We start from the raw sequence: 71,002 nt of genomic DNA on the forward strand, positions 1-71,002 counted from the left end.
ATGGAACTGCCGACGCTGGCGTTTTTTCAGGACATTAGAATTCGCACTCATTCCTGCAGAACGTGTCCCCTGACAAATACAGAACTGCAAGTGGGTTTCTAACCCGACTCTATCACCCCGCCCAGCCTTTCCGGGGGCATGAAAATCATGGCACCACCAGTTGTCGCCATGCATTGAGAGCAGCGCATTGAGGTCCTATCCTATCACTTATTCCTCCCAATGGCCTAATGAGGCTGATTTTCTCATTCCCATTTCTTAGAAAAGGAAACTGAGGCACAGAGAGTTTAAAGAGCTTGCCAAAGTCCACACAGCCAGCAAGAGCTGGGCTATGAAGCTGGACCTACTTGACAGCAAAACCTTCCTCTTAGACTCGGTTCTTCAAGTGTGGTCCTTGTGAGGAGCGGTCTGTACCAACAGGCAGATGGAGCACCAGGGCCTTCCAGGATCAGTTGGAAAGAGAAAGAAGGAGGGTGTGAGTATGCCTTGGGCTGAGGGTGTTGGGGTGACTTGTTTATCAATGAAGGTTCTGAATGGAACTGCCTAAACTGGCGTTTCTTCAGGACATTAGAACTAACACTCATTCCTGCAGAACATGGGTTATCAGGGGCTACTTACGGAAATCAAAGATGCCTACGTCCCATCCCTGAGCTGCAAAGTAAGGGGCTGAATAGGGCGGGGACATGGGAATGTGCCTTTATAACAAGTGCCCAGATGGTTCCAATGATCTCAAAGTTTGAAGAACAGCGTCTTCAAAAAAGGAATAAATGTAATCCTCACAGATGGGCCTCTCTTGACCCTTCAGGTCAAGACTTAGGGGATGGCCGTCCTCCCTGGGAGTGCAGCACTGGTTCCAATCTGAGAGACATCCCTTGTATCCAGGTGACTGACACCTGGAGATGAGACCTTCCATCCTCTTCCAGGGCAGCCTCCTCCGCAGTGTGGGTCTTCTGTTCAGATACAGCACAGTGCTCAGAGCATCTTCTGTCAGCACTCAGGGCCGGTCATCCCTGACTGCTGTGACTTTCAGCTATCCACTCTGTCTCGCCCTCTGGCCATCTCCTCCAGTAAGCAAGAACAAGGGAGAGCTGTCCCCTCATTCAGGTTTACCTGGCCGTGAACCCGATGGTTCCCAAACAGGTTTCTAAACACTGTTGGAGGAAATCTGCATCCCCAGAGGCCACAACAGGCACCTCACCCTCTGCTTTGGCTAATGGGACAGGTTAGGGCCAAAGTGGTTACAAAACCTTCCCTGTAGAGTCTGCAGGTGCCAGGCCTGTGATTATTTTACTCTTTCATACAAAAATGAACCACCAGGGAGAAAGGCTGTAACAGCTCACAGGCTCACAGCACGGTAGTCCCTTTTGCTTTGGGAATGTCACCAGCTTAATAGGAGAGGACCTTTGGCTTGGGATAGCTCTGCCCAAAATAAGACAGTGAGAAAGGAGGCAGTAATAGCTACATCGCCAGGCTGCCTGTAGATGCAGATGTGTCTGTGGAACTGACAGCTCAATCCAGATACAGATGTGTCCGTGGAACTGACAGCTCAATCCAGCTGTGAACTCTCGGGCTTTTGGCATCCCCCTCGGCTAGGAGAAGCTTCCCTCGGCTGTACCTTAACTACCTGTGCCTTCTTCTGCGCCCTTTCATCCCACCCCCATGTCCTCAGTTGAGCACATTTGGACGAGAGACACCCAACCTAGAAGCTGCCAGAAACAAACTTCATACCCAAATAAAGTTGCTGGTACCAGCTTTCCCCATCAGATTCTCTCAGGGAGTCTGAATTTTAGATCGCAAAGGAGGCTGAGCGTGGTGGTCACGTCTGCACTCCCAGCACTTTGGGAGGCCAAGGCCGGAGGATCACTTGAGCCCAGGAGTTCAAGCCCTGGCAACATAGTGAGAACCCATCCCTACAAGAAATAAAAAATAAAAAGATATCAGCTGGGTATGGTGGTACATGGTACACACCTGTAGTCCCAGCTACTCAGGAAGCTAAGGTGGGAAGATCACTTGAGCCTGGGAGGTTGAGGCTGCAGTGAGATGTAATTGTGTCGTTGCACTCCATCCTGGTCAACAGAGTGAGACCCTATCTCAAAAAAAAGAAAAAAAAAAAGAAGAAGAAGAAAAGAAAAGATAAAAGGAGTTGACAATTCTTGGTGGTGGGGGCGGAGAATACTCTAGAAAAAGTAATTCGGTCTTATTAACAATCACAAATATGCTGCTGAGAGGGCCATGAGAAAAATGGGTTCCTAGATTTTGCCAGGACACATTTGAGTCTGCAGATTGGGTCCTGTAAAGTCAGCTTTCCCTCACCTTTGTCCTGGGTCCCTGTGAGACTCCTGTCTCCTCATTACTCCAACAACTTTCAAAAAACTCTTCATTATCTGAAGTCAGCTGCGAGAGCTTATTCTGTTACAACCTTAGGTAGAGCTCTTTCCAACTCTGTTCCTCATGGCAGTGGTAGCTGGTGGCCTCAGGTTCCAGAAAGAGAAAGGAAACAGATATACACAAGGTGCCGTGATGGGACACACACTTTCACAGGTCACACATGTAATTCTCATGGTCACTCCAAGTGACAGGCAGTGACACCCTATTGTATGGATGAGTGAGGAGGCTGAGCCCCACAGAATGACACAGTGTCTTAGACTGCATGCATGCTCAGTCCTGCTCTTGATATGCCTTGTATGCGATGATCAGGGTGGACTCGCCCTGTGTTTCTATGCTGCAATTTCTACACTGAAAACCAAAATGAAGCTAACATCAATGTCTTCCCCGAGGGCCTGGGGGCCACCTAGCAGACAGTCCCTGTGACCTCACATGGTAAATAGTGGGCGATGGCTGGTCAGGGTCCCTTGCTCCTCAATAAGAGGATCTCTGAAGCTCCTGCCTCAGCTCCATATTCTGCCAAGAGCTGCATGTCGGGCTGGAAGGGGCCCTGGAGATTTTCTGGAACATTCCCCCCTTTTTCGGGAGAGGAATCTTAGTCCCAGGGAGGGAAGCCTCCTGAGTAATACTAGCTGACATTTTTTGAAAACTTCCTGTTTGCCAGATGCTCACGGTACAGGACTCAGCTCACTTCATCCTCACAACATCATCACGAGACAGGTATCCTCAGATTACCATTGTATGGTGTTGAGATGGGGAAGTTACTCTGTTCTAGGACCTGGAACATGTGTCGGCTCAAATGCCCATCATGCCGTGTGTGGGGCTGCCCTTGTAGGCTCCATTTCCTGCCACACCTGAGAAACATTGATTGTGGAGGCTCAGGTTTATGTTGCTTGCTCACCGCACAGTGAAACAGGGAGGGAGAGTTTCCTTGGGAAGAAAAATGTCATTGCAGGAAATGCCTACATGAAGGTCGAGCAGGAGGACTTCAAGTCAAAGAAGACATCATTGGGAGGTCAGCTTCCATGTGGATGATGTAAAATCCGGGCTGTCCTTAAATGGTCGGGTTTGACGGTTTTCCTTGGGTCAACATCACAGTCCCACTTTTTCCTGATAGCATCTGAATTGGAAAAAAAGTTTAATGATATCAGACACACTTGGTTGCTAAGTATCAGAAAATATAACTGAATTGGCTTAAACACTTATAAGGAGCTCAGCTGTGGGCTTCTGGAAGATGAGAGTGTGGGGACAGTGTGGGGACAGTGTGGTCTCCTGCCTTGGCTGTCTTTGAGTTTCTGGTTCTGCCCTTGGGAGTGTGTAGACTTCATCATACACTGGCTTTTCTCAGGGCAGCAAACCAACACAGCCATTCCAGCATCCTGCCCAGACAAGATGAATGCTCTCTGCTTCTGTTTCTCCAACCACTGAGTGCAGGCATGAGATACCTGCTCATCCTTGAATGGTCATAGGGCGAGGGGATGGAATTACACTGATGGGCTTAGGCCTGGGGCTGGGGGTATCAATTCTACTCAAGCGGCCTGGCTTTCAAATTGGGGAAGGAAAAATGGATGCTGGGCACCAGCCTAGGGTGACTATGACATACATTTTTCTACTTCCTTTTCTCTCTTAAGTAAGGAACACCAATGATTTTATACCCCACCTAGTATTCTCTTCCAGTCTTTCCCTAGGAGTATCTAAAATTCATTTGTTACAACCCCCAATATCTACTATGAAAAAACAATTGCTAGGCTGGGCGAGGTGACTCACACCTGTAATCCCAGTACTTTGGGAGGCTGAGGCGTGTAGATCACGAGGTCAGGAGTTTGAGACTAGCCTGGCCAAGATGTTGAAAGCCCATCTCTACTAAAAATACAAAAATTAGCTGGGTGCAGTGGCAAGCGCTTGTAATCCCAGCTACTCGGGGGCTGAGGCAAGAGAATTGCTTGAACCTGGGAGGCGGAGTTTGCAGTGAACCGAGATTGTGCCATTGCACTCCAGCCTGAGTGACAGAGTAAGGCTCCGTCTCAAAAAGACAGAAAACCAAAAACCAATTGCTAACATTTACTCCTTACTTCATAGACTAGGGCACATTACAAGCCTGTCTTATAATTCTTGACAAATAATTAAAATCATACTCTTCTACTGAAAAATACAAAAGCACAAACTTCAGTCTCCATCACAAATGAGATGATGACTATTACTATTGTGGTCTTTAAACAGGCAAACTAGATTCTCTCAATTCCCCTGAAGATTTCCAACCCTGACCTGATGTGGGCTTGTCCCAGAGGTCCTTAAATGTCAGGTTAAGGACAACTCAAGGACAACCAAGTGTACAAGAACACTGGGCAGCCTGGCCACCAGCAAGCCCACGAGGCAGCCAGGGACAGGGAAGCCCACAGCCCACTGGGGGTCACTCTCCCCAAAGCCAAGAAGAAAGGACCGGATGGCTTCAGGTTCCTGCGGACTCTGTAGTTTTCTAATGTAGAATCTGCTTTGTAATCGCCTATGATTTAGGTAAGGAAACCAGTGACGATCCGTTTGTTCCCATAATAGAATAGGATCCACCTGCTGTGAACCCCCACAGGAAAGGAGTTGTGGAATGGTTCTCAAACATTTTGGTCCTGGGACCCCTTTATACTCTTCAGAATTACCGAGGATACAGAGTTTTTATAATATAAGTTATTTCCATTGTTGTTGACTGCATTGGAAACTCATAAACACACATGAGAAGCACATGGAGTCTTCATTTGTCTATCCGCACCCTCTCTACAATGTTCTAACTCCACGGGGTCTCGGGAGGCTGACTCCTGGTTGGGTTCTGCCAGTGGGAAGAATGCACAGGCGGTCAGAGGGCAGAAGAGTTCAGGTGTTTCTCCTCTGGCTCCCTCCCTGCTGGGAGCAGATTGAGGGTGACCATAATCTTCAGCCAAAGGCTGCAGCTCCAAGGAGCGGTGAGTCTCCCCAGGTTCTGGTAACTTCTCTCCTCCCATCCCTTCAGGCCTGGGTGGAAATGTTCCCCACTGGTAGCCTATGCTATGGGGCTGCCCATGCCTTGTTAAGGTTTCCCTTAACCTTGCCCCATCAGCTCTCCTCAATACCCTGTTCCAGTGTGCCCTTCATTGCCTCGGGGCCCCTGATTGAGAAAGGAATAGAGTGTGAGAGTCTGAGTGTAAGTGTATGCCTGTGTGTGCACACACACACGTGGATGGATGAGCACCAACATATTAACAGAACAATTGCTGTGGGGTTAGCCATGATTTATCTCTTCCTTTTGCTTCTCTGCATTTCCTGATTTTTCTGTAGTATAATTTTACATATTATTTATGTAAAAAATATTTAAGAAACAAAGTAAATGTTCACAGATTTAAAAAATTGTTTCTGGCTGGGCGTGGTGGTTCATGCCTGTAATCCAAGCACTTTGGAGGCCAAGGCGGGCGGATCACCTGATGTCGGGAGTTCAAGACCAGTCTGACCAACCCTGTGAAACCCCATCTTAAAAAAAAAAAAAATAGTTTCTATGAGTATCAGGCTCAGGGGAGACCGGAAGCCCTCAGATCTAATCCTCTGGGGACAGGTCTGAGCCCAGATCCACTTTGGTGGAAAGAAACTAATGACACTAGACACTACCCCTGACTCAGAGGCCATTAGGATTAGTGGGAGGAACATGTTGGCACCTTGGAATTCTTAATGTGATTAGAAAGGAAATAAGCAGCCCATTACCATTCCCTGACTTTGGAAAGCCCCTTTAACCTGGGTTGCCCTGAATCTTGGTGCAGCCTGACTACTCTAACTACACCCCGTACAGAATAGATACAAGAGGGAGAGTCTATCACCAGCAGGAGGCTGGCTTAGCCTGGCAGTGTCTGAGCTTCAGCAGGCATAGAATCGTCTGAGGATGCAGATTCCAGAGCTCTTCCCCCAGAGGTTCTGATTCAGTAGGGCTGAGATAGGGCCCAGCAATCTGCATTTTAAGTGACTGGTTCTTCCGCCGCCCCCCACCATGCACACCATGAGGAACAGAGGTGCTTGGGCCACAGAGTTCGGGATGCAAATCCTGTTTCCTTTGGCCCCTCGTCGCTAAGATGCAATGAGTAGAGGGAGGGGAGAAGGGAGAGAGGAGGAGGGGAAGAAGGCTGCTGAGAGGGGCAGGCGGAGTCGGCCTAAACCAACCTGGTCATCACCCAGGAGGAAATCCACAAGCGGGACATTGAACCTCGCCTTGGTGATTAGTGCTCCGGAAACCACCGGGAACCACTGGAGGCTTTTACTGATGCCGTGTTCTTTTCCATTTCTTCTCTGATTACATTGATCCTGTACTTTTGCTGATGTTGTGACAGTCTAATTATAGACTTCTCGGCTGCTGAGCAAACAGTCACCCCCTCTCGGTAAATCCGCCTGTTACACAAGCACCAGCTCTGGGACACTGTCATTATGTGCAGCCAACCCCATGAAGCGCCGTGGGCGGTGAGCCCCACACCCTTTAGCTCCTTGACGCTCACTGCTGGAGCTGGAGGCGCTGCAGGCTGCCCAGACTGGGTCTTTTTCTTTTTTCTTTAACATGGGGAAACTGAGGCCCACAGCAGTGAAGTGAATGATACCACACAGAGCCAGGAATGGGTCCTGGGACCTGAGGGAGGGGTGGTTACCCAAAGCCTCTTTATTTTTTTCTCCTTTCTGTTTTTTTCCATCAGATATTCACTGAGTGCCTATTCTAGGAATTCTGAAGAGGAAAAGTGTCATCTGGCCGAGAGCAGAAAATACTGGCAGGGCAAGGTCAGCTGGATGGTATCCCTCCTAGGAGTTTCCCAAGAGTTCATTTTGATAGCCCTCAGATGCAGAGGCTTCAGAATCCTGTCTGCATCTGTGTCCCCACAGCTAGCTGGATTAAAGAATGCCGATTTGTTGAGGCAATGCTCACAAGAGACCGCGGCGGAAGGCTGGAAGGGAGATGTGGGTATTCTGGCCATCCAGCATCCGAATCTCTTACCTCTGTTTGGAGAATGCTCTGGCTTTAAGAGGCAAAGTCTACTTCCCAGAGTTAAAGCTTAAAACATCAGGTAATCTGTCCACCAGCGTTCTTTGCAGCCACAGCTTGGCCATACCATCTGGGCTCTGCTGATTTGAGAGAATCCCACCCACCCTGGGTTTGCATCAGAAACCAGTGACGGGAAGAAGCAGGGACACAGGTTTACTGAGAATCTGATTATCTACAGGTGACAGTGTGGTGGCAGAGACAGTTACATCCAGTTTCCAGAGAGAGGAGTGGCAATGCTCCCTGCGTCCTTCATGGTGTTTTCCTGGCCCAGTTCCACAGTATGATTTTTAGACCTTGCTTCTGGTAGCAGAGCCGATTGGCCAAGTTCTCCCGGTACTCTGCTCATTTTGTAGGCTCACTAATATCTTTGAAATAAATTCCATTTTGCTTAAATTAGCCAGAGTCATTTTTGAGTGCTTACAACTAAGAATCAAGACTGATAGGAGGACTGGAAGACCAACGTCTGAATACTGAGAACGACACCTGATCGGAGGGTTCGTCATCCAGTCGGGCGGACTCTTCCTCTGGCAAGCTACGTGGGAATGACCAGAATCTCTCCCCCAACAGGAATGGACTCCAGTGCTGGGAGCTTCAGGCATTCTGGCAGGATGGTGAGAAAGACATCCTGGGCCTAAATATAAGGCAAGTTCAGAGTGGACCCAGTGGTTGGTCATGAGATACAATGAAATAATCAGTTCACAATCTGCGTTTTTATGAGATCCCTTTTTGCAGAAGGGAGACTTGAAAAACGGTAATCTCTCATATCAGAAATCTGGCATCCTGGAAGTGATGGTGGCCACAGCAAGGCGTTCAGAATCTACCCTTCTGTGCTCTCATCTGACTTGCTTCCCAAGCTGTCTTGACAGTGAAATGAGAAAGGGGTCCAAGGTTGGCAACGAGACACATCTTGTGAATGGGCAACTGCTTTCACATGCTCGTCACTTCATTTGATGGGCATACAACCCCCTGAAGCAGGTAGGCTAACTGCCGTTATTTCCGTTTCTGCATTAGGAAGCTCAGACTCAGAGATGTTAAGCCATTTGTCTAAGGTTTCATTTTGCCTGGTAAAAGGACGCCTGCCATCTGACTCAAGCCTACATCCTTTCTCCAGGGACACACTACTGGGGAGTGGGCAGGAAGGGAGTCCAGAGACACCTAGACTGGAGGGATAAAGTCAGCGCTGCTGATATCTGGCATGCTGTTTTCTCTGGCACTGCCAGCATCACCTCTACTTCCTTTCTGGATCCCTACCTTAGCCCCTCATGCCACCCCGGTGGTAGTGCCTCTGCTGTCATCCTGTGCTTGAGCCTGCTGCCAAAGCCGTGCCTGAAGATGCAGCCCCTTCCTCTTTTCCTGTCCCACCGCATATGACCAGCCCTATGTTCCGCTACTTCTGGACTTTGCTCCAAATGAAACTTACACCATTTTATTCCAAACCCAGTTCTCTTTCTGCAACACTCAAGAAAAATATTGGACTGCAGGAGCCAGAGAGGAGAGAGAAATTTACTGGTGAGAGTTGTAGGTGGGAACTGAAAAGCCGAGTTATGTCTTTGCCCCACCAGAAACTCACTAGGATGTAGACAGTGCCACTGTGATGATTTAAAAATATGTCCACAAATGTTTTGATGTCCGTTTGTTCCTTGATCTGGATGCTAGGAACACAGGCTTGTTCAGTTTGAAAATTCACTGAGGTGTGCTCTTATGAGCTGTGTGCTTCTCTACATGCATGTTAAATGTGGACAAGAACTGTACATAAAAATCATTTTAAGAAAGATAAAATATTTAGATGAGGGCATTTGAATAAACATTTGTAATGTTTTTATTACAAAAAGCTCAAGACTTAAGAAATTGCTCAAAGAAACAGATAAATCAGTGGATAACCAGACACTATACAAAAGGTTTTTTTTTTTGACTTACAATAGGACTATGGTAGACTTTCTTTGCTTTTCTGAAGTATTTAAAATAAGAATCTATAGCTACAAAAAACTCTTTCAGGATCATCACTACAAGTGAGATACGCTTGCATTTTAAAGAGTTTTGTTCCTCAGCTTTCCTAGGTATAAATCAGTTAATTCAGTGAATCACTCAGAATACAAAGAAGGTCTTTATTCTGATTGGATGTGCTCAGCAGGGTCTGGAATTTGGTTAAGAAGGAGGCACCAATAATCTAGGAAGAAGAGTTTTAATATCTGGTTCCATGTCCAATGGGCAGAACTTGGCCACTTTCTAAGACTCCTACCAGATCCAGGATGCCAGTTTTATGAGGCAGAAAGAACACAGTGTGTTAAAAAAAAAAAAAAAAACGCTGAAACAAAATTCTAGAAAAATCCATTAATGCATCAGGCATAAAAAGAGGCCCAGCGCGGTGGCTCACGCCTATAATCCCAGCACTTTGGGAGGCCGAAGCTGGTGGATCATGAGGTCAAGAAATCGAGACCATCTTGGTCAACATGATGAAACCCCATCTCTACTTAAAATACAAAAAAAAAAAATTAGCTGGGCATGGGGGCACATGCCTCTAGTCCCAGCTACTTGGGAGGCTGAGGCAGGAGAATTGCTTGAACCCAGGAGGCGGAGGTTGCGGTGAGCCGAGATCGTGCCATTGCACTCCAGCCTGGGCAACAAGAGCAAAACTCCGTCTCAAAAAAAAAAAAAAAAAAAAGCCCAAGAAAAAAAAATATACATGCATATATATTTGAGAAACTCATATATAATGAGTTTCTTTTATAGCTCTTAGCTCTCACCTCCTCCCTACCACAGAATTGTCTAATTTTGTTCAGTAAGTTGAACAAAATTTCACCCGAGAAAAGTGAAACTAAACCATGCTAGGTCAAATTTTAGGTTAAGAATTTGTGTCCTGTGTTCTACCTTGAGGCTACCTGTACTAATGGTATCCAAGAGGCAACGAAAGAGTAGAAATGGTCCAAAGGCCAATGTAATGCTTTTGCATTAACTTTATTGTGGTTGGAAGTTTATGGAAGGATAGTTACTTGCCCAAGTCTTACAGATAGTGAACGTTAAAACAATAAAGTTCTTAGAAGAAAATGGCTCAAGCCTGTAATCCCAGCACTTTGGGAGGCCGAGGCGGGTGGATCACGAGGTCAAGAGATCGAGACCATCCTGGTCAACATGGCGAAACACCGTCTCTACTAAAAATACAAAAAATTAGCTGGGCATGGTGGTGCGCGCCTGTAATCCCAGCTACTCAGGAGGCTGAGGCAGGAGAATTGCCTGAACCCAGGAGGCGGAGGTTGCGGTGAGCCGAGATAGCACCACTGCACTCCAGCCTGGGTAACAAGAGCGAAACTCCGTCTCAAAAAAAAAAAAAAAAGATTATTTTTATCGGCTTAGACAAGACAATCAAAAGAGATAAGAGATAAGATTAATATTTTGGACATCTTTAAAATTAAGTACTTCTGTTCATCAAAAGATAACATTAAAATAATTAAAAGTCAACACAGATTGGGAAAAGATGTTTGTTATACATATATTGGACAAAGGACTCATATTCAGAATATGTAAAGAACTCATAGATTATTTAGACAGACAACTTCCCACAAATGGGCAGAAGACTTGAACAGATACTTCATTAAAAGGGTATTGAAACGAATAATAAGTATCTGAAAAAATTGCTCAACATCCTTGATAATCGGAAAAAAATCAATTTTAAATCACATTCCCCCCTTTTTTTTAATTAAAAAGACTGAAAATACCAGTACTGACAAAGATGTGAAACCACCAGAAATCTCATATCACTGATTGGAACCTAAATTGTTATACTAATTTAAAAAACTGTTTGGAAGCATATTTAAAGTTTAATATGAGAACACTCTGTGAATCAGGAGTCCAATCCTAAGTGTATATATATATATATACACACACCCAGTGTAAATGAATGCCGTGTCCACCAAAAGACGTGTAAGAATGTCTGCAGCTTCACGAAAGACAGAAACATGAAGCAACTCAAATGTCCACCAATAGTAGGATGAGTAGTCAAATCGCTGAATATTTATATAATGAAGTAATACACAGCAGTGGAAAAGAATGGACCATTGTTACACACAACGACAGGGATGAATCTCCTAGACACACTGTTGGGCAAGAGAACCCGACATAAATTGTACGTTTTGTGTATTTCATCCGTATCAAGTTCACATTTGGTAAAACTAATCTCTGGTGACAGAGGTTAAAATAGTGGTAACCCTTGTGGGATACTGAATAGGAAGGGGCATGAATGAGCCGGGAAGGTTTTACATCCAGATGTATGCATATGTAAAAGTTCATCATTCTGGACACTTGAGATTTCTGCACTTTGCTGAATGTGACACCTCAAAAACAAAAAAATTAGACCATATGTCTTGATTTCGTGTCCAACAATAGGATCACTGGCTTTCCCTATAGGCACTCATACTGATGTCCTATCCCATTAAAGTTCCTGGACACTCACTCTCCTCTCATTCACTGGGAAAGACGCATCTGAGAACTCTTCATAGCCCGACAGACACGAAAACTACACTTATTTCGTGTAGTTTTAGGCAGGGATGGAAGAGGAGGGCGGTGGAGACGTAAATATCGCATCTGGGAAATAATCTTTTCCCCAGCACTTAGTAAAGGATCAATATGAGTACAATGATGTCTACTGATAAATAACATTGTCCAACATTGGCTACTATCTGATACATATGGCATTTGCTAGACACTTTCTAAGGGGCATTAGGCACTGCATTAATTGTTTCTCAAGTATTTTGTTAGTACTTATATAACCCCACAAAGCGGTCCCATTCTTAGTCTTACCCTACACAGGGGAGACGCAGGTTTTTGGAGGGTGGGTTAAGCGACTTGCCTGAAGTCTTACAGAAAGTTTAAGTTAGTGTGAATTCGGAACTCGTTGTGGAATGAATGGATGGCGTCCATGCCCTGCCTGCATGTTATGTAACACACTGGACCAAGGGCCGTGGCATTCCCAGTGCGGCCACCGACACTGGCGACCGACTCCCCGAGGCCCTTCGTCCCACTAGCGGCACACAGGTGGTCCCCGGGGCTCTCTGCCCGACCAGCACGCCTTCACCTTCAGCCGGTTCGCTTGGGGAATCAGAAAGGTGTTCAGGGCCCAGGAACCGTAGCTTTTCCGAGTTCAAAGACACACACCGGAGGTAGGCGTGGGCGTTACCCGCCACACTCCTGGGGGAGGGAGAACCGGCGCGAAGGTCCCAGAGAAGCGGAAGAAAAAAACGGCCTGCGAGAGCCAGACAGAGCCGGGAAAGGCCTGGGGAAGAGTGATGCGGCAGGAATGACGGAAGAGCGCGCTAAGCAAAGAGAAAGGCGTCCCACTAACGCCGAAGTGAAGGGGGCGTCGACGCCCCCCCCGTTGCGCCTGCGCAGTGCTGCCTCCCGGTGCCCCGCCCCTTCCCGCCGCTGAGGATTTACTCGTCGCTCGGCAACCATTCACCCGAGGAGCCAATCAGAGGCCAGCGTCCGCCCCGCCCCTGCCGTCAGCGCCGGGCGGAAGGGCCCGAGGACGCTGGCTCCGCCCCGCTCCGCTCCGCCCCCGGCTCCCCCGGGAGGGCGGCTCGGGGGCGGGGACGGAGGCGTGGCCCGCCGTATAAGAACGCAGGGGGGCGGCCGCGGGGCGGCTCACTCGGTGCCACTGCCTGGGGGCTGCGGAGGCCTCGCCTGCCCACGCCGAGGACCTGCCTCTGTCGCTTCCTCCTCCGTCGCCCAGGTGAGTCCCCGACCCCCTCCTCTAAAGGTGCCGGGACGCGGCGGCTGCCCCGGGAGCCGCGAGCTCTTCCCTCGCGGGGTCCGCCCCCTCCCGGCGGTGCTCAGGGCTTTGCTCAGTCTGGGGGCAGGTGCGGAGACCCGGGGCTCCTATCCCCCCCGGCTCCCTCGAGGACCCCCGCCCCTGACACCCCCGCCCCTGACGGCCGGACGGGACGCTCGGAGAGGGAGCTGCGGCTTTCCGGACACCCGGGGCTCGGCCAACTTCCGCGAGCTCCTGCTCCGCGCGTCCCGCGGGCTGCGCGCCGGCCGGGCGCGGGCGGGGCGTCCGAAGAGTGTGCGATCTGCGCCTCCGCCCCCACCTGGACGGGACGGCGCCCCCCGCCCCCTCCTCCCTTCCCGACTCGCTGTCCCGCGGGCTGCGCACACCTTGGCCGGCCGGCGGAGTGCGAATTCCAATCCGGCGGTTTCTCTAGGCGCAGTTGGAGACGCAGCGGTCCCGGGCTGGTGTCCGGCTGCGGAGGGAGGGGAGGGGAGGGAGGGGAGGGAGGGGAGGGGCGCTTCCTAGGCTCGTTGCCAAGACCCGAGTTTTAAGGAGAAAGGCGGAGATCCGTAACTTTTCTGTGCTCACACCCGACTGTGGACACCATGAGCCGCCACGGGATCCAAGCGAGTGAGTGACTCGTGCGCTGCGCGTCTCGGAAACTTCTCGGGAATGTGGTGCCTGTGAAACCTGCCAACTCCCCTTTTGAAAATGAAACTTGCCTACCGCGTAGGTGAAAAGCCACGGCGAGTGGGTCGACTCGGACGGATAGCGGTGCGGCTGCCCCGGGCGGTGTCGCAGGTCGGGGACTCCCTTCGCACCGGTCGCGAGGCCGGAGGGAGCAGGGCAGGAGGCGAGTCGGAGGAGGGTGACTTACCTGAAGAATATAGGTTGGTAACCTGCACACCTGAACACGATGCCGGCGGGCGAGAAAACCAAGCAGCGCTACCTCCAAGCAAGGGCGCTCTCCTGGAGAAATGAGTGCCTGGCGAGCTTCTGGAGAAGCCACTGTCACGGGCTGGACCCTGTGGGAGGGGTAGTGTCAGCTCCCTTTCCTTTAGCTCGTCTTCTCCGGAGGTGACGAAAAGGAGGGTGGAGGTAGGCTTCTGCGGGGCTCTAGCCAGTTCCCTGGCTTAATTAAGTAGGGGTTCCCTGGCTTAATTTAGTAGGGGTTCCCTGGCTTAATTAAGTAGGGGTTCCCTGGCTTAATTTAGTAGGGGCCTGCTTCCTTTTTAACATTTTTGTTTTCTTACGGAGGTATAAAGCGCATACAAATGAAATGCTTAAAATGCACTTACAGTAAGAAAACGTTTACAAACACTATGTGTATAATTACTTGTGACAATTTGGTTTTCAGGATACTTTGTAGGTGGGTTAGGAGACTGAACCAGCCCAGGAAATAGAGCTAGGGTGATTAGATCTTCCTAAAGTACACTCCTAACTGGCCCAGCTGCCCTCTGCTTGCAGGAAGGAGGGTGACCGTTGTCGGCGACAGCAACCTTTCAACCTGAGTAACTTGGCAAGGAAGTGAGGCAGGAAGTAAGTTGGGCAGCCGCAAGGGTGGTAGGAGAGCTTACCCAGAATTTTACTGTCTTAAATCCCCAAAGGTATTATTGAGAATGTGAGACTGGCCATGTTAGGCCCTGCAGTGGAAAAGGGGGAGGGGCAATGGGGACTAAAGAATGCTGACTTTTCTCTGGTCTTTTAGGGAAACCTCTGAGCTGGGCTGCAGGGGTTCTGTTCTTTGGCATTCTTGTTTGTGAAGATGCAAAATTATCTCTGGAGTCAAGCTTAGTTTATTTCAGATAACAAACTTTTTTCTTAAGGTATACCCATAGCTTTAGAGTACATATATTCTCAATACACAGTTTTTAGGAAGATTTTGGTATATTGTATATAATTGTTCAGGTACCTATGTTGGGGGGGGCGGAGGTCCCATAACAAAGTTTAAAAAAAAAAAAACTGCCAGGAGGCTTCTAAATTGTTACCAAAACAAAGGTCCCTAATTTCATAATTAACTTTAGTGAGCACATAGAACAGCCATACTCCTTAAGCTGTTTTTCCACAATACCTACCTTGTATCCAGGGATTAAATTCATGTAACTCTGAAGGAAAGGATTTGGCTCTTAGCCTGCTTGTCAGAGTGAGCGTGACTTAGTTGTGCACCTGTGGCTGTCCCTACCTGGTTTCTTTTCTACTGTGAGCGCAAGTAGCCACCGAAATCTCCCGAGTTCCAGAGGCCCACCCCTGCGCAGCTGCGTCTCCCCATAGTGCACACATTCAGCCCACATCACCTGTGTTCAAGGCCCCAGCCGATTTGCACACCTTGCACTACCCATCAGAGAACAGAGAGAATTCCTCATACTTCTGAAAGTCCGAGGAACAGCGCAGCAATGAAGGTAACTTCAAGGTGGACTGTAGTGCCCTTATTCTCACAGTACCACCAGGCACATTTGATAGTAATTTTTAAAACTCCATTAAAGGCAAAACTTTTTTTTTAACTGTTCAAGTACATAGGACCTTGTTTTCATCTTTTGTCTCTGATGCGTTGTGTTCATGGCGTTACTTACTAAAAAATAGCGACCCAAGCGCTCTTGGTGGATGAGTTGAACTTTTTTTTTTTTTTTTTCCATTACAGAGAGAAGTCGTAGAAGCCCAAAACTAGTTTCATGAGTTAAGCTAAACTTGGGTTCTGGGGTTTCTTGGTCTCACACCTGTCACTGGGTGTATCTGCTGTTTTGTGTGCGTGTGTGTGTGTGTGTTTAGGATTAAGAAGGAGTGATGTGCAAAGGGAGGTTACTTGGGATAAAACGTTACTCTGGTTAGATAAGGTCTGTTGCTTTTTGTGTTGTCATTGAGGTAAACAAGGCCCTCTGGGAAAATGCTCCCTGCCGTCTTGGTGTTTTGACTGTAGTGCATTAAATTGGCATCAATTGTATTATAATGCAGCGGACACCTCTGTGTTTACATGTTTAAAGCTGCTTGGCTACATTAGTACTGCTTGTGATCTTTTCAGGCCATAAGGTCTCAAACATTTTTACCCTTTCACTGCAGGCAATATAAAGAAACTTATATTTGGAATTCAAATAGTTGAGGGGAAGCATCTTTAAATAGCCCAAGTAGGTAAGGAAGCCTTAAGAATTGCTTAGAATTAACAGATTTTGTACAGCTGGCCCCTGTAGTCTCTTCTAACTGTTTGAGAACTTCCTGAAACAACAAGCAACTCTCTCCATGTAGGATGTTTTTTAGTCTCAGAGCCTGAGACCAAAGTCTTGGAGTCTTGGTCACAAAACTGCATGGAGTGTTGTTTATTTCTTGGATAACGGATTGAGTCAGCAAGTAGTTAATTGCTTCCTAGGCAGTAGTTAGTGGCAGGTGCTGAGGACGCCAAGGGAATGGTGTTTGGAAATGCCTCTGGAAGACTTCTGATGCGAGAGGAGCTGGGCTGGTTTATCATGCATTCGGGGCACTCCGATTTCTCTCATTAGTCTCAGCCACTGGCATATGAGAGCCAGAAAGCGGGATCTGTGCTCACTGCTGACTCCCCAGTGCCTGCTTATAGAGCTGGCCTGGCACACAGAAGGTGTTCTATCATTTGGATACGTGTTGGCGAGGTACTTGCAGTGGGTGTTCTGGTGCCGAGGCAGGCAGGCTGGTGGCGGAGTCCTCTTTTAAGTAGAGGCCACAGGGGTATAGGTTTGGAGCCGAGGGCCAGTGAGGGCTAATTGCCCAGCAGCTGCAACTCCTCAAGCTGAGCTCCAGACCCACTGCCTTAAGCACTTCCTATCCTTCCCGCCTCCCCACAGCAGCCTCACATGGCTCACTCAGCCTTTTCTCTCTCTGTGTTCACTCAGTTGCTAGTTCTGCTGATTGTTTCTCTTTTTTTATTGTTTCCCACTGTCATCACTGCCCTGGTTTAGGGGCCCGTAGACAGCAACTTGATGAGGGCAGTGAGTGCGTCGCCTCCCTGCCTCTGGCCAGGTCAACAGCCCCTGCCTCTGAAACTCCATCCAAGTGGACAGGGGTGGCCCGCACCTCTGGAAGCCGAGCCTCCTCTTCAAGACCATGCCTTTCTGACTCTTTACTCTTGAACCCCACCATTGCAGAGTCTCCCTAACTGCTTTTCTTTGCCTCACAGAACACATACTCTGCACAAAAGAATGCGACTCCTTTGTCACCAAACTGAATCCACGGGCTTCTGACTGACGTTATCCCGTCTGAGGACCCCCTCACTTCACACCTCGCTTCATTAATGCTTTCTTACAGTTCTGCCTTCTACCTTCTTTTCTGATTCTTAAGTTTCCAGCTTTGATTGGATGAGCACAAGGCCCCATCATGCTACCATACTTAGCCTCCTATAAAAACACTTTGAAAGAAACTTACGGGTGAACGTGGAACTGCCCACACCCTCTCGTGTGGCCATAAGCCTCTCAACTTGCATAGCCCTTACGAGGATCGAAGAGGGACTCCTCCACCTTGCCTGATGCCTTCCCCTGATCCCCAAACACACTCCGTCCGTCGCTGCCCTCTGCTTGTCGTAGTTAGAGATGGGCATTCGGATCTCCACAGCAGGCCGGTGCTGTGGACTTGGGCAGTTTCAGTGGCCATTGCTGTGGAATAACGGCAGTACAGCAGTAGCAGAAAGAGCTCTGATCAGGGGCAGCGAGGACGCGTACGCTCATCGAGTGCCTGATCTGTGTCTGGAGGCTTGCCCACAGCTGCTCAGCTACAACTAGCGCTGCTGCTATCTCCTGTGTCCATGCTGTTTGTCATCTTTTTACCTCCTCTCCGCTTCTGGGTCTGACTTTAGCTGTGGGGAGACCTGGGCTCTGGTCCTGGCAGAGCCTTTACCTCTTCAGGCTTCAGCTTCTTCATTATCGTAAATGTGCTCCAGTAAAAATATGAGAGACACGATTAGCTTCCGTAGTCACATTAAAGAGCAGAAGTAGGTGAAATTTGGTCAGGGGCAGTGACTCATTCCTATAATCTCAGGACTTTGGGAGGCTGAGGCAGGAGGACCCCTTGAGCCCAGGAGTTCAAGACCAGCCTATATGATACTGCAAGACCCCATCTGTATAAATTTTTTAAAAAATTATACTTTTAAGTTCTGGGGTACATGTGCAGAACATGCAGGTTTGTTACATAAACACGTGCCTTGGTGATGTGCTGCATCCATCACCCTGCCATCTACATTAGATTTTTCTCCTAATGCTATCCCTCCCCTAGCCTCCCCCGTCCCACAGGCCCAGGTATGTGATGTTCCCCTCCCTGTGTCCGTGTGTTCTCATTGTTCAACTCCTACTTAATGAGTGAGATCATGCAGTGTTCTGGTTTTTCTGTTCTCATGTCAGTTTGCTGAGAATGATGGTTTCCAGCTTCCTCCATGTCCCTGTTAAGGATGTGAACTCATCCTTTTTTATGGCTGCATAGTAGTCCATGGTGTATATGTGCCACATTTTCTTTTTCCAATCTGTCATTGATGGGCATTTGGGTTGGTTCCAAGTCTTTGTTATTGTGAACAGCGCCACTGGGTGTGGTGATCCCAGCTACTCAGGAGGCTGAGGCAGGGGAGTTGCTTGAGCCCAGGGGATCAAGGCTGCAGTGAGCCGTGATCTCACCACTGCACTCCAGCCTTGGCAATAGGGTGAGACTTTGTCTCAAAAAGAATGAAATTCATTTAAATAAGCCTATTTAATCTGCCATATCAAATTTTATCATATCAATATATAATCAGTAGAATTAATATAAAATATATAATCAATATAAAAAAATCTAAATGAGGTCGTTTACATTCCTTTTATCATATTGCGCCCTTGGTATCCAGGATGTGTTTTGCACTGGCAGCGGTGCCTACGTATTGGGAAGCACAGCTCTAGCAAAAGTGTTTCACTCTCAAATTCTCATTCTTCAAGTGTGGGAGGCAAGAGTTAACAACCCAGAGTTACAGAAGGAGAATATGAAGCGGGATATAAGCTCTACAGCGGTAGGGATCTTTGTCTCTTCCTTCCCAGTGTATCACAAGCTCCTGGAGCAGTGCTTAAAACACGGGCATGCACATTTTTGAAAGAGTGATAGGAAAGTCCGTTTCGGCTAACTCACTGACAGTCATTCACCCTCTGCGTCAGACCTGACGCGAAAACGTGGTGTTTGATTCCTAGCCCAGTGCTCATTCTTTTGTTTCCTTATGGTTTCTTAGAGAATAATAATAAGGCAATAGAATTTCAAGGAACTGCTGATAAAATCTTCTGAGACTGGCAGGGGACCAGGACTCAGTTTATCAGCAATTAAATTTTATTAGCAATTAAAATTTGAGTGAAATTGCAAGAGGAAGTCACTTTGAAGTCAAAGGTGTTTGAGCTGTCTAGTGACAGCACATTAATTACTTGATAAATGCTGAACATGGGGAGGAGGTCTGGAACCTGCAACTTGAACGGTAACTCCTCAAGGAAGGACCCATACGGAACGGAAACCGGGACGGAGCTGTGCACGTAGTTAGCACCTGCTCTGAAGTGGAGGTCTGCTCACACTTAGACACTTGTGAATGGGGTGTGTTTATGTGTCTAATGTATGATAAGGGTGGCATTTGAGGAACTAACAGTTGCTTGTCCCTTTCCTGATAAGACCCAGGCAGGGAAACTGCTAGTGATTAGAGAGGACTTTTAGCTGACTGAGACCTTCCTTTTGGACAACTGTTTAAAGCTCTAGGCTGGAGAGTTAGATGGTGAAGTCGCCTGTGGAAGCAGCGTTTGATGAAACCCAGAGGCTGTCGGCTCTTAAAGCTTGCGGATCGTGTGTAAACGGAGTCATTCTTACAGTAAGCAGTCTCCTCCTTGGAATCATTCTGATTTTTCTCAGTCTACGCAATCTCTAAATGAGAAAGGCAGATTCTCTTCGGGGAGCTCTTTAAATGAATTCAGACCGGCAACACCTCTGATTTAGAAAGAAGCATTTGTTGGTGGGGTGGTGGTTACCAAGTAGCAGCAGGGATTATTTCCATTTCAAGTTATATGTGTAGCAGTTAATGCTGACACTTTGGAAAAAAATCAAGGCTTTTATGCCCAGCTTTCATCTGAAGAAGTCTGTGTCCTGACCTTAATATTTCCATTTAGCACGTCACAGTATTCCTTTCAACACTGGACCCTGTGTGGCGTCCCTGTTGTCCTGTCTGGGCCACTGTTTTGATTCTGTTTGCTGTTTTGCAGCCACAGCATTGGTTCCTGCAGCCTTATCTCACCACCCACACTTGCCTCAGCATCCTATTTTCAAAGGTGGGAAAGAGCTTTCTGTTTGCGGTTGTCGTTGTGTGGGTGTCTGTGGACGGAGCCCAGTGACAACCATTCAGACTCTGTTGGCTTCTCGCTTCTCAGTGCTAAGTGGGCATTTATGGAGGCCCCTTAGACCCTAACAGCCGAGATCGCAGCCTGGTTCTGTGGCCTGCCTGGGTTTCAGTCCAGGGCTGCTTTCCACAGCTCGTGCTGCGTCCCAGTTGCTGTGGGAATCGAACCAAATTTTTTGACTCTAGTAAACATCACTGGTAAGTGGCTGGTGGATGATGATAACCTTGAGAAAACAGAGCGAGACTCTGGCTGAACGCGATGGAGCTGAGAGTGAGCAAAGACCGACTGTGGGGTTCAGGGTGTCACTGACTTAGACGTGTTTTCTCTGGGCACAGCTCTGTGGTCTGGGGCAGTCACTTCTCTGAACTCAGGTAGAATGTGATGTGGGCATTTAAGTGGGCAACTGTGAAAGTAACATCTTGGAAAAATAGTGAGCATAGGATATATTTTATTGGCCTTTTAAAAAGTAAAGCATTATTTTATCTGGTGTTATTGCTTCAGGCCATTCATAATCTAAGCTCCTATTCCATGTACGTGAAACACTCGAGTGGCTGCTATCTGTAACCTTTATGTGTTTGGGGCTGTGGCGGAGTCTCCAGAATGTGCCCCCCTCTCCAATTGGGGGGTCTGGCCCTAGGAAGGAGCTGGCAGACAAAAGACTTCTTCAGGCTGTCCCCAAACCCTTCCTTAGATAACTTGTGGCCCTCATCCTCCCTAGGAATTCAGGGAGTAAGAAAGGCTTTTTTTTTTTTTTTTTTTTTTTTTTCAGAAGACCATATTCATGTTGAGCCTAGTTTTTCTCCTTTCTGGACATGCCAAGCAAAATGACCAATGTCTATGGTCATTCACAGCAGCTGGCTCTTTTCTTAAGGTTGAAAGAATCTCCAGGGTCAAACAACACGCAGGTGGGAGAAGTGACAGGTGTCCCGTCTGAGGCTCCGCATTCGTGAGGTCCTGTGTCGCCTCCAGACCCTCTGCTTTCAGTTTTGTTCCAGCTCTCCTTTCTGGGCTAGCCCTTTAAGTCCTGGTCACTCCCTGCAAATTTATCAACCATTTCTCTGTGGCTGCAGTTGGGTCACTGGCTTCTTTGATCTCAGAAGGTTGCGAGTGTCCTGTTCTGTTGCTTCGTCAGCCTATCAACACTCTGATCTCCCAGCCATCAGAGCGAGTCTCAGTAATGGTTCCTTTAGTCCATGAGCAGAAAAAACAGCATGCCTTAGTTTTCCGGATCGGGACAGTCCATTCCTAACAATCTCCTTGGGCCATTAACTTTTCCTCTCACTACTAGTTCAGCACCTTCCACTCTTGGGTTCTCTCGCTCTCCTGGTCTTAGATTCTGGGAAACCACTGCCCTGCAACTTAGCCAGCGTCTCGGAGCTCCCTGGAAAGTTAGGACCCTAGGCCTTCATCTCCTAGCCGTTGCTCCTTTAAAAGAAATATTAGCATAATGGTTAGCATGTCTACACTTAATCATATTCAGTTCTGCTGGCTCCAGCTCCAGCTCCAGCTCCAGCTCGCAGTTTCTGTGCTGACAGTTGTTAGATACTTCAGTTCTAAATCCTTCTCCCTCGTTCTCAGCGTTTGCCATCTGGCCTTACCTCACTCAGGTGGCCTTAGCATGTCTAGCCAAAATTCTTTCCTGCCATCTTATTTTTTTTAAAATTGTTATGCCTTCCTTCCTTTTCTTTCTAGTTAATTGCCATCTCCTTCTGGTGACCACCTAAGCTAACCAGCTCTTCTTCAGGCTCCCGCCCCACCAAAGGTGTCCACCTTTTAGGAAGACTCTTGAATTCCGTGTCTGCTACTCACCAGAAGTGCATCCTTGGACAGTTTACAATTTTCACACACTCTTTGCTCTCCAGTTTCCCCATGGGGGGTTGGGGGGAATGGTATCTCTTTGATAGGGTTGTTACAGGAATCAAATGATTGACCCAGATACAGCCTTGAAAACACTGTTTTGCTCTTACTTGTGATGTTGTAAAATAGTTTGGGGGCTCATTAGGGTACTGGCTAAACCTCTGGTCACATTTGGTGTCTCCTGGCCATGGCCTTGGCTGCTACTATGTGAAGAGCCCTTGGAGGGCGCCGCATGTGTTAATACCTGCCAGGGAAAGGGTGTGGGCAGAACTAGACATTCATGTTATCAGTTGATGTGCACCTGCACTGAGAAGTGGGATTTCCCACACACTGTGGCAATCCATTATCTTCCTTGGTGTCTCTCTGCGGGGCTCCTCTAAGCCACCTGACACCTTTTGCTTAACTGGAATTGAATAAAGGCTGACTCCAGCTTTCTGTTATCTACGATATATATGGTGGGGACAGGGGGCGATGGAAAAGATGAGGTCTCACGATTGCATAGTGAACAGAAGGTTGCTTCGTCCCTTTTTGGGAGGACAATTAACATCTATTTAGAAAAGATCACTTTAGTGGCTGCAAGAACTGGTGAGGCCAGTGAACGTGTGGGTTGTGACATGTGCTTGTCGCTCTCCACCTCCCTGCCACGGGGCAGATCTTGAACTTGGTGGAGGGGTCACCGGTTCCCAGACCCTAGTCCCGCCTTTGAAGACCTGTGGTCAGTTCGCGCAATCTTTTCTGAACCTTAAAACTTGACTTGTGAAAAAGGGGGCTTTCGTAGCTTCCTTCCTAGTATGTGAAGGGGCTCATACTAGCTACTGCTCCACTTGCTTCAACACACACCTCTAACCCTTCATTTCACAAGCAAATAAATAATCTGAGTTGTGCTTCTCATTCACTCGTCCTGCTGAGGGAAGAAGTGGGACAGGCTAGTATGAAGGGTATTGCCGCCACTTTTACTTCTGCTTCAATTCCCTAGGTTTTCATGTGCAATGGAATGGTGTCTTTTTGTCTCAAGTGCCCTCTTGTACACGGGGGAGGAGTTTGTGTGGAAGATGTGTGGGAAGAGCCACAGGTGCACGGGTCCCCTGTTGGCCAGGAGCCAGGGCTGGCAGGTGTCTTTGTTCCACGTACACACTTCTCTTGGTGTCTGTCACCAAGCATGGTCCATTGCCCAAGATTCCAGCTCTTACCCTGGATAAGAAAGTTTCACTGGGAAGAACCACACGTTTGAGGTAACATCCAGAAACAGTGAAAGAGAATTTATCAGAGGAACGCTGAAGTGTGTTTGATTTTCTTTTGTTATTCATAAACCCACAGGAGGTTCATTAGAAGGTAATGCTTAGTGGCCTCTGGACTGCTGAGAGCCTTAGTTCAAGCGTCAGCATTTTCCAGACAATCACTTCCATAGTTTTCATGTTAAAGATCACAGACCTAGAATTAAATATATTCAGTCCTTAACTTGCTAGAAGTATCTCTCCACACAGACCAAGAACCCTGTGGGCGGTTTCTGCATCTAATGCCAGGCACAAAATAAGAATTAATGTTGCTTTGACCGAAGACCTGTGTGCAAGTGTAATAAATAAATAAATGCTCGCAGCTCCTTCCCTCCAGCTCGTGCACCTGCCCCTCCTGCTTGCCCACCTTGGGTCCCTCACGTTTTCATCGTGTTTCTGGAGTTCATTGGCTAGTCCAGAAGCAGGACTAGAAACGGGGTTTCCCCGCCCCCCCTCTGTTTAGTGCTCAAACACACATTTTCTGACCAACCCACCTTGAGCAGCTCCGCCCTGGACAATGGGAAATGATTAGATTAGACCTCAAACTTTTTCTCAGGGACCTTGGTTTAACCTTCTGGCCTAGTTCGCCTTTTCCTTCCTTCCTTTTGCTGCCATCTCTGCAAACCTCCTTTTTTCCCCTTCAGTGTGCGTATATTATACCTTTACTGCAGTTAGACAACATAAGAGCATGGAGTTCAAAAGTACCTGAGATAGTTGGTCATCTTGATTTGCCAAAAAATAAACCCTTAATTCTCAAATCTGTAGGAAAAAATTATGGTTTTTACCTTTCCCCACTTCTGTGCAAAATGCAATAAATCTGTTTCTCAAACAGTAAAAGGGAAATTCACTTTAGTTTGAATTTACTAGGCTTCAGATTAATTTGTTCTCTATTTTGCTAATTCTGCTAACTAGAATTTCCCTTTAACCAGGGCCTTTCATGAATTGGGAATGTGTGTCCCACGTGATTCTTTTATATGGGGATTATTTCAGTGTTGATTTAACGTGGTTAATTAAAACTAAAACTGTTGGACTAAGCACTGATGTGTTATCTAACTGAGGGCCTATGACTTGGGTTTATTCTAGTAATACCAATGTTTGTCTAAGTAACTTAAAAATGTACTTTTGGTATTTGAAATAGGATGAGTGAGGGACAATGAAGAATCCATTTCTAATAGGCACAAATGACTTATTTTATGCTCTTCTAATGAGCTAAGCACTTAGTATGAACCCAGCCTAAATTTGTGTGTTCGATGGCTTAAGCTCCCCTATGTGTAAATCATGGTAAATTGGGAGAGTGAAAAACTGCACCATAGACTTGGCGTGTCATGTCCCACAGTGTGCTTTACACAGACTTTTCCCCCCAGAATTTAGCTCCAATATTCATATATGTATGAGAAGAAGTTGGCATGGCAGATGCTAACCGCAGGCATGTCGTATTTATGAAAAAGTGTTAAAGTTTTTGTAACTGTAGCCAGTAACCAACTTAACAGTATCACAAGGGTAGTTACATGTTTGAAATGAGAAGCAGCAATTTTGCAAAGCAGAATTTTTTTGTTGTTGTTAACAGAACGAGGTGAGGGGATGAATTTCCATTATTTAGAGTTTTTTAAACGAGCATCTTCCTTTAAAACATATGAGTAGAAACTTGACTGAAAGGCATTCTAGAGAGAAAAGTCTCTCTTCCCCTGTTCATCCCTGTATCTGTAGAGATGAGCATTTATGGCTTGGAGACGAAGCTTCCGAGTGTGTTTAATTTTGGCACATGCATGTGGGAATGAGGAATGTACACACGAGGGAGGGGAAGGAAAAAGGGAACCGAGGTTACGTAAGTCAGCAGATGAATAGAAGGCTCCCAAGGGAAAGGCTTTAGGACATGGATCATAAGGTTTTCATTTTCCTTCAACTAATACATACCTGGATTCCAAATTCAAAGGGCACAAAATAAGTTTCCGTCTTCTAACTTGGGATCTACTTCCTCCAAACTAGAGGCAGTATTTAGTACAGGCTGGAACTATACTAGTGTATGTTTCCAGAGACTTTATGTGCTCGTGTAAGTGTAGACTTTAACAGTTCTGCATTTGGTCTTCCTGTTAATGAGTCTTGATGAGCATTTTAGTCATACAGAAAGAACAGCCACCATTCTTTGAGCAACTGCATGCTTTTCTGTACTGTTTCATATGCACGCAGATCATTTGACCATCTTCTATTGGTGAATACTTATAGCTTCATAAATAAATCTCCAATGAATGTTTTGTGTATACTTGCAACTATGCTGTAGGATAAAATTCAAAGTAGACACACCAGAAGTGGAATCCCTATGTCAAAGAGTATATATCCTTAAAATGAAGCATCTTGTGTCCAGAGAGAGCCCATAAGCAGTATACTAAAGGTGTCTGATTCCTACACATCAGACTTACTGATCTTCGCCCATTTGATAGAGAAAAATGATACATCGAGGTTTTAATCTGGCTCTCTCTTAAGTACGATTGACTGTATTATGTGTCTGAGAAGTTGCTGGTGTCCTTTGCCCCTTCTCTGTTGGGGTTCTGGTATTTCTGATTTGTTGAAGCTCCTACTTGTTAAGGAAGTGAGTACTTTGCTTAATGTTACAAATATTTTTTCTAATTTTGCCTTCTGACTTTGTGGCGTTTTTGATTATATAGTCATGTATAGCCATTTTTGAGGCTTTTAGGTTTTGTGTGACTTATAAAACAAAACTGCCCACTCTGTGTAAGTGTATATAAATGCATTTCCTCCCCAGTACTCTTAAGAGTTTCATGCTTTTACATTTAGTCTTTGATCTGTCCAATCTAGATCTTAGTTTGGCATGAGATAGGGAGCTCCCTTTTCTTCTTTTTTATAATTTAGATAACCATCCAGATACGTTCTTCTTCACTTTACTATTCTGAAATGCCTCCTTCAGTTATATACTAAATCCCTTTAAATATTTGATTTTATTTCTAGATTTAAAAATTTTTGTTCCATTGATTGATTTGTGTTTTTGGGCCAATAACATGCTATTTCAATTAGTATGGTTTTGTGATATCCGTTACAGGCTAGCATATATCATTCCTATTTTTCATAACGTTTTCTGGCTATTTCTGCCTCTCCTACGAACCTTACAAATTCTAAAACAAATTCTAACTTGGAATCTACTAGAAGTTCACATACTTTATAAAATATATGAAAATCTCAACCCTAGATACTTCCACCTACCCCACAAAGACTTGTAGTGTCCAGATTGTCACTAGTCTCAGATGGCCCTCCTCTAATGCTCAGGACCAGGGTTCTAGCATAGGTGTAGTCCTGACTTTAATCCTACGTGATGTCTTTTTGAACAACTCCTGGAAAAAAGACTTGAGTCAAAATTTATTCCAGCAGTTATTCTCCTCTGTAACATTATTGAGGTTCTTCCTGGAGATTTTCTTAAAATTGTTACTTGTGTCTCAAGGACTGATTGTATTATAGCCTCTGGTTGCTGTGTGACTTCTCATGCCTGTGTCATAAAGACTAGCCTTCAAAGTACAACAGGTATACACAGTAGAAAGCAAGTTGTATTTCTTTAGGTAGACCAACATACCTGAAATCTAGAAAACCCATGCCACCAAATCATATTCTGGCCCTGGTCACAGTAAAGACAGCACCATAACGTTATGTAGTTATTTGAACTAAATTGTGTAGCTCAGGGGGCCCCAACCACCAGACCACGAACCAATACCAGTCCGTGGCCTGTTGGGAACTGGATGGCACAGCAGGAGCTGAGCGGCAGGTGAGCGAGCATTACCACCAGAGTTCTGTCTCCTGTCAGATCAGTAGCGCATTAGATGCTCATAGGAGTGTGAAGCCTATTGTGGACTGAGCATGTGAGGGATCTAGGCTGTGCCCTCATTATGAGACTCTAACTAAATCCTGATGATCTGGGGGTGGAACAGGAACAGGCTCATCCTGCAAGTATCCCCCTCCACCAGCACAGTCCATGGAAAAATTGTCTTCCACAAAACTGGTCCCTGATGCCAAAAAGGTTGGGGATTGCTGGTGTGGCCCATACAGTGGACACAAATGTACTGTGTGCTAATCATGAGAGATCACGAAGAACTGCTGAGGGTGTAGACAGCACGGCAAAAAGAGAACTCTGCTGTCCCAAAGCTGCCTTGAAGCCAAACGCGCCACAATTAAACATTCACCACAGCTTTTGCTTGGGATCCATAACCCAGAAGTGCTCTATAAGATGATCTAGATAGCCTAGGACTTTTTCATGCTGTTCAGAGGCTTCTAAACTTTTGTCTTCCCCTCCTTGAGTACCCTGTAGCGAACACTAGAGCCCTCATCCCCAGATTGGTCCTGCAGAGCCTGCTGTGGTCACATGCTCAGCCCACTGCTTTCTGCCTCTTGGCCCCGACCAAGTGCCCCTGTTGTCCTTCCATTGGCTTGTGTCCCCTCTCCATAAGTGAACTCCTCTGTGGCCTTCCTGTTCACCCCAATCAGGGACACCCTTTCTTCCACTTTAATGTTACATTGTATTTCCACTATTAGAATTGTCTACACCACGAGGTATCTTGTACTGATGCCTGTATTCTCACCTCCTTCTTGATGGGAGTGAGTGCCTGAAGAGCTTATCTCCATGTGCCCAGCAATGCCCTGACAACCAAGTGACAGCCATAGGGGATCCCTGGCAGCGCAGGCTGGAAATCCATGTTGGAACCCCAGGAGAATGCATGCCGATGGGTATTCAAACATAGCGGCTTCCAAACAATGAAACTGCAGAAGTCACTGGGATGGGTTTTGTGTGTGTCTAGCAAGTCAGAAAAGCCAGAAGGGGTGGGAAAACTGTTCGCGGTGAAATCTGAGGCCAGCACCTTGACTTTGTTTTGGGTTTTATATCCATCTAGCAAATATTCGACTCATGGTTCTACAGGCACCTTGACTTTAATATATGAGCATTTGTTTTTATATATTAGGATTTCCAGGGATCCATTGTGTTTTTTTTGATAAGTACAGCATAGCTGAAAATTACTTGGGAAACTCTGTGGTCCTAGCAGATGAAGTGGTGTTTCTCTCCTAGTAATCCGCGCCAACTTTATTCTCCTTGGTAGCTTAAAGGTACTACTTTCAAAGTACACTGGAAGGTGCACATGCCCTGAGGAAGCTGGCCATGTCCTCTGTCAGGCTTCCTTGCTGGGAAGAGTGGTTCCACTATATAGGTGCCCTAACCCTTTGTTGACTAGAAATTTTGTCATAAAAACAACTCTTTGGTTCTACCCCAGATGACAGAAGTCCTTGTTAGGAGAGATTTCTCCCATAAACGAAAGGGACATGGGAATTTTGCTTAGGGAACATGCTTTATTCCAGTAGAAGGGGTTGGCCTGCCACTTACTGGTGAGGTTGTAGCCCAAAGTTGAGAATCCATCTTCCTGTGAAGTGAGGGAAGTCGTGTGTGTGTGTGTTGTGCGTTGTGTGTTCTCTGTGTGAGCATTGTAGCCTAGGTGTCAACCAGGTCAAGATATGGTTAGGGAGCCAAAAAGCTGGAGAAGTAACTAATTCAGCTGTGGTCCTTTATGGTTCACTCATGTTCTGTTTTTAGGACACTTGAAGCACGCTCCATTTCAGCACGCCCCACCCCTACCCACAAAAAAACAAGCAAAATGGCAAAACCCCAAACAAAGCAGAACTATGAAGTCATCTAAAGCATTATAGAACGCGTTTGTGTGTTTTGTCCTTCTCTGTGGAGGCAGCTTTTTACATATTGAACTCATTTCGGCCTCACGGCAACACGGAGCAGCAGGTGCCCTTTAAACAATATCTGAGTTCCTCGAGCTGCTTTGCCATGTAGAAGTAAATCCTAACTCTTGTTTCTCACCCCTCACTTTCAGTTTTCCCAGCCAGAACATCCCCTGAAGATGGCAGAGGAGAGCAGCTGTACCAGGGACTGCACGTCCTTCAGTGTGCTCAACTGGGATCAGGTTAGCCGGCTGCACGAGGTCCTGACCGAGGTCGTACCGATCCACGGACGAGGCAACTTTCCAACCTTGGAGATGACTCTGAAGGACATCGTCCAGACCGTCCGCAGTCAGCTGGAGGAGGCGGGCATCAAAGTGCAGGACGTCCGGCTGAATGGCTCTGCAGCTGGCCACGTTTTGGTCAAAGACAATGGCTTGGGCTGCAAAGACCTGGACCTCATCTTCCATGTGGCTCTTCCAACGGAGGCAGAATTTCAGCTGGTTAGAGATGTGGTTCTGTGTTCCCTTCTGAACTTCCTGCCAGAGGGTGTGAACAAGCTTAAGATCAGTCCAGTCACTCTGAAGGAGGCATACGTGCAGAAGCTCGTGAAGGTCTGCGCGGACACTGACCGCTGGAGCCTGATCTCCCTCTCCAACAAGAACGGGAAGAACGTGGAGCTGAAGTTTGTCGACTCCATTCGGCGTCAGTTTGAGTTCAGTGTGGACTCTTTCCAAATCATCCTGGATTCTTTGCTTTTCTTCTATGACTGTTCCAGTGACCCCATCTCCGAGCACTTCCACCCCACCGTGATTGGGGAGAGCATGTACGGGGACTTCGAGGAAGCTTTCGACCATCTGCAGAACAGATTGATCGCCACCAAGAACCCGGAAGAAATCAGAGGCGGGGGACTTCTCAAGTACAGCAACCTCCTTGTGCGGGACTTCAGGCCCACGGACCAGGAGGAAATCAAGACTCTAGAGCGCTACATGTGCTCCAGGTTCTTCATCGACTTCCCCGACATCCTTGAACAGCAAAGGAAGTTGGAGACCTACCTTCAAAACCACTTTGCCGAAGAAGAGAGAAGCAAGTACGACTACCTCATGATCCTTCGCAGGGTGGTGAACGAGAGCACCGTGTGTCTCATGGGGCATGAACGCAGGCAGACCCTGAACCTCATCTCCCTCCTGGCCTTGCGTGTGCTGGCGGAACAAAACATCATCCCCAGTGCCACCAACGTCACCTGTTACTACCAGCCGGCTCCTTATGTCAGTGACGGCAACTTCAGCAACTACTACGTTGCCCAAACTCCAGTTACCTACAGCCAACCTTACCCCACCTGGCTGCCCTGTAACTAACCTTGAGACCTGAGGGTTTCCACAGTGGGAACCCCAGTAGGGCCAGGGCTTTCAGGTAGGGGAGCCTCCTTCTAGATGTAGGTGTTTGGCTTTTAAAGGGGAACTCAGCTCTGATTCTGCTTTTGTGTGTGTGTACCCATTGGAATGGGCCTACAGGGTATCATGAACCGACCCTAAAAGGACCCGTATCACAGTGCCACGTTGGGAAATGCTGTAGGAAGCATGACCTACCCACATCTTTCCAAGATAGACACTAACACGTCATGTCCAAACATTAGTGTGTGGGGATTGAGCTCTGTGCAATAATTGAGATTGGGAGAGTCTGGGCACCGCAAGAGAAGCGCTAAGCTACGTGGCTTCTCACTCGAGCCCTGAAGAGGCTGCGTTGGCCCTCACGTGGGATTCTCAGCAGTTACATGAAAGTCGTGCCGAGAATCTCTTCTCTTGTATCAATTTTAGTCAGGCAGAAAATGGTAAACACGAGGGTGCTCTTGTGACTTAATTTTTGTTCAAGGGACTAAATTGCTTATGTTTATTCCCTGTCAGCAGAGCTGAGAATGTCATTCATCAATAAACCAAAGCCAATAGCTGGAGAATTCAGATCTGGTTGAAAGTGGTTTATGGCTTACATGCTGTACTCTCCTGAGGAATTGCGAGATATTGCTGAGGGGGAAAAAATGACCTTTCCTTGAAATGTAACTTGAAAACAAAATAAAATGTGGAACGTAATATTTAAGTAGAATTGTGGCGGTGGCAGTGGGAGGGGCTGACTGTAACTGGAAGCATGAATGTTCATTTCTTTAAGAAATTCTTATTAAATGGCTCTCCACCTTTTTTTTTCTTTTTTCCTCATCAGCTCTTTCCTGGCTGACTTCTGTTTTATTCTTCCTGAGACTCAGGACTGTGCTGATCCAGAGTCGTCGTGGTAACTGACATGAGGGTCTTCCCGTGTTTTAATTGGAAACCCATTTTGGTCACATTCCAAGTATGACAAAGCTGTTCTTCTGGAGTACTTTGGCTGATTTTTGTTTGTGTTCTTCTTGTTTTTTTCACAAATAGTGACTTCCTTCTCCAGGTATGTTTGACAGCGACTCAATTCAGGAATTTCAGTAGAACTGAGTGACCTGCTTTAGAATCGAACCTGCTGTCCTCTTGCTGTGTGTGAAGGGAAAGGTAGGGGTTAGCATTAAGTCTGGCCTGTGTGCATTGGAGCTACCAAGGCACTTTGAAATCATTCCAGCATATTTGGGAAGAACTGAGTAAATGAGAATGCTCTTCCTTATTCTGGTAGATTTGACTCATTTATATTCTGCACTTTAGAAGGAAAACAGTGTTAATCTCTAGTCGAAATCGTAGTAAATGAGAGAGTTCTAGGCTACTGTGGCCTTTTGCAGTAGGTTTAGATGATTGATGTGTTTTGAAATGTTTTGTGGGGTCGCTTAGCAAGCATCACTTTAGGGCAGACACAATATTGCCAGCCAGCTTGGTGTCTAAAGTGATTCAATCAAATGTATGCTCCTAATTTTTTTTTTCTTTCTGTGGCTATAAAAACCCAAAGCCCAGGGTGATTGTTTTCTCCTCGCTTTAAGCAATGAAGTTATCTTAATGCAAAAGAGCTTAGTAGAAAATGAGTGGTTTACCTTTCTCTAAAAGTGTATTTTTCGGGTTGATTCTGGAAGGTGATGTCTTGGTCCTCTTAATCAGACAGGACTGAAGCTCAAGGTTTAGCTAGTATCTATGTTACGCTACATTAGGTGACTAGAGGCCACATGGTGTAGTTGGCTCCTGTTTCCCTGTGAGCCTTCGTTATATTTGAATTCATCGGCTTTGAGTCAAGCCCGGTTCTAACTGAGGGGACCCAGGGTGCTTCAGCATTAAGCGTGGGGCAATGAAGAGTGATCCCAACTTTGAAAACTATCTGGTCATTCATGACCTTAAAAAGCTGCCATTGTGGTCAAATGGCATGTGTTTGCACAAAAATGACAGCTGTGTTGAACCAAAGCTTCGAGACGTGATGAAGCCGCCAGTATAAGCACTTGCCAACAGCAGTCAGTATCTCCGTGACTAACAAGGCTTGGGGCCCAGGGTAATGAGGCACCAGGTGAAGATAAGATCTGCATCAAGTAATTAAATTTCCAGTTTGTCCCTGGGGTTCTCTCTGCTTACGTTTTTTTTTCCCCTATCTGGTAATATTCCTCTTCTGAGGATGAAAGGAGGCACAGAAGCTGCAAGAAAGACCCAGTCCCCCGTCTTTGCCACCAGTGCACCATGGCTGTCTTGGATTCCCTCCACCTGACCTTTTTAGTCAGCTCCGATCTTTCTGTAGTCTGAGAACAGACCCGTGCTCTAGAGCTCTCAGGGCAAAAGCCGCACTGACCAAAGCTGTGCTTTTAAAACGCAGCCCCCAGGCTAGCGATGTCGCTACTTCCTCTGTGAGCCTTTTGCCAGCCTCAGAAGAGGCCAGGTAACCTTGAATTTCAGGTGCCTGGAAATTCTAGCTGAAACCTGCCTTTCCAAATGCTCACATAAGCACCAGGTACCCTGAACTTGTACTGAGTCCAGTGGTTCTGTGTGTGTGTGTGTGTGTGTGTGTGTGTGTGTGTGTGTGAAGTAACGTGAAACTTGGCAGTGGCAGAGGGCACTGAAGTTCACATGCAAGTTCTAATCTAAACTTAGGCATCTCTTATTTGCTTCGGGGCTCTGATTTCTGACTGTTTTCCGGTGCGTTCGGCATGTCTGCTGCCTGTTCTAGCCCGCTGCTTGGAGTCAGGTTGAGCATCAGTGAGATGAAAACAGTATCTGTTCCCCTCAGGTTGGCAGAAAAACACGCACTAGATTCCTGGCTTTGAGCTCTAGTGTCCTTTTTAAATCTTACCTTGCCCGTAACAGAGTATTTCCTCATTCAGTAATTTCAATGCTGGAACCTGAACTCTATTACCTACCAACGCCTTCCAATCAGAGTTTCTGATGGGATGCCTGTGGGATGTGCCATGGCCCACACCTGGGGGACCTGGCAGATGGGCTGAGTCGGGTAGGGAAGATGATGCTTAGTTAGTGACAGATGGTACAGATGTAGTTTGGCATTTCAGTTTGCTTTTTCCAGTTTGGTTTTCACTGGGGTTGAGTCACGGCAAGCTGCGTATGAATTTGTGTGTTGTGGTGACACATTAATCAATTGTTAAGGCCCTGAATCTGCTTACGCTTCAGCTTCACCTCTGCACTAATCCCTTTATGGTACATTAGGGTTTTAACTAGTACTGCATTGTTGACTTTGGGAAATGGTGCCACTCAAAAGCAACTTCCTAACTTTAGGAATCACTCCTTTGTATCTTCCTTTCTGGTACCGGTTGGTGCCTTGGATTAGGATGCAGCTATATTCTTAGCTCAAATGTTCTTGGAAGCAAAGTAGTTACCCAGTGGTGAGACAAGACCCTGATGCTTACGGGGGCCGTTCCTTCCTTGGTGTCTGACTGGAGCTCTGTGCCAGGGAATTCTGTAAGGATCCAGTTTCCAAGGTTAGATTGATGTCCTTAATCTTGCAGAGACTAGAATTTCACAGCTGACTTTGGAACATATTCCAACTCAACCAGTTACAATCAGGACCAAGTCAGGGGCAGGGGTGGTGTGTGCTGAGGAGAGGTGTTTTAAAAGATCTGGCAACTTTTCAGGATTCTTTGTGGAAACCTCCAAAGTGAAGATCAGGAAAAGACTTTGTGTGTCTGTGTGTGTGTGAGTTCAAGTGCCTAAATCTTGTTTACCCATCACTTTTTAAAAAATAATTGAAGTGTAAGCTAAATAAAATGCTTGGGGTTTTCCCTGGGCTAGTGAGAGTCGGTGCAAATTCTCACGTGTGTTTGCGCAGGAAGGTGAGATGACCATCTACTAAAGAGGAAGTAGCTAAATAGTACAGATCTGTGGGCGTTTTTTTTTTAAACTCATCTGGTATTTTCTTTGAAAGGATAAAAATCTAATTTTCCTAAGGCAGCAACTTATTTCTAAATATAGATGAAAAATAGATACCCATTAGACTAAATTGAAAGCTTTTTGTTCTACATTTACATAGCCTTTGGAATATTAATTTCTTAACAGTCCCTAGGAGGTCTGGGGTTTCCTCTTTGGTAACGGTCACTAACCTTGATGCGGATGAAATCACTTGTCAATGCAAAATGTGTTAGAACTTGATAAAATAAAGCTTTGAGTTTGAGAAATAAAGGTATATTTAAAATGGAAATAAAACTTGTGATTCATGCTCATTGATTTGTCTCTCAGTGATGAATTCATTTAAGGTTTCAGGAAACAAATCGACTAGCGATACTCCTATCTGTCAACATCAGCCTTGAATGCTGCTCTGAAGGACAGATGCTTGCTTTGGTGGGAGGGCTATGCGGTTAACTTGGAGACCGTAAATCCCTTAATATTTGGGCTCTTTTTCAAGGTGCCTGACAAACTTAAACTAGGCTTGCTTGTTGGCCACTCTGCCTTCTAGGTAATACCCATGGCAGGTGTAGTCTTGCAATCTGTCTTTGCTGGCAGCTTGTTTAATTTGTGCCCTTAGCTCCTAGCCCGTTTCAACAACAAAGAAAACGACTTTGGCCCTGCATGTACAACTACTGTTGTTTCTTCACATTTTTAAAGAAGTATAGAAGTGAACAAGTGATACTTGAGTGACTAATAGATATTTGAAGGATATAAAAAGATGCTGTAGACTTTGGTTAGCAGCCTTCCTCCTCATTCCTTTGATCTAATTCACAACAACCCCTGCCCACCCCAAGTCCTGCCCCTTCCATGGCCTCCCTTCTGTGTGGAATTTCTTTGAACAACTCTGGTACTCTCCTAACTGTCCTCATGAAACTTACGTCTTTGGCTGTGTGAAATCATTCATTCCCCTCACCTCCACCTGTCCCTGTTCCTGCTTAAACATTTCGGTCAAGGACACACATACCCCGGAGTCTGGTAGGTGTGGAGTCCTTCCCGATCACTTCTGCATGTTCACTCAGTAAGTCGCCCTTGCTCCTCTCGAGCCCTGACTGCCAGCTCACACTACCCGTGTTGCCTCTTGACTCCTCCCTTCACTCTGCCCATCCACATCCACGTCAGTGGCCTCAGTTTTGTGGTGACTACTCGCACAGGTCAGACGCTGGATCTGGAACTGCTCATGAAGGTTGGAGTGTGACATTCTTCTCTTTTCACCACAAGAATGGGGATCACTCAAGAGCAGTTTTCGGATCTTAGATTAGCCCATCGGCCATCCCCAGGATCCCCTTCCGCCTCGTTTTTACTGCGTGTAGCTTCTGAAATGTTTCTTGACTCTGCCCTCTTGGTTGCCTTCAGCTCTTCCTTGGGCTATTTCGTGAGTCTTCTCACTTGCCTCTCTTTTCCTTGACTCTTTGAAGGGGTCTTTTTTTTTTGAGATGGAGTTTTGCTCGTTACCCTGGCTGGAGGGCAATGGCGATCTCGGCTCACCACAACCTCCGCCTCCTGGGTTCAGGCAATTCTCCTGCCTCAGCCTCCTGAGTAGCTGGGATTACAGGCACGCGCCACCATGCTCAGCTAATTTTTTGTATTTTTAGTAGAGACGGGGTTTCACCATGTTGACCAGGATGGTCTCGATCTCTTGACCTTGTGACCCACCTGCCTCGGCCTCCCAAAGTGCTGGGATTACAGGCTTGAGCCACCGCGCCCGGCCTGAAGGGGTCTTTCTAAAACAGATGTGCCTGGACCCCTCCCATACATTAAAACCTGTTTAAGACCCTTCCGTGCAAGAGCAGATGTCTGGAGCCCTTTACAGCTAGCTAGCCCCCGTCTCCCTTCCTGTCCTTTGGCCTACTGTGCTAAGCTGGCGTGCTTGGAGTTCTGGAGCACACAGCTGCTTCCAGGCACCCGACCCCACAGTAGGCCTCTAAAATCTCAGCTAAATGTCACCCCATTCTCACCATCTCCGGCTTACCAGGCCCTATATCTGCCACCTCCCTCTTCCTGCTCTATTTGTGTTCCTGCTGGGCTGCGTCAGCTCCTGACCCACATTGTGAACACCTGAATGCTTCATTCTCTGCCCACTTTTCATGTCACTGGCATAGATTTGGTGCTTTGAACTGAGTAGGTTTTTCCCTGGAAGACTTGTCCTTGGGCCCCTGGCCACTTGGAGGCTGAATCCTGGATATTTACCTGAATGTGTCGTAATGCCTTATTTTGGTGCCAGAAACCATTTCAGTCCCAGACGTTGTCCAGACCAATTTTAGTGCAGGACAACTTGCGTGGGACGTGCTGGTGCTCAGCTTCCTGGAATGCGCAGTCATGTCCTGGATACCGACACAATTGAACACAAGCTCTTGGCCCCCTGAGCAAGGTCTGTCTCAGTCTTCACACTCAGCGGTATTATTTTGAACTCCCCACCCACTCAGTCCTCCTGGCAGACCTACCCTTCTGGTGTTTTAGAATTCCTCTCATGCTGTCTCCAAGTGTTCATTCCTCAGCCTTGGAATGAAGCTCCCGTCGTTGCCACCTGGGACCTCCAGGGTTCCAGAAGGACGCTTCTAAATGAGTGGGGATTCTTCTATCTCCTTCAGTGTCTGAGTAATCGCCTGGGAGGGATAGTAACATGCTTGCTTGCAATTCGGGTTAGTATCAGCTGGAAGATACTGATGGCATTAATGGGACCTGTAAGGGTTTCCCACATGACCTCTGAGCAGCCAGAGCATCACTGCAATGGTGGCACTCTGCCACCTTACCTTGGCATGGGCCCTCATCCTCTCTAGAGGCCTTTAGCTCCTTATGTACTTAGGGCAGGTAGAGTCAGAGGCAAGTCAGGGATGGTGCCCAGACTGGGCTGAGTGGTCCACCCCTGCTCCCTGCCTAAAAGCCGAGTCAAGTGACTTCATGTCTGAAGTGACAGCATCATTGGAGCTGGGGCCACGATGCTGGTTTCCTGCCTCCTGGCCCTGTGCCTTCTGTAACACGGGACTGTGTCCCTCCCCTGGGGATAAGTGCTATCTAGAAGCATGTGCTCCCCTGACAGATGAGCCACTCCTCACACTCCGATTGTCACCACTCTCTCAAGCAGGTTTCTGTCAGTGCCGCCCAGAATCCGGGGAGCTGGAGCATGTCGGGAGACTTGGCTTCATACCATTCCTCACCCAGCTCAGAGCAGCCCAGGCCACCTGTTGGGAGATCACAGGTCTCCCAACTCAGGCCATTTTCACTGGAGCTGGACATCCTAGGGCCACTTTTTACTTAGGAAGCTTCTGAAAATGGGAACTATTCCTGAGGGAAAGGCATGAGAAGCCGGAGTGGCCGCCTTTCTTTCAGATGCTTCCCTGGGAAAAAGGTATCCAAGGCTGTAGTGTGAGAGAGAGAGAGATGGAGATGGCAGCAAGCGGCAGTTTTGGCCAGGCTGTTTTCAACCATTTCAATCTATCCCTTCCGTATGGACAGTGCATGAGGTTTTGCTCAAGGGGCCTGTTGGGAACTAAACCCATGAGAAAAACAGAGTGACAGCTCTTGCTTTAGACTAAGGCTTTAGGTTGACCAAGTACACATGGCACATACGTAGCCTGCAGGTCTCAGACACATGTGGGCTCACGGGGGCTAGGTAGCAGTGTTTCCGGAGGCTCAGTGTGCTTCTGAGTTGCCCAAGGTTACATATCTTGTAAGAGACAGAGACTCCTCTGACTGCAAAGCCTGGTTCCCCCACGATGACAGCCCTGACAACACTCTGAATCAGAAATCACCCTGCAAATACTCATTTTTGTGTCAGCCCCTCTCAAGGGCCTAAGAGGTGTCGAGTTGCCTGGTAATAGATCCGTTTCCACTTATCCAGGAAAGGAATTCCTTGGATGGACCAGCAGCTGTTCTCAGACAACCCTCCCTTTGTGGATCAGGTGTGGGGGGACCCATTGCAGGCTCGTCAACATGTTTGGGGGATACTCAGGGAGCACCAGGCCCCGTGCTAAGCATTAGCATTTAACCTTCCAGCAACTCTGAGACAGGATAACTAGGTTTACAGGTGAGGAAACCTAAAGGTCATACAGCTGCCACATCTAGCACCTGGCTCTGGGGTGCCTGGCCCCGCAGCTCCAGCTCTCAGTTCTTTTACAATATGCGATTTTGTCTGTGTCCTGCATTTTACAGGGTGACACACAGAAGAGGCACAGGAGAGCAGACATCCTGACTTTTGAAGAGGAATGAGGAGGAGGCCAAGGCCACTGATTAAATTGATTAGTTAAAATAAGGAGTTAAGCCAACTTAAAATAGGGTGCCTGTTGTGGTTGGCATGACGTCTTAAATTAGAAATGAAATGGAAACAGTGTCACAGTTCCCCCTTGCCCCTCACCTTACCGAGGCAGTCATGTGCTACGGCAGTATTGAAACTACCTGCAGGCTGGCGAGGGTGGGGCAGTGCGAGAGGGCTTTTGCAGAAGTCAGGAAGCTAGTTCACCTGCAGCGCTCAAACAATGAAACCAAGAAGGGAGGGACTCAGAAAACTAATAGCACAACCCCAAGCAGTTCCTGGAGTCAAACACCTGTGGGTTTTCATGCACTAAATATAGTGGAACTTGGGTCATCTTATCCTTAAATAAACACTACAGCTAGCAAAGACTTTTTTGAAAAGAATCTTTACATTGGCTCAGGTAAGCAGGAGGCTGGGAGAAGCAGCGCATGGGTGGCTCTCGTCCTCACACCCCTTGCTGTCTCAGGATCCCATGTAAAACACTCCTCTGGTTTTCCCCCTCCTTTTCAGTCATCTGGTGTACCTTGTTGTCCCTGTGCCCTTCATCCCCTCCCCCTACCATGGTAGATCAGTTTCCTTGGCCCTCATCGGATCTGACCGGGGACAGCAGGAGAGGCGTCCCCCCTCTCTCGAGCTTTGGCGAAGGAGGCAGCTTTTCAGCAGGCTTGTTTTCCATCGTACTTTAGATATTCCTGAAAGGAAATGGTTCTTCTTTGACTTTGCCTTTTGAATTTTGGTTGCTGCTGAATCGGGCACAGTCCCTACTTTAGGAAACATTAAACCAGAGGCGTGTGGTTGGGTTTCTGGCTTCTTGAGTGCCAGTGTGGTGCCCAGTAGGGTTCAGGGGATTCAAGGTGAGGAGCCCTTTAGAGAGAGGCAGTGGGTCAGAAGATCTGGGGCTTCGGAGCTGAAGATTTCAGCTCAGCACGCTCCTCTGCTCCCCTTGTGATCGCATAAACCGCTCCCAGCCCGGTGTTCTTACGGGTACGATGCAGGTGATGATGATGCCAGCTTTCAGGTTCCTAAGAATTAGGAAAGCCAGGTATTTTTAATAAAGCTCCAAGCCCAGAATCAGGTGCCCATAGATGGCATCTATTACTCGATATCCTCTGCCCCAGAGGAGTTTACAGTCTGCTTAGGGAGTTAATTAAGTGTCCAAGTGGTATTTAAAGTATTAACATGTGGGCCACAGAGTGGTTCTGCTGGACATCAGGAAGTCGAAACACTGGCTACAATTTATTAAGACCCACAGAGGCCAGTTAAGGGCATGATGTATGCTTTCACCATGCTCGTGACAGCCCTGCAAGGTAAGGGCTGTAGTCTCCCCCTTACCCCACCTCCTAACTTAACAGAAGAGAAACCGAGGCTCAGAGAGGTTCAACAACATGCCACAGCCTGCACAGCTGCCTGGGCTGGCAGTTTCACACCTGGTGCCAAGATGGCATGGACGATGTCCAGCTGCTGGGCTGGGAGCCTAGGGCACTGGCCAGTGCTCTGTCCTGGCTGACTGCCCTGATGCCCATTGGCCTGTGGGTTGCAATATCATCATAATTCCTACTAAGCAACCCATTAGCCTCACTCTCGAGGTATTGCCAACTCACCGAAGTTCTCCAGAACTGCATACCCACTTCCCCCACTCCTCTGCTGAGGGTAAGCAGGGAATGAAAGAGACTGCTCCAGAGGACTGTGGCAAACTCCGTACAAGGGAGTCATTTTGTCCTTTCACTGGACAACTTCCCTGTCCCAGGAATTAGAATCTGCACATTGAAAAGGCCCAGAACCCTCCTGCTCCAGTGTGGCCGGCGCTTTTGTAAATGTGTGACCTGCTGGTTTTGCTGGGATGTGCACATTTCTAATAATGGTGTTGATAAACAAAGAGGACCTTGCATGGCAGGGGCATGCCCTGCCTCCAAAGCTGCCGCTTCAGATGTTCCTCCGCCACGCAAGCCCTGGGCCTGGGACGTGCTCACACTCCATAACATGCTCGTGTTTTCCTGTGAGACAGGTGCCTCCTCCACCGTAAGAGGATCTAGTGACTTCAGATCGGGCCAGCAGTCCAGGCCTGGTGAAAGAGGGCAGGGGGAGAGACCCTGCACAGCCATGGGGGATCAGCTTGGGTGAGTTTCTGACCGAACCACCGTGGAAACCAGTTAGAGAAATAACCTATCGAGGATGTGATGAAGGTTGTTCTGGATCCAGAGGCTGCAATATTTTTCTGCAAAGGTCTAAGTCGTCAATATTGTAGACTTCGCAGGTCTCTGTCCCAAATATTCTGCCAACGTTTTATCACGAAAGCCGCCGTTAATGAAACCAACTCATGCAACGGACTGCTGCGTGCGCATGACGTGTTACAACAGAACTGTGCTTACAGACACTGACATTCGAATTTCATGTCGTTTCCATGGAGCATTAAGTATGCCTTTGATTTTCCCCAACCATTTAAAATCCAGTCCTGGCCAGGCGTGGTGGCTCATGCCTGTAATCCCGGCATTTTGGGAGGCCAAGGCAGGCGGATCACAAGGTCCGGAGATCGAGACCATCCTGGCCAAAATGGCGAAACCCCATCTGAAATACAAAAAATTAGCCAGGCACGGTGGCGCATGCCTGTTGTCCCAGCTACCGGGGAGGCTGACGCAGGGGAATCACTTGAACCCAGGCGGCAGAGGTTGCAGTGAGCTGAGATCACACCACTGCACTCCAGCTTGGCAACAGAGCAAGACTGCATCTCAAAAAAAAAAAAAAAATCCAGTCCAATTTCAGCTGTTCACAAGCAGGCAGCGGGGCAGATTTGGCCCACGGGCTGGAGTTTCCAAGCCATGAACTAGAGGGCAGGCTGCCTCACAGCAAGACCCCGTCTGTGTTTTATTCTGCCTCCTCCCTGCCCCCACCATGTCCCTCAGGAAGGTGGCACTGCAGACTGCCAGTCCTATTGCCTGGGCATTACCTGCCTCCTTGGTGGCTCCTCCGTTGCACCTCCTCAGGGCTGGCTGTGGTTGCCTGTTGGCAGCTTCAGTTGCTGTCACTGCAACTGTGAAGTTGGGCCTTGAACTTCCAGCCACATGGGCATCACTGCCCGCTGGTCCCACATGGCCCTGTTGGCCCACCTTCCACTATGCCCGTCACCGCTGGAGAATCTCCTCTTCCCATCAGGGTCACAATTTCTTGTGTTCCCAGCAAGCATGGACTTCCTTCCTCGGTTCTTCATAGAGCCCCCAAAACATAAGAACGCCTGCCAAGCAGGCGGATTCTACTCCTTACAACTCCTCTGAAAGAGCGAGGGACAATTTGTTTAGAATTTCAAGTTGCACCGTGTGTTGTTGAGTCAATATATCCTTCCTGCCCACAGTCCCCAGGTCCCCAGGTGCACCCCCAAGACTAACTTTTGTTCTGGTGTCCTGAGGGCGACTGCAGAGCCCTTTACCACTTTCCTGGGCGGGTGGAGGGTGGGGACTGTTTGAAAGTGCAGCAGCCAACTGGACCCCCAGCTGGGGCATGGCCAGCAGAGTCTTTCCCTCTGGAATCAGACTCCTGGCCCTGGAAGCTCAGCCTCTTCGGCTGTAGCAGGAATGCAGGTTGTTAGAGGTTGGAGAAATGAGATCCAGACATATCAAATGTTCCTGATTGGGGGACGATCCAAATGGAAAACTATTGATTCAGACTCACCCCTGATGAGTCCAAAGGGGGATAGGGAGGGCCCTGATGATATCAGTGTGACTCTGCAGGCCGTTTAGGTTTGCAAGGGAAAAGATGAAGGAGAGGCCATCATGAAAAAGGCTTCACCCTGACAAGAATAAGTCAAGAATATTCAAGTTGGCCGGACGCAGTGGCTCATGCCTGTAATCCCAGCACTTTGAGAGGCCGAAGCGGGAGGATTGCTTGAGCTCAGGATTTCAAGACTAGCCTGGGCAATATATATAGTGAGACTCCGTCTCGAGTCATTTAAAAAAATATTTTTAAAAGAATGTTTAAGCCTAACGTAAGCATTTAGTTCAGATAAAAGCGTCCAGATGAAAGAAGGTATCTGAAAAATAATAAGCTTCAAATAATAACAGGGAGGGGATAGCCCTACTGCTAGGGAGGGAGACACTGAAGCGGATGAGGCTGTGAATAGAGCCCAGGGCTTGGTTCCTCTTGGGCTGCCCTCTTCCATTCCAGAGGGAACAGGCACTGAGAGTGAGAACTGAGTGGCCGGGGAGCTGGGTGGACTTTGCTTTGCCACTTCCTACCCCGGTGACCTTTGGCAAGTTCTGTTTCTGTGGCTATAGACAGGGGTTGCTTACCTGTTGCAGTTAGTATGAGGACTAGGAGATAAAGTTAGTAAAGACTCTAGCATGATGTAGGTGGTTAACAGACAGTAGCCTAGATATGCGTGTGCGTGTACTTAACGTAAGGTAGGGACCTTCATTTTGGTCCTCTGATGCCTGATTAAAATCACCTGGCGTGCTAGTTTAAAATGCAGATTCCCAGGATCCCACTCATATTCCGATTTAGAGGGACTGAGGAAGGGCTGACGAAGGGCCAGGGAATCATGTCCAGATAGTTCTCAGCCCCGGAGTTTGGAAACTGCAGTCCTAAGGGTTACGGAGGACGTGCGTGACAGGAACAGGGACAGCGGGAGAGTCCTTAGAGCTGTAATGTGGGCGCCCAGCCTAGAAAATGGCATCTCAGGGGACAGAGGACACTTGAACCCATGTCACAGATCTTCACAAGGAAAACATCAGACCAATAAGCCAGATGTCCACACGTAGGATTCCGTTTTTCAAAGGCGGATTCAATTAAAGGGAGCACTTTGCCTGTCTTCGTTTTTAAGACAATTAGATTGGGGGTGGAGAGAGTTTTGTTTCATGTTTTTAGTTGCCTATTGTTAGAACAGTGCATTTTTACTTCAGATTTTGAAACAAGTTATGATGCTCAAATGGTGATAAAATCAGAGTTTGTGGTTAGCAGAACAAAACTGAGTCTGAGATTTGACGTCTGCACAGCAGACAGTGGTGCGGCATGTCTCACTTCCCCTAATAAAATCCCCAGCGTCGAAGGGAGTCTTCCATCAGGAGGGGAAGGCGACCAAGCTGCTCTTCCCTCTGGAGCCCTAGCTTCAGTGGCCCTGTCCTCCCACCGCCTAGGAAGCTGCTCTTCCTTGGCAGCCTGACTCCAGCGAGAGTCCTGCAGGCGCCCTTAGTTCCCAGAGCCGGCAGAGACAAGCTGGATGTTTAACAAGACACATTACTAAGTTTGGAAAGGAAAATAAATCTGGTGAAAACACAAATTATAGGACAATATAGAGTATCCTCATGATGCTCCCTTATGGAGCTGGGTCTTCTGGGCCCTGGTGCGCACCCCCAGCTGCCCAGCTCTGTGCTCAAGCTCCCAGGGGTTGGCTGCTGTCCCAGCCTCCATTGGTGGGAGCCAGTTACCATCACCATGACCCCAAGACCATGTTTTGACCTCTTGACCCTCCTTGGATTCAGATCCCAGAATCTAGGGACAGATTCCCTGTTGTTCATTATCCAGGATCTTCCCTTTCAATTTTTGTGTCTATTAAGAGACTTTCCAGCAAAGACCTCGCTGTTCGGGTGAGACTCACTCTGCCCCTTCCCTGCGCACTACCAGCTGTGGCATCCATAAGCCAAAGACGGGTCACTTACGGGGGCAGTGTTCCTGCTCAGGTCCCTAGAAGCCTGCATTTCCCACTTCTCCCTTCAGTCTAAAGCCCTGCTGCAATCAGGTCACCCTGTTCTCAAAAACGTCAATAGTTCTTCATTGCCTATAGAACAAGGCTCAGGATTGCTCAATATTGAATGTTTAAAGGAAGTCTTGGGCCGATGCAGTGGCTTGTGACTGTAACGCCAGCACTTTGGGAGGTCGAGGAGGGCGGATCACCTGAAGTCAGGAGTTCAAGACCAACCTTGCCAACACAGTGAAACTGTGTCTATACAAAAATTAGCTTGGCATGGTGGAGTGCACCAGCTACGAGGGAGGCTGAGGCAGGAGCATTGCTTGAACCCAGGAGGCAGAGGTTGCAGTGAGCTGAGATCATATCACTGCACTCCAGCCTGGGTGACAGAGCGAATATAATAAATAAATAAAATAAAAGAATAAAAGGAAGCCTCAAGTCACCTTCCAGGTCTATCTCCCATTCATCCCAGCCCCACATCCTTCACCATAGCTTCCGGGGCAGTGAGAAGAGAGAATAGGGTGAGAAAGCCCACATTTTATCTGGAAAAATGGTTACCAATTTCCAATTAGTCCCGTTTCACGTAGGGTGAGAGCTGGTGGGGCGCTGGCCTGGGCACCCGGAGACCATGTCCTATTCTGGTGTATGCAGCCCTCTCGCCTCAGATGAGGCATCGTTGGATTCGCCTATCTGTAGGAGCCTTGCCCACAGCTCCACAGCGATCTCTGTGACTCAGAAAAGCTGTGGAAGACTCAGTTGCCCAGAGGAGGCCTGACATGATGTGGGACACTTGCTCATGCTGCTGACAGCTGTGACCCCAGCTTTCCCTGAGCTCAGCCTTCTCGTGAGGGAGGAATGGTCAGCTCTCTTCAGTGAGCACAGGAGCGGCGCTCAGCAGGTGTCTGTGCATACCACCATGCTGAGATCTGGGGGTCAGGGAAGGATGAGAAGTAGTCCTGTCCATAAAGCTGCTGGGCTTCTGGGAAATACAAAACAAAAAAACGCTATCGTGTCATGCTGTGGATGAGTACTGTGACAGAGGAGGGCAACGCTAGCATCTCATTGGCAGGGGATGACTGAAAGAAGCCTCAGAAAGCAGGGGCCTTGGAGCTGAACCTTGCAGGATGAGTCCAGTTTGGCTGCACACTCCCTGGGGAATGGGGAGGCAGCGGGGAGCCATTGAAAGCTTTTAGCAAGGGAGTGACACGATCGGGTTTGTGTTTCAAAAGATCACTGGAGCAACTGTGTCGTGGATGAAGGGGCAGAGGTGAGACTGGAGACAGGGAGACCTCAGAGGCGGCCGCAGCAATGGTCCAGGCAAGGCATGCTGACAGAGTGCAGACCTGAACTTCGGCGCAGAACAGTTACAGAACCTTTTACAAACGTGGGCATCGACACAAAGAATTCGAGAGCAGAATTTGTTCTGTAGACTCACGGGCATCTGGCATTCCTATCTGTTCTCGTCGGTCATTGGATTTTATGTCCCGGAGTAGTTTCCCTCTCCTTCCTTCTCCCCAGTTCAGCTCTCTTCTCCACCTCACCCAACTCATCCCCAGAGCATTTTATACCCTCTCAGCCCCTCTTCAAGTATAAGCAGCCTCCCAGTGAAAGCCAAAGTGTCTAATTCAGCACCTCTCAAGGATGTGCTTTTGGGATTATGGGCCGAGCAATTCTGTTGAGGGACTGTCCCATGCATGGTAGAACATTTAGCATACTGGCCCTTAGGGAGCTGGTGATGCCTTAGCATCCCCTAGTGATTTTGAGAACCAATCAATATCCCCTAGACTTCCAAACTTCCCTTAGTGGGGCAGGACTTGGGTATTGTTCATGCCCCCACACGGGCTCCCATCTCCCAACCAGCTGCTGTATGCAGGTGTCTCTCTTGTCTGTCATCTCCTGAAAAACCAGCCCCCAAGGACACATCATCTACAACCTCACTGCCTCAAATCGGGGTAGATGGAGAGGACAGAGTGCCCACCCAGTCAGCCTGCATGTATGTCTGAAATATCATTATTCTGCCCTCATCTTGGATTGAATTTGGCTGAGCATAAATTCTGGGCTAGAAGTCATTTTTCTTTGGAATGCGGAGACATTTCCTCATTAAAAAAATTTTTAGGGGCCGGGCGCGGTGGCTCACGCCTGTAATCCCAGCACTTTGGGAGGCCGAGACGGGTGGATCACAAGGTCAAGAGATTGAGACCATCCAGGTCAACATGGTGAAACCCCGTATCTGCTAAAAATACAAAAAATTAGCTGGGCACGGTGGCGCGTGTCTGTAATCCCAGCTACTCGGGAGGCTGAGGCAGGAGAATTGCCTGAACCCAGGAGGCGGAGGTTGCGGTGAGCCGAGATCGCGCCATTGCACTCCAGCCTGGGTAACAAGAGCGAAACTCTGTCTCAAAAAAAAAAAAAAAAAAAAAATTTTTAAAGCATGTACCCTCTTATTGTAGTCTTAAAAAGTTCATGAACTAATCTAGGGACAGATTTAAGTAATGAGCAGAATGCTCACCTGAAAGATAAAGCATTAGTGAGATACCGGGGCGATTTGACTTTTGCTGGCAGGCACTTGGAACCGTTAATTATATGCTTGTTTTATTCATGACTTGTAATGTGCTGGAATACTAAAAGTAATCCAGTCACGGTTGAATTTAACAAAAAAATTTTAACCTCAGCTCAAACCATCCACTAATTCATCTCATGCAACGACAATATTCAATGTTTAAAGGAACGTAAAAACAAAGATGCACATAACTGCAGTTTTCGTAAAGGTCCGTCTCATGATTGGTGAACGGCACAGTTAACAGTTCACTGCGTTTAAACAGCGCACAGTACCCGTAGGACTGCGGCGTTGCTAACTAGCCAGAGAGCCTGGTCAGCTGGAAACTGGCTAACAAGCTGAAGCCTTAAAACACAGCTCTTTCGATCCCCTTCTTAGGGGGAAAAAGCCTGCTAGTCTCCATGGAAATACATCAGGGCCAAATCTTCTGCCACCCATCTCCAGAGCTTTCTTTCATCTGAATTAAGCCTGCAACTCCAGGGCAACACCACGTCTGTGGCCTCCAGCATCCATGCTCTTTCCGCCTACCAGAGCAGACAGGGTGAGCGTCACACCAGGCCTCAGGGGTGGAGCGTAGCCCACCCCAGTCAAAGCAGTCGTTGACTTCTGCAGAAATGGAAGCGGTGGGTTTCGATAGAAACAGGTACAGGGCCAAAACGAGCACTGCTGGTACCTGACATCGAAGCAAGGTTTATTACAGTGTCCAGATCTTCACGAACCTTCTGATAAACTGATCCTCCAACTTCTGCCCCTTTGTTGCCATTAGTGTGCGGCTGGAAGTCCCCAGGCCTGTAGCCCGCTGCAAAGTTCTTCCTTGTCCCCTTCGATTTGGTGCCGTCAAAGCCCATCTGGCACCCGGAAGCTGAACCACGAATTGCAAGTCCAGCAAAATCAAAGCTATCATCCCAGCCAAGCTTTACACGCTCCTTCTTGTAAGAGGACTTGATTTTGCCGCTTTTCTTTCCTATGTTTGGTAAGAAGGGAGTATCTAATGCCATTTTCAAACCTTGACAGATTTGGTCTTCAACGGTCATTTCTGTTCCCAGCGTGTTAGCAGTGATCCGTTTTTCTGTGAAGTCAAATCGTACTCGCACCATTTGTACCTGGACTCCAGAGTCCCAGTAACGCTACCAGTGTCTGTGTTAGATGTTCCAGACCCTGAGAATTCCACGCCACCACGCGACTCTGCCTTTACCTCGTTTCACCAACTCGAAACCAAATCCTTTGTTGAAGCCCTCTCGGTATGATGGATGGAGACACACTGGCTGTGTGCAGGTCTGTCGGGAGGTTGACATGGTCAGGTCTCGGGAAGAGGTGATCTGCTGGGCTCCTTGGAGAGGCTGCAGCTGCCGCTCCGCTTGCAGGTGAGGCCACTGGACTCACTCAGGTCGGAGCTGCCGCTGCCATGGCTGGAGGGCAAGGGAAGGAGCTTCATTGTCTTTAGCTTCTAGTGTTGTTGTTGAGAAGTCTGATGTCACTGATGCTCTATCCTTGTATGTGGCCTGTCCCCCTACCCCTGCCCTTTGACAGCCTTCTCTTTACTTCTGGGGTTCTGGATTCGATGATGAAATGCCTTGGTCTGTGTGTGCTTCTATATGATATGTATGTACCTGTGTCTGTGTCTTTGTGTGTGCATGTAAGTGCCTGTGTCTGTGTGTCTATGTGTGTCAGTGCCTCTGTGTGTGTGCCTGTGTGTGTGTGCCTGTGTGTGTGCCTGTGTCTGTGTGCCTATGTGTGTCAGTGCCTGTGTGTGTGTGTGCCTGTGTCTGTGTGTCTGTGTGTGTGTGCCTATGTGTGTCAGTGCCTGTGTGTGTGCCTGTGTCTGTGTGCCTCTGTGTGTCTGTGTGTGTGTGCCTATGTGTGTCAGTGCCTGCGTGTGTGTGCCTCTGTCTGTGTGTCTGTGTGTGTGTGCCTATGTGTGTCAGTGCCTGTGTCTGTGTGCCTGTGTCCGTGTGTCTATGTGTGTAAGTGCCTGTGGGTGTGTGCCTGTGTGTGTGTCTATGTGTGTAAGTACCTGTGTGTGTGTGCCTGTGTGTGTCTATGTGTGTAAGTGCCTATGTCTATGTGCCTGTGTCTGTGTGTCTATGTGTGTAAGTGCCTGTGGGTGTGTGCCTGTGTCTGTGTGTCTATGTGTATAAGTGCCTGTGGGTGTGTGCCTGTGTCTGCGTGTCTATGTGTATAAGTGCCTGTGTGTGTGTCTATGTGTGTAAGTGCCTGTGTCTGTGTGCCTGTGTCTGTGTCTATGTGTGTAAGTGCCTGTGTCTGTGTGCCTGTGTGTGTGTCTATGTGTGTAAGTGTGTGTGTGTGCCTGTGTGTGTGTCTATGTGTGTAAGTGCCTGTGGGTGTGTGCCTGTGTGTGTGTCTATGTGTGTAAGTGCCTGTGTCTGTGTGTCTATGTGTGTAAGTGCCTGTAGGTGTGTGCCTGTGTCTGTGTGTCTATGTGTATAAGTGCCTGTGGGTGTGTGCCTGTGTCTGCATGTCTATGTGTATAAGTGCCTGTGGGTGTGTGTCTATGTGTGTAAGTGCCTGTGTCTGTGTGTCTATGTGTATAAGTGCCTGTGGGTGTGTGCCTGTGTCTGCGTGTCTATGTGTATAAGTGCCTGTGTGTGTGTGCCTGTGTGTGTGTCTATGTGTGTAAGTGCCTGTGTCTGTGTGCCTGTGTCTGTGTCTATGTGTGTAAGTGCCTGTGTCTGTGTGCCTGTGTGTGTGTGTCTATGTGTGTAAGTACCTGTGTGTGTGTGCCTGTGTGTGTGTCTATGTGTGTAAGTGCCTGTGGGTGTGTGCCTGTGTCTGTGTGTCTATGTGTGTAAGTGCCTGTGGGTGTGTGCCTGTGTCTGTGTGTCTATGTGTATAAGTGCCTGTGGGTGTGCGCCTGTGTCTGTGTGTCTATGTGTATAAGTGCCTGTGTGTGTGTGACTGTGTGTGTGTCTATGTGTGTAAGTGCCTGTGTGTGTGCGCCTGTGTCTGTGTGTCTATGTGTGTAAGTGCCTGTGTGTGTGTGCCTGTGTCTGTGTGTCTATGTGTGTAAGTGCCTGTGTGTGTGCCTGTGTCTGTGTCTATGTGTGTAAGTGCCTGTGTGTGTGTGCCTGTGTCTGTGTGTCTATGTGTGTAAGTGCCTGTGTGTGTGTGCCTGTGTCTGTGTATCTATGTGTGTAAGTGCCTGTGGGTGTGTGCCTGTGTCTGTGTGTCTATGTGTGTAAGTGCCTGTGGGTGTGTGCCTGTGTCTGTGTGTCTATGTGTATAAGTGCCTGTGTGTGTGTGCCTGTGTCTGTGTGTCTATGTGTGTAAGTGCCTGTGTGTGTGTGCCTGTGTCTGTGTATCTATGTGTGTAAGTGCCTGTGGGTGTGTGCCTGTGTGTGTGTGTCTATGTGTATAAGTGCCTGTGGGTGTGTGCCTGTGTCTGCGTGTCTATGTGTATAAGTGCCTGTGTGTGTGACTGTGTGTGTGTCTATGTGTGTAAGTGCCTGTGTCTGTGTGTCTATGTGTGTAAGTGCCTGTGGGTGTGTGCCTGTGTTTGTGTGTCTATGTGTATAAGTGCCTGTGTGTGTGTGCCTGTGTCTGCGTGTCTATGTGTGTAAGTGCCTGTGTGTGTGTGCCTGTGTCTGTGTGTCTATGTGTGTAAGTGCCTGTGTGTGTGTGCCTGTGTCTGTGTGTCTATGTGTGTAAGTGCCTGTGTGTGTGTGCCTGTGTCTGTGTGTCTATGTGTGTAAGTGCCTGTGTGTGTGTGCCTGTGTCTGTGTGTCTATGTGTGTAAGTGCCTGTGTGTGTGTGCCTGTGTCTGTGTGTTTGTGTGCCTGTGTAAGTGCCTGTGTCTGTGTACCTGTCTGTCAGGGCCTGTGTCTGTGTGCGTACGTGTCTGTGTTTATGTGTCTGCATGTATATAAGTTTACATTCACTGTGCTGTGCACTCCATTAGTGGTTTTAATCTGAAAGTTACATCCTTCAGTTATGGGAAAGTTTTCCTTTATTATTTCTTTAAAAACGTTTTCTTCCTTTTCTCTGTTTTCTCTTTCTGGATTTTGATTATTCAGATGCTGGACCTCTGGACAAATCTAATGCTACTGTTTCTCTCTGGTTTTCAATCAGAATCTCTCTCTCCATCTCTCTCATTTATCGTTTGGTTTAACTTTCTGAGTGGTTTTTCTGAAAACACCTTGTAAACTTTCCATTGAATTTCTAGCTTTTGCTCTCAACTCTTTGACCTGCCTTTAAACATACCCCGCTTGAAGCTTCCCATTTCCATTTCACAGGCACAGTATCCTCTGTCACTCTGAGAACAGCATTCATACGTTTTGCTGCTGTCTTTTCATGCCCTTGTACTCTCTTTTCTCCAAGTGCCTTTTCTCTGTTAATGTCTTTGATTTTAGGTGTTCTTCAGAAGGTAGGCGATCCTCGGCTACTCATACTTGTTTCGGAATGAGTCACATAAAAATTAATCAGAAGCTCTAGTCAGTGCATGAACCTCACAGTCTCCCAACCTTCTCTGTATTCAGCCACATTTTGTCAGGAAATCCCCAGATGCAGATATCTGTAGGTATTCCCTCCTGGGCTGGTCAGGTTTCCCAAGAAGAATCCGTCAGCCATATGTATGTCTGGATGTACAAGCCTGACTCACAGTAAAGCATGTGGATTTCACTTAATCCTACTTTCAAAATCGAGTCTCAACCATCTCCTGAGCTGTTTTTGGTATGTCCATATCCAGGTCTTTTCTAGCTTGCCTTCTGCAGAGAGCAAGCCTCCTTTCTTCCACTTGAGTGAGCAGGTACCATCGCTGGACAGGACAGGCTTGGCATATAACTGCTCTTTATGAGGACTTTATATAAATCCTCCAGTTTTCTGTCCACCCCAACATTCTGGCTTTCAAAGATGTACGATGTTTCTGATTCCTAAGCCCTGCTGAGGCTGGAGATGCACGCTTGCTTCTTGTTCATTTTTCCACTTTCCAGCTCTGATTCCAAGGTTCTCAAGTCTGCCAAGTCAGTTACTGCTCATCTAACTGCTTCTCAACGTCCCCAAAGCATGTGGATCGTGCTCACCACCTGCCATTTCCTCTTCCATTCTTATTGTAGTCATGATAGTTTGCCTTTTGCATTCTTTGTCATTTCTGTCGGGATTGAGGTGAAGGCAGTATATATAACCTCTTCATATTTTTTTATTTTCACTTAGCAATATGCATTTTAGGTTTCTCTGTGCTTCTGTGCATTCACCTCCCAAAGGACATATTGGTTGCTTTCAAGTTTTGCCAATTATAAATAAAGATACTGTAAACACCCATGTACCATATGCACATTTCTGTGTGGACATAAACTTTTAACTTATGTGGGTAAATACCAATGAGTGAGATTGCTAGATCATCCGATAAGAGTATGCCCAGGTTTTTTTTTTTTTTTTTTTGTAAGAAACCACTAAAGCCTCTTCCAAAGTGGCTGTACTATTTTGCATTCTCACCAGCAATAAATGTTGCTCTGTATGCCCACTAGCATGTGGTGTCGTCAGAGTTTTGGATTTTAGCTGTTCTAATAGTATAATAATATTTTTAATGTCCTTGTCTATCATCTCTGTCAGTTCTTGGTCTAAGCTGATTGGTTTTTTTCCCTTATTATGGGCTGTATCTTCTTTATATATGCCTGAAAAATTTTTATTTGTTACAGAAATTATAAATGTTACCTTACTGGCTGCACAATAGTTTTGTATTTCTGTAAATATTCCTGAGCTTTGTTCCAGACGTTGCTAAGTTTGATTCTTTGGGTCTCTTAAGCTTTGTTAGATAGGACCAGCAAAGCATTTCATTATGGGCTCATTTCCCCCCCCTGTTGAAGGAAGACCCTTTTGCATACTCTTATCTGATGCCCCATGAATGATAAAGTTTTATTCTCTGGCTAGGAGGCATAGGAATAATTCCTGGCTCTGTGGACTGTTCTCTCTAATACTTCAGGGTGCTTCTTTTCCCAACCTTGAATAGGTTCCTTGCCTTTACGCATGGATCAGGATTCTCCTGAAGACTCCAGGGAGACCCCCTGCAGACCTCTGGGGCTTTCTCTCAGTGGTGCTCTCTCCTCTCTGGTAGTCTACCCTGCACCCTCTAGAGGCCTTGGCCTCCCAGCTTCCTAGCTCCATCTCTCAAATTCAGGTCCTCTTGGCTTCTTCCTTCCTATCTCAGGGGCCTGGAAACTCCAGCCAGTAAACTGAGGCATTCACAAGGCTCACCTCTTTCACATCCCATCTCTCTGGAATTGGTGCCTTCCATTGCCTGATGTCCAATATTGTTCAGTGTTTTGTCTTATTTTTAATTTTTTCAGCCAAGGAGATAAAAATGGTTTCTTTTATTTCAACTTGGCTAGAGATGGAAGTCTAAAGATTTCTTTTATTATTATTATTATACTTTAAGTTCTGAGGTCCATGTGCAGAATGTGCACGTTTCTTACATAGATATACATGTGCCATGGTGGTTTGCTGCGTCCATCACCCCATCATCTAAAGATTTCTTTTAATTAAAGCAATTCGTTAGTAATGACAAATCTTTATTACTGCAGCGTTCAGAATAGACAGACTCCACAGCAGCTGTGATCATGATAAAAATAAAATTTGGCAAGCACAACCCTTGGTCAACTGTGACAGAGCCACCAGGAGACTCATGTTATCTGGCCATCCCCAGACTGGGACCTGCAGTGGTGGCAGTCAGTGAATCCCCAGGGGAGGCTGGGCTTGATTTCCTGAAAGGCCAGACGCCAGTCTTTGTCTTTGGGAAGTGGAGCAAGAGCGTAGGATGGCGGGTGAAGATGAAACCATTGGAAAAGTGATTATGATATCAGTGCTGTTTTTCTTATTAAAAAGTTCCATTTAACTATTTGGAGAAAGGAGTATTGCTAAGTAGGGGATCTACGTTGGCAACTTGAGAAAGACCAGCTAACCGGATGACTCCCTGGACCTTCATCTCTTATCTCCCGTGGCCTTCTGGTGCTATCCTGCCGTTATCCTGCAGCTCAGGCGGTGCAAGTCTCTGGGCCAGCTTGTTTCTCACAAACCCAAAGGCGAGCCCTTTGATCATGAGCATTTCAGAAATTTTACCTTCATGATGGAATTCTCTCCAAAATGTATTGCATACTTTCCCGCCTTGGTAAGAATGAGAAAATGGCAGTACTGCTAATAATGAATGTCTAATCAGTTTGGCACTGTTTAAAGTGTTTTGCCTGTGTCGATTCATTTAATCCTCACAATCCTGCGATTAAATGTGAGGTTCAAGTATTCTCACCATTTTGTAGACAAGGAATCATACACAGGGAGATCAGGAATTTGTCCAAGGCATACAGATCACACAGCACAATTTTATCCATTCTGGGCAGCTCAGAGATACCACTAGGATCATCCAATATTGGACTGTAGCCGTGAATACAGACCTGAACGTGGCTGAACTGAACCGCCATGAACTGAACAAGGTCCCTCGAAGTTAGGTTCCTTGTGAGCCCCTGGAGGACCTTGTAGGGGCAGCACTTGTTCTACATAAAAGTCTCCAGAGAAACAAGCTCTGAGGGCATCTCCTAGAAAATAAGAGACACAGGAGATTGACGAGGACAGGGAAGACTGGAGAACTGGAAACAATGTGTTGGGGGAGGCGTGGTGGTGGGGAGACGTGAGAGGTGCACAGATGGCAGCCACAGCAGGCTTCCCTGAGCACGAAGCAGTGTGATTGCAGCTGATGCTGCCAAGGATTGAATGGGGCCATTTAGCCGTGGGCTCACCTGTATGGACAGTGACCCTGATAGTTACCCAAACTTGCCATGGGTTAACTAACACATTGATAAAGTGGAGAAAATAATACTTCAAATTTAGGTCTGATTGCCGTGGACTGGCTCACATATGTACATAAAGTGCTTAGCAGAATGTCCAGAATGTAGTAATAACTCCGTGAATGGTCTTAGCTGTTTTTTAATACTGAAGCTCTGGAGTGAGGCCAAGAGGAGCGGTTGCCTTTGGTTACATAATCCATCTTGTCCATGACTTTGAATTCAGTCTCAGGGGCACAATGGGCAAGTTTCTCTGGTGGATGATGGTTCCCTGAGAGGTGAGAAGCTGGACTAGTAAGCTTGGACCCATGTTCCCACACTACTGGGCAGCCTTACTGAGCACAGCCCCTTCCGTTCTTGCTCCCTGGGACTTGGCTCCTGGAGCTTGGCTCTGGGCAGAGTCGTATGACCGGTCCTTGCTGCACCTAGCTTGCTCTGGCAGGGATCAGGTGGCCTGCAGTTTGAAGGACTCCTATGTCAGCAGCTCTGGAAGCCACCAGGTCTGAGGGACAGATTAGAGGTCTTGAGCTGGAGACACCCAGATGCCCAGTGACAGACGAGTCTAGAACAGGGACATCAGACCTGGCAGCACGTGGCTCAGCTCTGTGGGCAACTGCGCCCAAGCCCCTTCTCCTCTGGCCCAGATATGTACCCCACCCTGTACAGACTGAGGGCTTCACCTCCTCAGAGCCGCAGCTTCCTTCAGAAGACCACTAGGTGTGCCGGTGATGTTAGAATGGGCCCACGTGCCCAAGGGGGCAGCCTTTTCGGCAGCACAGAAGTGGGAGAGCATAGCTGGAAGGAATGGGGGAGAGGGGGCAGAACTCAGGACCAGAGGGAGGCCTGAAGGAAGTTATCTTAGTGTGGTCTGGTATAGAGAACTTTTTTAAAAAGAAAAGTAATTTTAGTGTCTTCTTTCTTTCTTTCTTTCTTTTTTTTTTTTTTTGAGACGGAGTTTTGCTCTTGTTACCCAGGCTGGAGTGCAATGGCGTGATCCCGGCTCACCGCAACCTCCACCTCCTGGGTTCAGGCAATTCTCCTGCCTCAGCCTCCTGAGTAGCTGGGATTACAGGCACGCGCCACCATGCCCAGCTAATTTTTTGCATTTTTAGTAGAGACGGGGTTTCACCATGTTGACCAGAATGGTCTCGATCTCTTGACCTCATGATCCACCCGCCTCGGCCTCCCAAAGTGCTGGGATTACAGGCTTGAGCCACCGTGCCTGGCCAATTTTAGTGTTTGCAAACCTTGTATCTAGTATTTAAGGGAGAATTGATGCTTTAGGAATGTTTAACATTTTTCTTTTAGCAACAGAAGCAATTCTCTAGATGAAACTGCTCGTGGAAGCCCAACATGGGAAGCAGGTTGCAGCAGAGCAGCGGTGCTGAGGCCGACATAGGGGCCTGGAGTCCTGCCCTGCTGCGTGTGGCTCCCTCAGGAAGCCCGAGACCCACCACTCCAGAAAGAAGGACCATGCTTTGAAACCTCTATACAATAAGAGAAAGAGAAACCCAGGCCCTCCCAAAAGAAGCGCTACCCTGTAACAGCCCGTGTCCCACTGTGCCTTATGGGCATAAGCATCTTCCATTCTGCAGCTTAAAGTTTCAATTCGTGCCCCATCTTGAATTCCCACTGATTCCGGACTGGCACATCTAAATGAATAAGCATTTTATTGTATTTATTTTTTGAGATGGAGTCTCACTGTGTCACCCAGGTTGGAGTACACTGGTACGATCTCTGCTCACTGCAACCTCTGTCTCCCAGGTTCAAGCAATTCTCCTGCCTCAGCCTCCCAAGCAGCTGGTATTACAGGTGTCCACCACCACACCTGGCTAACTTTTGCATTTTTAGTAGAGACAGGGTTTCACCATGTTGGCCAGGCTCGTCTCAAACTCCGGGCCTCAAGTGTTCTGCCTGCGTCAGCTTCCCAGTGTACTGGGATTACAGGTTTGAGCCACCACACCCAGCCAGAATGAGCATTTCAAAAAGTTACTTTCGAATCAACGAGATAAGATTTGTGCTTTTCTTGTTTTTCATATTTGTCTAACTACCAGCCAGTTTGCCAAAGAAACCACCGTCAGTACCTGAGACGCCTCTAGAGCCTCCTCTTCTCCATAGGATACAGCTATCCTGACCTTTGTGGTACTCTTTTTTCCACCCTCATAGTTGTATTACCTGTGTATGTATCTTTTAGCACTACAGTTTAATTTTTCCCGTTTATAAGTTATATAGAAATGAAATCATAATTTCATAATTATAGGAGTTGCGTCTTTCATTTAGCAGGATGTTTGTAAGACTCAGCCATGTTACTGAATTTCTGTTTGAAACACATTTTGAACGTGTTGTTTCCATGTCCTTGAGAAAGTCATTTAACTTTTTTTTTTGAGACAGAGTCTTGCTCTGTCACCAGGCGCCAAGCTGGAGTGCAGTGGCGCGATCTCGGCTCACTGCAACCTCCGCCTCCCAGGTTCAAGCAATTCTCCTGCCTCAGACTCCCGAGTAGCTGGGACTACAGGCGCACACCACCATACCCAGCTAAGTTTTGTATTTCTTTAGTAGAGACGGGGTTTCACCATGTTGGCCAGGATGGTTTCGATCTCTTGACCTCGTGATCCGCCCGCCTCAGCCTCCCAAAGTGCTGGGATTCTAGGCGTGAGCCACCGTGCCCGACCATCATTTAACTTTTTGAACCTAGGTTGCCTCATCAGAAATGATGGTTCTGAAATAGTTCTAGAGCTCCGAATTCCTCTCTTACTGGAGAAGAGAGGAGATAAATGCAGCACAAGCGTCACAAGTCACTACTGGGGATGGGAGAAAAGAGAAGTCGATGGTTATCTATGAGTACTAACTCCCTTTCCACTGAACTCAAACAGAGAAATGAACATATTTGTGGATTATAGGAGATCGGGCACTAAGCCATCCAGTGTTTCTCTGTGTTAATTGATTAAGTAATTAAACAGGTATTAATTGAGTGCTACTGTTGCACTAGGTGTTAGTAATATAAAGATGAACAAGACATAATTCTGCAGGAAGCTCCAGTTTCCTTTTTTTTTTTTTTTTTTGAGACAGAGTCTCGCTCAGTTGCCCAGGCTGGAGTGCAGTGGCACCATCTCAGCTCACTGCACCCCCCACCTCCCAGGCTCAAGGGATTCTCCTGCCTCAGCCTCCCGAGTAGCTGGGATTACAGATGTGCGCCATCATGCCCGGCTAATTTTGGTACTTTTAGTAGAGACAGGGTTTTGCCATGTTGGCCAGGCTGGTCTTGAACTCCTGGCCTCGGGTAATCTGCCCGCCTCAACCTCCTAAAGTGCTGGGATTACAGGCATGAGCCACTGTGCCTGGCTATGGAGCACCAGTTTCAATGAGAGAGAGAAGACAGACACACAGAGAGAGAGAGAGAGAGAGAGGCAGTGAGTAAATACTCATTCAGTACAGTAGGGGTTGTAATGGGAGTTTACACACACTACCTAATTAGCCCAGGGAGAAAAGTGGCTAATTAGCCCTTGAGCTCTGTGCAAGGTGATGCAGAAGGGGTGGCATTTGCATGGTGTTTGGAAGTACGTGGAAAAGAAAGTAGAGAAGGGAACCTATTTCAGCCCAGGAAAGAGCATGTATATATTTGTAATCTATTGCTGTGTAACAAGTGGCCCCCAAACTTAGCAGCTTAAAACAGCAAACATTTATCACCTCACACTTTTGTGGGACAGACATTTAGAAGCAGCTTAGCTGGTAGACCTGGCCAGGATCTCCCGTGAGATTACTACGGAGAAATTGTCTGGGCCTGCAGCCATCTGAAGGCTTAACTGAAGCTGGAAAATCTGCTTCTAAGCACTCTCCTGGGGCAATGGGCAGAGCCTCTGTTCCTTGATGCTGTTGGCCAGAGGCCTCAGCTTCTCATCACGTGGGCCTCTCCAGAGGCTTCTTGAGTATTTGTGAGATGTGTCAGCCAGCTTTCCATAGAGTGCGTGATGAGACAGAAAACAAGCAGGCACAGCCACGCCTTTTATGCCTTAGTCTCTGAAGTCGCTGTCATTTCCGCATTATTCTATGTTAGAAGGGAGTCCTAAAGTCAGCCACACTGGAGGGAAAGGGGATTGGGCTCCACCTTGTGAAGGGAAGAGTACTAACGCATTTGCAGTCACGTCTTAAATCTATCACCATATACAAAGCACGAGGTCTGGACGTTGCTGGCGTGTGTAGGGAGAAGTGAGATGCCTGTCATGGCTAGAAGGGGTCGGTGTGGAATAGGTGGAGAAAGGGGTACCCAGAGATGAGCCTTGAACTTGAGGCTGGGCCCTGCAGTCAGAGCCTGGTGTTCCAGGCTGCAGCTGGTTTCTCCAGGTGCCCTCAGGCTCGAAGCGCCCTCGGGCTGGGAGTGCCCTGCCTCTTAGTGATATGCTTGGCACTTTGCTGGAAGCTCAGCACCATGACTGGACGTACTACCCAGAGGCAATGGGACCTCACAGACTGGTTCCCTAAGAGATTCAGCCCCGGAGGAACTGTGAGGCCGCAAAGCTAATGGTGCTGGGCCGCTCTGTGAGCTGACAATCCCTTCTCAAATAGCTGCCAGCCAGGCCCAGTTGTGCCCTGATGGAGTGGCACAGCCAGAGCTGCCCACCCCCCTCTGCCAGAGCCGTCACCCATCTCGGAGGGAAGGGGAGCGCTGAACTGCCCCCACCCACACTTTTCACATCAGGGGCTCTGATGAGCCTGGTGGAACATCCAGCCCCTTCTTTTCAGGAAGATGAACACACATAGCCTGTGCATTTGTGAGCCTGCTGGGCTTTTCTAACCCCCCGTAGGCCATCTATGCACCTCTCCCCTACCACTCCCCCAGGCCTAATCCGGCCACAGGTTAAGGGCTGTGCTGCCCTGCTCTGGCTCCTTCATCCTAGTGGGTGGGTTGATGGGGGCATGGGTGAATGGGAAGAGACAGCTGGGCATTCCCCGCTTGAGTCCTCTATAAGATTGTCTAAATAAGGTGGCACCGAGTCCTCACTCTCTGCCTTTGGAGAGTTTCAAGGCTTTCCTAAGATTTCCCCACTGTGGCCACCTTTATGGTCACCTCCAGCTCTAAACTCCTGATTCTACAGAATTCATTTAGTTTATGGGTGCCCGTGAGTCCCCTGTGCTATGCCTGCTCTGTGCGCCACGGTCCCAGAGCCCCAGTTTAGCATCTTACATAATTCCACAAAACACCCTAAATTGTATGAGACACGGTGTTAATTATAGATGTGATTGTACGTTTACATATAAGAGGAGAGATTTATGTCATAGCATTCAGGGTTGCCAGATAATATCCAGGATACCCGATTAAATTCAAATTCCAGAGAAACCGGATAATTTTTTTCATTGTATGTCTCCCCCTGCCTCCAACCCTGCATCCCCCGTTATTTTTCCTAAATATGGCAGCCCTAACCGCAATGTCAACAACTTCAAATTGCTCAGCAGACATCCCGGGTCCTTGGCCTGCCCTCCGCTGGGGATTTCTCCCGGGCCGAGCCCCTCTGTTGCCCCGGTGCCCCCCTCACTGGCTCTCGGCTCCCCCGCTCCGGTTTCCCTTCGCTCCCTTTGTGCTTTGTCCCAGGGCAGGTTAGCCTGCATGTCTTGCATGTCCAAAGCCATTCTGGCTCCGAGCACAACAAAAGGGCCTTTCATTCACCCAGATCTGCCCTCCTTCCAAGGTAGCTCCCCCTCTTCCATAAATATCATACGATAAGACTCTTACAGCAGCGCGCCGTGGTGACAGCCAGGCCTCGCCTTCTCCTCAGGATGGTCACACAGCTCTCTTGCAGGCTGTGATGTTCCTGGTAGGGGAGGTGTGTGAGGCTGAACTCTTGACACATTCAGCACCCAGTTACTGCATCCGAAGCTTAATAGGCCCTGGGTATGAAACGATGAATAAGACGAGGTGTGGGGCACTGAATGGTGAGTGAGACCTCAGGGCGGGGAGCCACAGGGTCCTGTAGCTGGTTCAAGATGGAGGGATACTTACTTAATGAGCTATGAGATCCCAGAGGAGGAGTGAATCTCAGAGGGCTTCTTGGAGGGGGTGACATTTCAGCTAGTGCAGGATGGGTATAAGGGACTTCACAGGCCAAGAAAACAGGACAGATATTCATTCTAGCAGAGGAAATGTAGGTACAGGGACTGATAGGGAAGTTGGTATGGGGGGAACAGTGCAGGAAAGGCCAGCAAATTGGGGTGGTTCTGAGGGTTTGTGCTGGGTTTGTCACATGCCTGTTTGTTGTATGCCCCTGCCTACAGCAGAAAGAGGTCACCTCCTTTTGTTCACACAGAAGGGACAGCAAGTGTATGTATTTGCTGTCGTCATGTAACAAATCAGCACTTTAAAACAACATGCATTTATTATGTCTTACATTCCGAGAGCCAGGAATCGGGATGCAGGTTAGCTGGGTTCTCTGCTTCAGGCTGCAGTCAAGGTGCTGGCCAAGGCTGGGCTCTCATCTGAGGCTGGGCTGTGGAAGAATCCACTTCCAAGCTCACCGACGTGGTTGCTAGCAGAATTCACTTCCTTCCAGGTTGTTTGACTCAGGTCCAACGCTGTCTGTCAACTGGAGACCACTCTCCGTTCCTCACGCGTGGAGCTCTCTGACGTGGCACTTGCTTCATTGAAGGATGCAAGCCTTCAAAGACAGGCTTTCTCAAAACCTCTCAGAGAGTCTTTCAGCAAGATTGAAGTTATAATTCGTGTAATCTAATTATGGAAATGACTTCCTACCACCTTTTCAGTGTTCTCTTGGCTAAAAGCAAGTCATTTGTCCTGTCAATAGTCAAGAGACAGAAACGCAAAGGGACCTACACGCCAGGAGGCAGAGGACATTGAGAGCCATCTTAGAATCTGTCCGTTACATGAAGCAACAGTGAGTTGTGTGAATATGTGATGGGGCAGGGTCCTTTGGGGAGGGAAGTGCCATATTGGTGAGAGACAAAGGCCGGGAGACCTACCCAGGACGGACTTATACAAACCCACATGCTATGGCTCCCTGGGTTAGGGAGAGCTGGCCTACTCTTAGCCACCCCTGCACAGAGACGACATTCTCTCTCTTGAAGAAGGCCTGATGCTTTTGAGCTAGGCTTCCTGTTACGATGGCCCATGATGAATGGGCATAGGCCCCTTCATCCTAGTTGCACCCCTGGGGTCCTGTACACCTTGCCAAGGAAGTTGATAGCACACGAATTAGGGTGGTGGCCATAGGGATGGGAAAGAAAGACTGAAAAAGGATTTAGAAAGTAATACTGGATGACTTATGACAGATTAGATGTGGAAGAAATGATGCGTATGGAGAGGTGGGGGAAGAAGTCTCTGCAGCGGGAAATCTGGCAGACAGTGACGTCATTAACCAGCAAAGAAAACGTGGTAGAAGGTCTGGGGTCTTCGGTCACGCTGATTTTCAGAAGAGGATGCTGCTAATTACCAGTATTGTTTCAGAGCTCAAGACCAGGAGGCCGGCTAGGGATGGACAATTGGGAGTCACGGAGGAGGCGGTAGCTGGAGCCTCCTCTGTGGGGTAAAGCACCCAGGCAAGCAGGAGTCAGCCAGGACAGATTCCTTGAGGAGCATCCACGCAGAGGGAACTGGCAAAGCTGAAAAAGCCAGGGAAGGCTGAGAAGGAGTGGCCAGAGGCGGGTGGAGAACCAGGACAGTGCAGTGTCCTAGGAGCCAAGGGAGGAGCAGTTGGCAGCATCAAGCTTTGTACAGAGAGAACGGGCGCTCCACATCACGGTGACTTTGTAGTGTCGGGTGCAGGGAGCAGAGGAGACAGAGCCCTATTGCAGGGGGCTGAAGAGTAAAGGGAAGGCGATTTAAAGAGTACATGGGAGGCAAAAGCATGGGCTTGGAACACTGGCTCCACAGGTCCCCAGCTGAGTGGCCTTGAGGCAGGCCTTGGCCCCTTGGAAGAAGAGGGCACACAGCACCCCACCTGGGCTGTTGTGAGGTGTAGTGAGGCTGTGCCATGACTGCGCAGGAGGAGCAGCGCTCATCTCTACTTCTGCTCCTGCTCCCGCCAGAGTCTGCTCTGAAAACGGTCTTTTAAATGGATCGCCCGCCCCAGCTTACGCGTTCCCTCGGCGTGTGGGATAACATTCACGTTTTCTGCATGAGTTGGCCTCTACTTATCCCGCCATCCTCACAGCCTTGCTCCTGCCTTCTCCCAGCGTGCGAAGCTCGTTCACTCCTCGGAGATCTGCCATGTGGCATTTCCCTGTGTCGGCCACTCTTCTGACTTAGCTGTGTTCAGTCACCCTTCCAGGAAGTGATGGTTAAATGTCATTTCCTAAAGAATTCCTCTGACCCCTGACCTGAGTTGGGCTTTCTGGCATCTTCTCCAGTACCTGGCATAGTTCCAGGTGCACAGCAGGAATGCAGACAAACGCTCGTCCACAAATAGAGGAGAATATCAGCAACTGGCTGTGTGACCTAGGGCAAGTCACTTCACGTCTCTGTGCTTTAGAGTTTCCTCCTCTGTAGCAGGAAGGAGGACTGTGTATCGCTGAGATCTCTTTCGGTTTTGACAGTCTTTGGCTCTTTAATGGTAGTGTCTGTGCAGGTTTCTCATAAGGCTTCACAGAATAATGCGTGTGAGAGCCTTGGGGAGGTGACGGGGGAGGGGAGGAGGCTAGGGAGCTTGGCAGAGGCAGCAGAGTACCCGCAACAAGGCCCACTCACCCACTCATTGCCCCAGTCCCCACGTGTGACCTGATAGGCAGGGACTAGGGGACAGTCAAAATCCAAACGACAGCCTCCTGTTTTTAGTGTGTGGGCTTCAATTCAATGAGCTAGGGAGGAGACTTCTGCAGAATAAATACTCTGTAGAGTCACATGCACCCGGACAGTGTGGACACCCGCCACACTCACATACCAATATGTGTGCATTTACAGTGAACCACATACAAAGGAAAGCACCCACACGCCCAGAGGTGCACGGGCACACGGTCAGCACCCTGCAGAGCCCACCTGCCACTCCCTGAGCCCAGGACAGCTCTGTTACCCTCTGAGTCTCTAGGTCAGTCTTCACCCTTGCCCTCTGGGTCTTCCCTGTCTCAACAGACCCTGAGGCTGGGCGCTGAGGCCTGGGGATTCAGTGCGTTCACTGACAGGGCTGAAAAGAGGCAGGAAGGGAGGATAACTTGCGGGGCTCTCCAGATGTTGCAGTATTTCCATTTCCACAGTCGACATGTCTGAGAAAAACTGGGGTTAGTCCAGAAACTGGTGGTGCACAGGTGCAGCTTTCAAGAGAACTGGGAAACGATGCTGTGTGGAGATGTGACCGCCTGTGAGCTGCTGGAGCAGTTTCGGTGTTTACTATACAGGCTGGCCGCGATCTCTTGAACTCTCAGAAGGGCCCTCTGTGCAGGTATTTACAGATGATGAAACTGAGACTTGGACATGTAAAGTAATTTGCCCAAGGCATGCAATTTGTAATTGGCAGATGTGGGACTCAGGGAGCAGGCTTCCGATTCCAAAGACAAGTCTGCTTACCGCCCCTACCAACTGAGCCTCGTGCCACTGGTGTGTGTCCCTGCCCCCCCACCCCTGGGCTCCGCATGCACGGCCTGCTGGAGTCCCTACCCATGCTAAGTGGGGCTGGGAACATGGTGAGTTTTCTAGATGCTTGTGAAAGCGCCGCCTACGAGAATGGCTGCCTGGGACACCCCAGCTGCAGACCCTGGGGCACTGCCCTTTTGGAAGGTGCAGAGTTTTCTGGAGATAAGCAAACCTGACTCAGGAGAAAGAGACAAACAGCTGACACCTGCAAAATGGCTGCCAGGACATGAGGTGATCATGCGATATCAAGCTCACAGCCTCAGAACTTTTTGAAATCGAGTGCCCAGTTGATGGTTACAGCAGTCCGGAGACACAACTTCTCCCCCTCTCAACACACACACACACACACACACTTGCTGTGGATTGTGGGACTTTACAGCTCTAAAGGACCTTCAAGCTCATGAGCCAAGTGTTTCCCAGCCACCTTAATGTCAAGAATCGCCCAAGCACCCATTTAAAAGACAAATTCCAGCCTCAGCCCCATTCCAGGTCTCCAGAACCAAAATGCTAAGGGAATCTCTAAGAATCTTCTCAAGAAGCTGGATGTTTTGCCAGGTACCTGACGGATTCTTAGCACCTCAGAGTTTGTTCCCTTCAGGGTTTGGGAACCCTGAATCTAGACTAACCCCTTCATTGTATAAGCAACATTTTAGTCATCTACAGTGTTTGTGTCAGCTGCACAAAGCCACACAGCAAGTTGGCAGCAGGGCAGACGGGTCTCTGTCACTCTTCAGACCACATAGAGAAGGAAGGATGGAGGATGGAAGAAATCAGTTACTGACACCTGCCATGGGTTGGGATATGCTGGTCCATTCACTAGTAAGAGCAAAGGGAACGTCCCTTGTGTGCCAGATGCTGTGCTGGACACTCTTCCTGCTTGTGAAATTTAATACTTACCGTAGCTCTTAGCTGGGGATGGATACCCTCCTCACATGTGACATGAGGAAATGGGCACGTAGGGGCTGTGCACTTCCCAGGACCCAGAGGCCCAAGAGGTAGTGGCAGAATTGGAAGCTGGACCTCAGCTGGAACCTTGAGAGCCCAGGCTCTAAAGCACTGTACTGCATCAGCTGTCAGAGAAGCACGTGATTCTGTGGCTGATTTCATCAAGAGTTCACAGAAACCTTGTGATGTAGGCGGCATCTCATAGAGTCGAAGAAGCCAAAGCTCGAGAAAACATGCTCGAGATCACGCAGCCGGCAAATCATGAAAGCTGATTCAGCCCCAGTCCATCCTGCCTCAACCCCACACACTCCTCACCACACGTGGCGGTTTTAGGGGCTCCTTCCTGAGGCTCCAACTACTGACTACCTCTTCTGACAGTCTCGCCCTCACCGTCCCAGCTCGAACCTTCACCCTCTTCCGGCAGTCTGCCTCTGGGGACCGCTCCCACCCCAGTGCTACTGTGTTTACACTTCGTTTCTGAGTTCTCTTCTGACCCTCAATTGCTTTGAAGATCTGCAGCCAGGCTCGATCCAGTTTTTGAAAAGAGGAAGACAGTGAATCTCGCAGGCTGCGGGGACTAGAAAGTCTCTGTTGCAACCACTCAACTCTGCCCTTACAGTGTGTTTAGTTCAGCCAAAGACAATCTGTGGATGGCTGAGCCTGGCTCAGTACAACTCCGTTTCATACGCTGTTGTTTGCCCGTCCCCCTCTTCTAGAAGAATGCCGAGGGTGATCTATTTGAGCAGAGTTCCACTTGCTTCTGCTCTTCACGGGACAGGAGATCAGTCTGTGTGGGAAAGCACTGTGTTTGAAGAGCCTAAAGGTGTCTGACCATTGAGCCCCTAGTGCCTGAATAGCCAGAGGAGACTGCCTGGTTCTCAGGGACTGTTCCTTCCTTTCTTCCTTCATAGACTAGTTTTCAACACCTGCCACATGACAGGCATCGTGTGAACCTCGGCGAGACAGACAGGCAAGTCCTTGCAAAGCTTACAGCTCCATCAGTGCTGGGGCTGCCAATGTGATGAGTGAGAGCTAGAAGGGCAAAGAGGAACAAGACTTAGGTGGGGTCCAGGGAGGATGTCCCGGAAGAGGCAATGGGTAAGCTGATTCCCTTGGCTGGGAATCCAAGGGAGGGCAGAGACAAGAAACAGTGTAATCAATGCAGAGAAGGAAACCTCAGGTGACAGGCTTTTACATGCCATTTTTTTAGAGAATATGTGCACTGCCATAATGATCCTTTTGGAGGGTATGATTCATGTGTGTATATATATATATATATATATATACGTATATATACACATATATATGTACGTATGTGTGTGTATATATGTATGTGTGTATGTATATATGTGTGTATATACATACATATATACACATACATATATATACATATATACATAATTGCACTTTAGGCTCTGGGGTACATGTACAGAACATGCAGGATTGTTGCATAGGTACATACACTGCAATGTGGTTTACTGCCTCTATCCCCCCATCACCACCTATATCTGGCATTTCTCCCCATGTTATCCCTCCTCAACTCCCTACCCCCCAGCTGTCCCTCCCCTAGCCCCCTCCAACAGACCCCAGTGTGTGGTACTCCCCTCCCTGTGTCCATGTGTTCTCATTGTTCAACGCCTGCCTATGAGTGAAAACATGCAGTGTTTGATTTTCTGTTCTCATGTCAGTTTGCTGAGAATGATGGTTTCCAGATTCATCCATGGCCCTGCAAAGGACACAGACTCATCATTTTTTATGGCTGCATAGTATTCCACAGTGTGTATGTGCCACATTTTCCTTGTCCAATCTGTCATCAATGGGCACTTGGGTTCGTTCCAGGTCTTTGCTGTTGTAAACAGGGCTGCTATGAATACACATGCATGTGTCTTTATAATAGAATGATTTATAATCCTTTGGATATATACCCAGTAATGGGATTGCTGAGTCAAATGGAATTTCTATTTCTAGGTCCTTGAGAAATTGCCACACTGTCTTCCACAATGGTTGAACTAATTTGCACTCCCACCAACAGTGTAAAAGTGTTCCTATTTCTCCACATCCTCTCCAGTATCTGCTGTCTCCAGATTTTTTAATGATCGCCATTCTAACTGGCGTGAGATGGTATCTCAATGTGATTTTGATTTGCATTTCTCTGATGACCAGTGACGATGAGCATTTTTTCATATGTTTGTTGGCCTCATGTATGTCTTCTTTTGGAAAGTGTCTGTTCACCCAGACGCTTTTTTTTTTAATGGGTTTGTTTGTTTTTTTTCTTGTAAATCTGTTTTAGTTCTTTGTAGATTCTGGATATTAGCCCTTTGTCAGATAGGTAGATATTGCAAATTTTTTTCCCATTCTGTTGGTGGCCAGTTCATTCTAATGATTGTTTCTTTTGCTGTGCAGAGCTCTGGAGTTTAATTAGGTCCCATTTGTTTATTTTAGCTTTTGTTGCCAATGCTTTTGGTGTTTTAGTCATGAAGTCCTTGCCTGTGCCTATGTCCTGAGTGGTTTTGCCTAGGTTTTCATCTAGGGTTTTTACGGTGTTAGGTCTTATGTTTAAGTCTCTAATCCATCTGGAGTTAATTTTAGTGTAAGGTGTCAGGAGGGGGTCCAGTTTTTGTTTTTGGCACATGGCTAGCCAGTTTTCCCAACACCATTTATGAAACAGGGAATCCTTTCCCCATTGCTTGCTTTTGTCAGGTTGGGGGAAACACCTGACAAATGCCACACACCTACAACCAAAGATCAGATGGTTGTAGATGTGTGGCGTTGCCTCCAAGGCCTCTGTTCTGTTCCATTGGTCTATATCTCTGTTTTAGTACCAGTACCATCCTGTTTTGAATACTGTAGCCTCATAGCATAGTTTCAAGTCAGGTAGCCTGATGCCTCCAGCTTTGTTCTTTTTGCTTAGAATTGTCTTGGCTATGTGGGCTCTCTTTTGGTTCCATATGAAGTTTAAGGTGGTTTTTTTCCAGTCTGTGAAGAGGGTCATAGGTAGCTTGAGGGGGATAGCATTGAATCTACAAATTACTTTGGGCAGTATGGCCATTTCCACAATATTGATTCTTCCTAACCATGAGCATGGAATGTTTCTCCATCTGTTTGTGTCCTCTCTTATTTCCTTGAGCAGTGGTTTGTAGTTCTCCTTGAAGAGATCCTTTACACCCTTGGTTAGTTGTATTCCTAGGTATTTTATTCTCTTTGTAGCAATCGTAAATGGCAGTTCATTCTTGATTTGGCTCTCTTTAAGTCTGTTATTGATGTATAGGAATGCTTGTGATTTCTGCACATTGATTTTAAATCCTGAGACTTTGCTGAAGTTGCTTATCAGTTTAAGGAGATTTTGGGCTGAGACAATAGGGTCTTCTAAATATACAATCATGTCGTCTGCAAATAGAGACAATCTAACTTCCTTCTTTCCTATTTGAATATGCTTTATTTCTTTTTCTTGCCTGATTGCTCTGGCTAGAACTTCCAGTACTATATTGAGTAGGAGTGGTGAGAGAGGGCATCCTTGTCTAGTGCCAGATTTCAAAGGGAATGCTTCCAGTTTTTGCCCATTCAGTATGATATTGGCTTTTGGTTTGTCATAAATAGCTTTTACTATTTTGAGATAGGTTTCATCGATACCTAGTTTATTGAGAGTTTTTAGCATAAAGTGCTAAAATTTTGAATTTTGTTGAAGGCCTTCTCTGCAACTATTGAGATAACCATGTGGTTTTTGTTTTTGGTTCTGTTTATGTGGTGAATTATGTTTATAGACTTGCGTATGTTGAACCAGGCTTGCATCCCTGGGATGAATCCTACTTGATCATGGTGGATAAGCTTTTTAATGTGCTGTTGCAATCAGTTTGCCAGTATTTTATTGAAGATTTTTGCATCTATGTTCATCATGGATATTGGCCTGAAGTTTTCTTTTCTTGTTGAGTCTCTGCCAGGTTGTGGTATCAGGATGATGTTGGTCTCATAAAATGATTTGGGAAGGATTCCCTCTTTTTGGATGGTTTGGAATAGTTTCAGAAGGAATGGTACCAGCTCCTCTTTGTGTGTCTGGTAGAATTCGGCTGTGAACCCATCTGGACCTGGGCTTTTTTTGGTTGGTAGGCTATTAATTGCTGCCTCAACTTTAGCCCTTGTTATTGGTCTATTCAGGGTTTCAACTTCTTCCTGGTTTAGGCTTCGGAGGGTGCAAGTGTCCAGGAATTTATCCATTTCTTCCAGGTTTACTCATTTATGTACATAGAGTTGCTTGTAGTAAACTGTGATGGTAGTTTGTATTTCTGTGGAATCTGTGGTGATATCCCCTTTATTGTTTTTATTGCCTCTATTCGATCCTTCTCTCTTTTCTGCTTTATTAATCTGACTAGCAGTCTATTTTGTTGATCTTTTCAAAAAACAAGCTCCTGGATTTATTGATTTTCTGAAGGGTTTTTTGTGTCTCTATCTCCTTCAGTTCTGCTCTGATCTTAGTTATTTCTCATCTTCTGCTAGCTTTTGAGTTTCTTTTTTGGTCTTGCTCCTCTAGCTCTTTCAATTTTGATGATAGGGTGTCGATTTTAGATCTTTCCTTGCTTCTCACGTGGGCATTTATTGCTATAAATTTTCCTCTAGCACTGCTTTAAATGTGTCCCAGAGATTCTTGTATATTGTGTCTTCATTCTCGTCGGTTTCAAAGAACATCTTTATTTCTGCCTTCCTTTCATTGTTTATCCAGTCAACATTCAAGAGCCAGTTGTTCAGTTTCCGTGAAGCTGTGGGGTTCTGAGTCAGTTTCTGAATTCTGAGTTCTACTTTGATTGCACTATGGTCTCAGAGACTGTTTGTTATGATTTCCGTTCTTTTGCATTTGCTGAGGAGTGCTTTACTTCCAATTATGTGGTCAGTTTTAGAGTAGGGTTGATGTGGTGCTGAGAAGAATGTATATTCTGTGGATTTGGGGTGGAGAGTTCTGTAGATGTCTATCAAGTTTGCTTGCTTCAGGTCTGAGTTCAAGCCCTGGATATCCTTGTTAATTTTCTGTCTCATTGATCTAATGCTGACAGTGGAGTGTTAAAGTCTCCCACTATTATTGTGTGGGAGTCTAAGTCTCTTTGTAAGTCTTTAAGAACTTGCCTTATATATCTGGGTCCTCTGCATTGGGTCCATATATATTTAGGATTGTTAGCTCTTCTTGTTGCATCAATCTTTTTACCGTTATGTAATGTCCTTCTTTGTCTCTTTTGATCTTTGTTGCTTTAAAGTCTATTTTATCAGAGACGAGAATTGCAACTTCTGCTTTTTTTTGCTCTCCATTTGCTTGGTAAATTTTCCTCCATCCCTTTAATTTGAGCCTATGTGTATCCTTGCATGTGAGGTGGGTTTCCTGGATACAGCACACCAATGGGTTTTAAATTTTTATACAATTTGCCAGTTGTGTCTTTTGATTGGGGCATTTAGCCCATTTACATTTAGGGTTAATATTGTTATGTGTGAATTTGATCCTAACATTTTGATGCTACCTGGATGTTTTGCCTGTTGATGCATTT

At 47.5% G+C, this 71,002-nt stretch overlaps 1 protein-coding gene and 1 pseudogene across 6 annotated transcripts; one reads left to right on the plus strand and one right to left on the minus strand.

The window, feature by feature from the left end:
• The first annotated feature begins 13,048 nt into the window (after positions 1–13,048).
• Positions 13,049–34,955, plus strand: TENT5C (terminal nucleotidyltransferase 5C). Of its 6 annotated transcripts, none has more exons than XM_054236700.2 (3): positions 13,049–13,808; positions 13,912–14,068; positions 29,517–34,955. In XM_054236700.2, the coding sequence occupies exon 3, from the start codon at positions 29,544–29,546 to the stop codon at positions 30,717–30,719; it is 1,176 nt and encodes a 391-aa protein (XP_054092675.2). In that variant the 5' UTR covers positions 13,049–13,808; positions 13,912–14,068; positions 29,517–29,543; the 3' UTR covers positions 30,720–34,955. The 6 variants fall into 6 exon arrangements, with proteins under 6 accessions (XP_054092675.2, XP_078188987.1, XP_035108484.2 ...); XM_078332861.1 differs by having other exon boundaries at positions 13,049–13,139; positions 13,912–14,276; XM_035252593.3 differs by having other exon boundaries at positions 13,049–13,139.
• Positions 34,956–47,639: 12,684 nt separating this feature from the next.
• On the minus strand, positions 47,640–48,612 carry LOC144577212 (non-selective voltage-gated ion channel VDAC2 pseudogene; annotated as a pseudogene).
• Positions 48,613–71,002: the final 22,390 nt, after the last annotated feature.

Source organism: Callithrix jacchus, chromosome 7 (genome assembly GCF_049354715.1).
Source record: "Callithrix jacchus isolate 240 chromosome 7, calJac240_pri, whole genome shotgun sequence".
Classification (NCBI taxonomy): domain Eukaryota; kingdom Metazoa; phylum Chordata; class Mammalia; order Primates; family Cebidae; genus Callithrix; species Callithrix jacchus.

What these genes read in the sequence shown, in the direction of transcription:
- TENT5C (XM_009001970.5), top strand. Translation starts at nt 19,897, where the DNA reads ATGGTGAAGTCGCCTGTGGAAGCAGCGTTTGATGAAACCCAGAGGCTG. An exon ending in TAAACGGAGTCATTCTTACA is followed by an intron (nt 19,993 to 29,516) that starts GTAAGCAGTCTC and finishes CCTCACTTTCAG; the next exon opens with TTTTCCCAGCCAGAACATCC.